Below are 72,089 nucleotides of genomic sequence, written 5' to 3'. Positions count from 1 at the left end.
TGGTAGGACGATAATCCATATAATTATCGACGTATAATTACATAATCTACATAATTATCCTCCAATGAGGAGGCTGAAAGGAAGAATGTGGAGAAAATCGACAAATCTGAATTGTGGCTTTTACTGATATGTTAATTTTGATGTACATTGTAATTTTGTTGTAAGGTTTGAAAATTGTTTATATTAATATTTTAGAAGATGCTGTGTTTATTAAGCATAAGATTCTTAAGTTTAATCCATTTCCAACAACTCTCAATAAATATATTAGCGATTTTCGAGGTGGACATTTTTTACCCACCCTTGGGCGTACATGGAACCTAAAAAAGGTTGGGCGTTTAAGGGTTAATAGAGCTGGGAAGATTTACATACAATAGCATATTTAGCCAGGTATATGTATTATTTTAGAAGTATGTATATAAATAGATTGTAGTTAATACGTGGATTTTAAGAAGGTGGGTTAATAGTATATTATGCAACGAGCAACATGCGAGTAGTAAACTATACTTTTTCTACTACCTTTTTTATTTTAATTAGTAAAAAAAAATTATTATCAACTACTCTCGACTAAAATTTAAATTTACAAAAATATATTATGTTGTTCGCCAATAGTACGCGTCCGCATAACTGGTTGCCTACTATTAGGAGGCGTATTCGCTGTCTGCAAGTACTTAGAGTGGATACAAGAAATGATCGTGTGCGTGAAGTGGCGAAACTTTGTATAAAGGCAAGTTGACATTACTAGTGAATAACGAACGTGGTTCACACTAAAAAACAAACGTTATCTACGCTTCTGTACAATACGTTTCGTGAGAAACGTTATTGTGTTTACACTGGGCACGAGAGTTTTATGTGTTTGTAGTGGACGTGGCATCGTTATTTGTATTAGAGGCTACTATTACAACTTGCGAAATAACAGCTATTATTTCTATAGTACAGTGGAACCCCGATAAGTCGGCCCCCGATAACCCGGAACTCCGGCTAACCCGGACAGACAAACATTTCAACAATAAAAATGTATTGATGTTACAAAATCTCGTGAACCTAATTCATTCATTTGGTGACGTCAATATACGAACGAAACGATTGAATCCGACATTACTGAAAATATCAGGGTGCAGATGGGACCCTGTCACGCAATTCGCAGAAAATAAAATAGTCGTATGTTTTTGGCTTTATTTTATTTCGGTTATACATACGCATTTTCAAGGTTCACGAGGTTTTGTACCAACATGTAATATAATATTTTAGAGATAATGGGTATTTGTGTAATTTGAACTACATATACATACCATACTAAAAATGACTCATGGCACACCACATTCATTGTCGTGTTATCGAAAACAACAGGCACCTGTAGTATCCTTTATTTATTTGAAACTGTCTTAGCATTGTTTAGAAAAGACTATTAAAATTATTTTTTTAACAATGGTCTTAGTCATCACTGTTATTAAATAACATAACATCAGAGACGGTATTGTGTGTAGTAAAGTCGTATTATTCGCTTCCGTTCTGTAATCTTTCCTAACTCTATTCAGATTTTGTGTTGTAGTGACAATGGAAAAGAAACTAGAAGCATTAAGTAGAATTGATAAAGGTGAATCTTGCAGCATTATAAATATGGTATCGGTACATCTACAGTATCGGATTGGAAGAAAAATAGAACTAAAATCGAAGAATTTTTTTTTTTTCAAATGATAACAAAAGACAGTTTGGACAATCGGTGCAAAGCTAATAAAGCTAAGAATGAGACTCTTGACGACGCTTTGTATGTGTGGTTTTGTGTGGAATGCGAACGTGGTTTACCAGTGTCTGTGTGACAATTATAACGGAGTTTATCTGTAAGCATACCATATTTTATTAATCTTTACCATTTTCTCCGGCTAACCCGGATTTTCGATAACCCGGATCGGCCGCGGTCCCGATTAATTCGAGTTAACGGGGTTCCACTGTACATGTTTTGCTGTAAAATTTTCAGTTTCAAGCTGAGCAACAATTCTTTCTACCGCTGCGTTTCGTGCGTCATTCTCTTTATACCTTGCGTCAGAATCATTACAGAGTACAGGATCACTTTCGTACAATTCTACAAATAATCTAACATACAACGGTCTTCCGTTCATTCAGATGCTCATTTTTGAAGGTAAAATCACATGCTTAATCAAATACAAGCTCTCTACAACTGTCTTTAGAGCGTGAAATATTTAACATGTTTAATGTCTATCGTATCGTGGAGTAGACCATCCGTGACACAATCGTGCTGCACGAAAATCTGTTTATATTAGTCGTGCAGCACGGGTCAACTACGTAAGCGTGAGCCACGTTCGTTAGTCACTATAGTCTGTTTTTAAACCAAGAGGAGTAATTCAAATTTCCCGCGCCGTAAAGCTTGTTTGTAATTGGTTCAACCTCAGGCAAGTTTACTCCACTGTTATCAAATTTTGACACTAATGGCATTTATAAAATTTTGACACTAAATAGAAAATCCTTGAGAGGATTTTTGGACAGTTTAAAAAATGATTTGAATTTTGTAACTTTGCTTTTTTCAGAAATATTTCCATTCTCAGGTAATTTATTTAATGTATTGCAATGTAAGATAAACAAGATTGGTTTCTATGTAAAAAAAATTAGCGAATTTAAAGATGTTATTAACAAAAAGAAAAAGATGACTTTAAAAAATGCTGGAATAATATGATGGCAAGAAGTTTTGAGCCTAAAAGGAAACGCATACGCACTGATAATGTTGGATATGTCGAATCGTGTTACCGCCGACTATACTATTATATTATATCAGATTTTAGATCAAATATGCCAACGAATGGAAAATAGGTTTAAGAATTTTGATGACCTAGACTTTCTTCAGCTGGGCAATTTTAATACATTTAAAAACCACATTTTCCTAAAAAACAAACAAAATTTTTGATGCGTTTTTATGGACAATATTTTGAATTGATTTCATTACGTTCGGAACTAAGAGCTTTATATAAGACTGAGGGTATTGAGAAAGAAGACACAAAAAATAATTCCAGTGAGTTACTAATGTTTTTAAAAACAACTTCTTTGGACAAAGCTTTTTCGGAGGTAATGAAATTATGCGAGTTGGTACTGACCTTTCCAGCTACTAGTGCCTCCCTAAAACCTAGTTTTTCAACTCTAAAACGAATAAAAACTTACTTGCGAAACTCGACAGGAGCAGATCGACCCTATATTGCTTCTCTTTTAGCAATTGAAAACAATCTGATTAAAGAATTGTCACAATATCCACGTTTGTACACTGAAGTTATAGATGAGTTTGCGAAAAATGGTAGAATAATTGAATTAACATTATAAAATAGGTGTTTTTACAATTTTTTTATAAATTGCTTCCCTTTTTCAAATTTCACCGCGCGCCCCTGATAATATGTCTGAGTTATCTGAGAGTCAGATTAAATTAAATTATTAAAAGAACTTTTTACAAGCAACATAAAGTAAATTTGTTTAAAAAGACTAAGTGTTCATCTAATGGCATATAAATCAACGTAATGTTACTCTATACAGTGGAGCCCCGATAAGTCGGCCCCCGATAACCCGGAGGTCCGGCTAACCGGACCCATTTTCATTAGACAGACATTTCAACAATAAAAATGTATGTATTATGTTAAAACATTTTATCTGTAGCTTCTTCTGGAATGTCTTAAAAATATCGAATTTCATTGATAAAATATCCCACCTTCGCTTCGACCATAATAATATAATATTTGAGAGATAATGGGTATTTGTGTAATTTGAACTGTATGATAGTAAAAATGACTCATGGCACGCGGCGACCGAGCGACGTGTATTATATCAGGCGATCAAAAAGAGCAGGCACCTGTTATTCCTTTATTTATTTCCAACTGTCTTAGCATTGTTTAAAGAAAAAGACTATATAAAAAATTATTTTTCAAACAATGGTCATTTAATAAATGAAAGAGCCACTGTTCTTAAATTACATAACATCGTTCCATGGCAGAAGAAATTGACACAACCGAAACTGACTTAGTTTTTTTACCTAGAAATGAACAATACTCTATTGTATATTGTCTATACTACACTCTATACAACTATAGGTAAGTTAGATATGTGTACTGTGCATATATATTTCATGTTATTTCAATTATAACGGACTTTATCTATAAGTATACCGTATTTTATGAATTTTTACCATACTGTCCGGCTAACCCGGATTTTCGATAACCCGGATCGGCCGCGGTCCCGATTAATCCGAGTTATCGAGGTTCCACTGTATCCCACCAGACTGAAAACAATGGGAACCTTCTCTGGTTACACCTCCGAGGCTTCTATAATTTTCAAGCCATACGGATGCTGAGACTAAGGAAGATGAGGGAATCTAAATTTGCTTAATTTATTAAAAAAATTTATTACGATGCAGTCACGGATTGCAACGAACGAAATGGCATAGATGCCCTAGCGGCAACTGCTAGCAAAAGACTAAGTTTTCACTCTAATGGTATATAAAACAACGTTATGTTACTCTATATCCCACCAGACTGAAAACAAAGGGAACCTTCTCTAGTTACACCTCCGAGGCTTCTACAATTTGCAAGCCATACGGATGCTTAGACTAAGGAAGATGATGGAATTTTACATTTTATAATCCACGTCCCATCTGCTCAGCGCGGTAAAGTTCCAACGAGAATGGTTTCCTTCGCACTCCAATCAGAGTAAACATGTAAATCAAAAATGAATATCCATTTTCAATTTCGTTGCAAAACGAAAATACAGCCCCATCATATTCTAGTCTAATCAGAGAGTGCAGCAAGCACCTCTACCGGTTTCGAAACTTATTAGTCTCTCATCATTAGGCACATATGCTGCTCTCTCTGATCCAACCAAAACAAACCCCGGCGTGCAGTCACGGATTGCAACAAACGAAATGGCCTAGCGGCGACTGCTAGCAAAAGACTAAGTTTTCATTCTAATGGCATATAAAACAAAGTAATGTTACTCTATATCCCACCAGACTGAAATCAATGGGAACCTTCTCTGGTTACACCTCCGAGGCTTCTACAATTTTCATGCCATACGGATGCTGAGACTAAGGAAGATGAGGGAATCTAAATTTGTTTAATTTATTAAAAAAATTTATTACGATAACGATTTCCGAAGTGGACGTGGACACGTCAATCAATTTAATTTTAAAACTTTTAAAATTTTGAACCCTTTTTAATTAATTTTAAAACTTAAATTGTGGCTTATTTCCCAAGTAAAATAGTAAGTTGTGTAAAAGTAAAGTGTATTTTTCTGCAGTTGTTATTTTTGTCTAACTCCACCAGCTCTACTCGATAGACGCGGCCGACAGGAGGTCGGTGTAGAAGTTAATAGTGAGTAATGTTAGCATGTTTGCCCCCCGGAGCACCATTACGAGTTTTTAATTCCGCTTCTTTATTACTAGGCCACAAATGCGTTCCCGAATAAACATTAATATATGTCACCGGAAAATGGGATACTGATGCTGATATGTTCGATTTAATCATTAAGATAGAATTAATGGAAAGCGGAAAGTGATACAGAAGTGGTATGAAAAAAGCTCTGTGCGTATGATTGCAAAATATTTTATGGAAAGTTATAATTATTCATTTTAATATAAAATTAAAAATTATCAGTAATAATTGCACAAGAGCTCTAAAATTATCGAATTTTTCCCAAGTGACACTTTGACAGTTTTAATTTCACGACCCGAAGGGGAGAGAAATTATGTCAAAGTGTCACGAGGGCAAAAATTCGATAATAATTTTAGAGATCGAGTGCAATTTGTTGCGATTATTTCATGAATAATACTGTTCAAAACCAAAGTTTGATTGTAATTTATTTATGTAAGTACAAATTAGTACAATTAAACACACAGTTGTTATATTTGACGGTTGAAAGTCATCACTTATAATTTTTAAAACATTAATTGTCATTAATGTCACCGAATGTATTTTTTCGTAGCAACGAAGTGCATCTGACGTAATATACTTGACGACGGGATATTATCAAAAATTATCAGTTGTAATTGCACAGGAGCTCAAAAATTCTATTATAATTGTAGAGATCAAGCGCAATTTGTTGCGATTATTTCATGAATAAAACTGTTTAAAACCAAAATTTTATTGTAATTTATTTATGTAAGTACAAATTAGTACAATTATTAAACACACAGTTGTTATAAATATTTCACGGTTGAAAGTCATCACTTTTATAATTTTTAAAACATCAATTGTCATTAATGTCACTGAATGTATTTTTTCGTAACAACGAAGGGCATCTGACGTAATATACTTGACGACGGGAAATTATCAAAAATTATCAGTTTAATTTAGATTTCTGTAGCTTTCTATTTTTCAGAATCTCCTATGAATGAAATAATCAGTAGTGATTAAACAAGAGCTCTAAAATTATTGAATTTTTCCCGAGTGACACTTTGACAGTTTTAATTTCACGACCCGAAGGGGAGTAGAATTATATCAAAGTGTCACGAGGGCAAAAATTCGATATTAATTTTAGAGATCGAGTGCAATTTTTTGCGATTATTTCATGAATAAAACTGTTCAAAACCAAAATTTAATTGTAATTTGTTTATGTAAGTACAAAATAGTACAATTAAACACACAGTTGTTATAAATATTTGACGGTTGAAAGTCATCACTTTTATAATTTTTAAAACATTAATTGTCATTAATGTCACTGAATGTATTTTTTTCGTAACAACGAAGGGCATCTGACGTAATATACTTGACGACGAGAAATTATCAAAAATTATCAGTTTAATTTAGATTTCTGTAGCTTTCTATTTTTCAGAATCTCCTATGAATGAAATAATCAGTAGTAATTGCACAAGAGCTCTAAAATTATTGAATTTTTCCCGAGTGACACTTTGACAGTTTTTATTTCACGACTCGAAGGGGAGTGAAATTATGTCAAAGTGTCACGAGGGCAAAAAATCTATATTAATTTTATAGATCGAGTGCAATTTGTTGCGATTATTTCGTGAATAAAACTGTTCAACACCAAAATTGTATTGTAATTTATTTATGTAAGTACAAATTAGTACAACTAAATACACAGTTGTTATTAAATATTAATTTTCCGGTTGAAAGTCATCACTTTTATAATTTTTAAAACATTAATTGTCATTAATGTCACTGAATGTATTTTTTCGTAGCAACCAAGGGCATCTGACCTAATATACTTGACGACGGGACATTATCAAAAATTATCAGTTTAATTTGTATTTCTGTAGCTTTCTATTGGTCAGAATCTCCTATGAATGAAATAATCAATTTAATTTTTCTTTCGGTAGCTTTCTATTAGTCAGAGTCTATTATGAATGAAATAATCGTTACAGTATTGTATAAGCTTTTTGCTTTAAATGTTAAATTTATACGAAACTAAAACCACAGTTACTTGCAATAAATATATCATTTTACATTATTTGTCTTAGACGTTTAAATTTTCACTCCAAAAAGTTTCCAAAAAATATTATTTTAAAATCCAGGAGGTTATTTTTTAACGTGCACCTTCAATAATTGTCGTTTTATTCTACCAATTTGATAGTAGCCTTGGACATTTTAAGACACGTTAAACCTAAAAATGCCTATATTTTTTGCAATTACTTTATTATAAGCGATTTAGTTACGATTCACAATAATTTTGTACATAATATGTATATATCTGTAAAAAAATTAATATTGTCGCTCTTCTGTAACTGTATTTTCTTACAAGAATAAAAAACCGCTAAACGCCTTAAAAATGAGTGGCGCATGCCATATTCCAGCTACAAAAGACCTAATATGAATATTACGTGGAGCGAAAATGTATTTTCATTTTGATGTAAAACAAAATTCTAGTTTTATTTTAAAAGATTTCTCCAAAATATTTGCTAAATTTGAAGTAAACGCGCCACATAAGAGTAACTATGATACAGTTTGAATTTTGAAACTCTTTTGTGGCGCGTTTACTTCAAATTTAGCAAATATTATGGAAAAATCTTTTAAAATGAATTTTGTTTTACATCAAAATGAAAATACATTTTCGCGCCACGTTATATTCATATCAGGTCTTTTGTAGCTGGAATATTGTATGCGCCACTCATTTTTAAGGCGTTTAGCGGTTTTTTATTCTTGTATCAGGAGTTTTTTAAACCAATTTATAAATTAAATGTATGAAGTTGAATGCAATGTTCCTCTATTACTCGTTAAGCCTTATAAATGGTCACCTTAGTTGCATTATTTCCCAAATGATCTAGTGTCCATCGAATGTACACTAGATTTTTTTCTATTTGAAATAGATTGAAAAAAATATTGAAATGACCGGTAAATGAAGTCGGATTGCCCGTTGCTAGATCAAATTTAGCATCGTAATCACTACAACTACATAAACCATTTCGGGATTAATCGTTAATTGGATTATACATTTGTAGCTTAATAACTTCTAAAAGGCTTAACCGATTTTGATCAGTAAACATGAGTTTGAAACGTATTTACCAGTAGTATCTGATGGATCTAAGGTCAAGTATGATAACTGAAGCTGTTACAGGAATTATTGAGCTTGAGGAACCGTTTTTCCCGTAGGAAATAGATTTGATCATACTTATGAAGCCTACAACTTAAAAATTCGAATTTTTCCGGATATGACGTATACACCGTTAGATTCGTCTAGAGTCCTTCTACAAACGCTCAGTTATTGGCGCAATTCGTAGGTTGAAATTTTGAGTAATTGTCGAAAAACCAAAATTTTCAAAGTATAGTTTTTCAGTTTTTCGTCTATACTGAGCCGTGCGTATGTCTGTTCATGGACGACTTAAACACCATTTGAAAGCTTAACTCAACACTATTTATTTGGTGTATTTACGATTCTCCTGTCTCTTCTTGATCCGAAGATATATACCCCCAAAAAATATGCCGTTTTGTACCTACCAAGTCCTGTAGCTGGCTTATGGGTGGTCAAAAGTCAAAAAATACACCGGTACTGAATCGGCCCTGACCCCCTCTTCAAACACAGAAAAAAAAATTCAATTCGGTTTAACTTTCAAACACACATACATATCCACAAACATTTTCCCTTTTTTAAATAAAAATTGAGTCTTCTGAGCTCGGTAACTTTTGAATTCTATAACCGATTTTCAAAATTAGACATTCGTTGGAAAGGTAATGATTAGTACTATTAGAAGCCGCAAAGATCAGAATTAAATTTTTGAAGTTTTTGGGAGTTTTGGGGACGAGAACGAAAAACAGACCCTAAATAGAAAGGGCCGTAAAATCCACACCCTTGGACCAAAATGGATGGTTGATATATGAATGGGTGAGTCTTCTCCTGAGATTTAAGATGGGACTTGGTCCATCTTTCCAATCAGTCAGATTTAGAGAATCGAAAATTTCGTGTATATATAGTGTCGCGTGTAGGGGGGTGTTGGTGTGCGCCACTGGCGAGAACTGCCGTTCTCTGGTAATAAAATGTGCACTATATAAATACAGGGTGTCCCAAACTAATTTATTCAGGCTATATCTCCTAAACAAATAGAGATTTTCGAATGGGACAAAATCCATTTGTAATACAGTTTAATATGGTGTAGAGAAAATCATCCCCTAAATATTCACCCCTTAGTTACAACCCCTAACTTAAATTTTTGAAGTTATACTTCTTTGGGCATGAGGGTGAATTTTTATTTTCCCGGGCGCATGCGCACACCGACCGTATGGTATTAGTCGCTCAAACGTTATACGGGATCTGATTGAGTGATAAAATCATCTGTCAATAAAATTGTTCAATATGGAGATTATAGATAAACAAATGTTGTGTATATTAATTTTTATTGTTGTGATGGTTGAGAAAAAAGCAAGGTTATAATTGTTATGACTTTTTAAATAGTTTTTAAAATCGACAGGTACGTAATAATTTTAAATGTTTCAGTATCCTAATAAAAAATTACATCTTTACCTACCTATTTGGAAAATTTAAAATGAATCTACCAAAATAGTATATAATGCTTTGATTTGCATAATTTTATTACCATCAAAATTTATACCAATATTCACCTAATATATTGTTATTCCACAAAATTTTCCGTTAATTCCACAAAAATCAAACTAATTTGATTAAATTCATATAAGTAATAAACAACTGTCAAAAAGTTTATGGTGTAAACTTCATTGACATATTAAGCGTAGACTCAGCATACTCAACAAAAAAGCGTAACGCGGAAACAGCATGGAACCAGTCGATCAGTGGTCTATCTATCTCTTTAACCAAACGATCCCTCGCATGTGACTGACACAGATGGCTAGACCACTCAATCCTCTGTCGTCGTTACACCCCGATGCATTGAGTGGCATATCCCTAGTCAAGTCTATCCTCTTTACATGTCTCTGGTAAACGTTCAGTTGGTGTATATTCCCACATGACAGATACGCGAAGGTGGCGCAATGGGAAATATGTTCGATTTTCGATCGACGGGATCGACGGGAAGCGCGTTCGATCCGCAATGCAAGTTACTATTTTTTTATACATTTTATGATTGTAAGTATATTATGATATAATCTTTTTCAGAAAATTCGTGTTTAGTAAAAATTTTTGGCAACAATTATTGTTCAGAAATCATTTCTTAGTGGTATTTTTCAATGTGTTTGTGTGTGTTTTATTCTTTTATTTTTTAATTTTTGGTATTGTTTTAATAAGATTTTTAGGAAAGTCGTAAGTATTAAAATTAGTTAAGTAGTAAATTTACATATAAATAAACTGTTTAAAGTATATTGATTTCGTTGAAATCATAAAACAGAAATATAACTTCTTACGTGCGTACAAAGTACATACACATTCTTTTTTAATAGCACCCTGTACATTTTTTATTGTTTTGGGTGTAGTCTTCTATCGTCTATTTAACGGATTTTTTAAAAATAAAATCGGATCGTAAGTAATCAAGAAAATATTAGTTTATTTTTGTTAATTTTATGTGTCCAAGACTAATTTATCCAGGCTATATTGCTTACGAATAGAGATTTTCGAATGGGACAAAAACTGAGCTATTCCATTTGTAATACACTGTAATACGGCGTAGAAAAAATCATCCCCTTAATATTCATCCCTTAGTTACGACCCCTAACTTAAATATTTTATAGCACCCTGTAACTAAGGGATTAATATTTAGGGAATTCATTTTTTCTACGTCTTATTAATGTGTATTACAAAAAATGGAGTATTGGTCCCATTAAATCCCATTTATCGTATTAAATCAGTATTTGTCCCATTCAAAAATCTCTATTCGTTTAAGGGATACGGCATGAATAAATTAGTCTGGGACACCCTGTATATTGGTCCCACTTTCCCGTTATAAATTATACATTGATTTTGAATTGTGTAAATTTGCATTTACTAGATTTGTTTATGCATGCATTCTCACTTTTGTGATCTGTTTTCCTTTTTTTTTTTGTAAAAACTGATTAAGTATGAGAAAATAAATCATAATATTGTCATATTATCCAACAACATTTTCACAGAATAATTTGATTTACAAAAAGCGTAGAATATATTATTTAGTGAGATAAATTTGTGTTTGATATAAAAAGGTGAAAGTACAAATATTATGTATAATTCGGATTTTTAATTAACTAAAAAGTAAATAACCTTCGATAGCTCAGTTGGTAGAGCGGTGGACTGTAGTGGAATTGTCGAAATTAGTAATCCATAGGTCGCTGGTTCAAATCCGGCTCGAAGGAAATTTTTAACATATACAGAGTGAGTCATGAGGAACTGTACATACTCCTACCTCGTATAGAGGCTCCTATGGGGAATAACAAATGACCATTAAAAAGTGTCTGCTCCCATTGTTTAATAATATACAGGGCGAGTTTCGCATTTTGACAGAAATTTGTATTTGTCATCATTTTTGAACGGTCAGGTCGATGTGTCTCTTATTTTGGTCAATCGTTACACTATTACCACCTAATCAACTGATTTATTCAAACTAGAAAAAAATCAGGACCGGCTTTAAAAAATTAGTTCGTTTGGGTCTTGGAAAAAATTTCACCCTGTATATGCTTTTTGAAAACTCTAATATAAATTTTACAAATTAGACAAGTAGGCAATTAAAATGGCATATTTATTTTTTTCCCCACACGATTACTTAATTTTTTATAAAATAATCAAAAACTATGAATTAAACGTTTGGTAAAGTGAACCATAGTTTAAAAAAAATTAACATTTATTACAAAAATTAATTTGTTTTAAACAAATATTTAAATTTTGTTACCACCCAATCAACTGATTTATTCAAACTAGAAAAAACTCAGGTCCGGCTTTAAAAAATTAGTTCGTTTGGGTCTTAGAAAAAATTTTACCCTGTATACGCTTTTTGGAAACTCTAATATGAATTTTACAAATTAGACAAATAGGCAATTAAAATGGCATATTTATTTTTTCCCCACACGATTACCTAATTTTTTATAAAAAAATCAAATTTGACTATGAATAATAATCAAAAGTTTGGTAAAGTGAACCATAGATTTAAAAAAATTAACTTTTATTACAAAAAATAATTTTTTTTGAACAAATATTTCATTTATGTTACCACCCAATCAAGTGATTTATTCAAACTAGAAAAAAATCAGCCCCGGATTTAAAAAGTTAGTTCGTTTTGGTCTTAGCAAAAATTTCACCCTGTATACGCTTTTTGAAAACTCTAATATGAATTTTACAAATTAGACACATAGGCAATAAAAATGGCATATTTATTTTTTCCCCACACAATTACTTAATTTCTTAGTAAAAAATAAATTTTATCAAAATCGGAATTTTATCCTAAAATACAACTCTGTTCCGTTTTAATATTTTTTTTTCTGAAATTCTTACAGCACATATCTCTTACCATTGTGAAGACTATAAAAATTGCTGTAGACTTTTAGTCTTCTTCTCGTAAAAGTTATGAATTTAAAAAAATAAAAGCTGCAGATTCGTGAATTGCAAAGTTAAATCCCAAAGATTAAGTGAAAAAATTTAAACTTTATCTATTTGATCACGTCTATCTTAAACTATAGAGTCCAAAGAGAAGTGTTATGGGGAGTTTTAGATCTAGACATGTTATAGAAAAAAAATTGTGAATCTTTTAATTTTAAGAATAACGTTGTTTATTTTTTTTATTTTTATGGTAAAATTGCAATTTTGGCAAATTTGATTTTTTAATAAAAAATTAAGTAATAGTGTGGGAAAAAAATAAATATGCCATTTTAATTGCCTATTTGTCTAATTTGTAAAATTCATATTAGAGTTTTAAAAAAGCTTATACAGGGTGAAATTTTTTCTAAGACCCAAACGAACTAATTTTTGAAAGCCGGACCTGATTTTGTTCTAGTTTGAATAAATCAGTTGATTGGGTGGTAACATAAATTGAATATTTGTTTAAAAAAATTATTTTTGTAATAAAAGGTAATTTTTTTAAAACTATGGTTCACTTTACCCAAACTTTTAATTCATAATCAAATTTGATTTTTTTATAAAAAATTAAGTAATCGTGTGGGGAAAAAATAAATATGCCATTTTAATTGCCTTTTTATCTAATTTGTAAAATTTATATTAGAGTTTTCAAAAAGCGTATACAGGGTGAAATTTTTTCTAAGACCCAAACGAACTAATTTTTTAAAGCCAGACCTGATTTTTTTCTAGTTTGAATAAATTAGTTGATTAGGTGGTAATAGTGTAACGATTGACCAAAATAAGAGACACATCGATCTGACCGTTCAAAAATTATGACGAAAACAAATTTCTGTCAAAATGCGAAACTCGCCCTGTATATTATTAAACAATGGGAGTAGACACTTTTTAATGGTCATTTGTTATTCCCCATAGGGGCCTCTATACGAGGTAGGAGTATGTACAGTTCCTCATGACTCACCCTTTATTAGAAAGATCTACTACATTTTCTCATATATTATATCAACAACAATTCCAAAAAGCACTTGAATAATCCTTTAATAAAAAAAATTTTGTTAGCAGTTTGTAAAAATAATGATTAAAATATTTTAGTGTTCTTGTAATTTATAATTTAGAAATTATCTCATAATTTCACTCAAAATATGGCTCATGACTACAAGATCAAGACCAAGTAAGTCAGACTGGTATTTACTCCGACCACAAATTATAAACATTTCCCTGTTAAAATTATTATTATTTTTGATTAAAAATTGTTTGAAAACAATTTTCCGGTTAAAAATGGAAACGTCCAAACAAGTATAAAATATAATTATCGTTACAATAAGTTGTGAGTCATATAATTATTGGCCTGGGGATTCTCTGGGCTCTCTGTGGTTCAATCTGATCATGGATGAAATATCAAATGGAAGGAAAACTACTTAAAAGAATCTCTTATATGTAGGCTATACCATACTTACCTCTCAAAATACAGATTATTTTTAACGTATGTTTTAGGAATTCAATATAATTACCAGAAAAAACATGATAAATTTACCAAAATAACAAAATGCAGGAAAATAACAGCAAATCTACTAAGATGTAAACTGGATTTGGGGGGACAGGGACAGGTAACGGAACAAGTGATGGAGTTTAAATATCTGGACATCACGTAGAGTAATGAAAGCCACAGAATATATAAATAAAACAATGTGAAGAAATGAAAATATCGGTAAAGGTATGAAAAATATAGTAAAATAATGATAGAAATAATGGGCTGAAAAACCTTAGAAAACTTAATGGTAAGACATTGTAGAACAAAGGTGCGACAGCTTTGTAAGATAGGGAATATTAGGTTTATGTAAAAAGAGAACGGCACCAATATGCAATGACCACAGAGTGGTAAAAGCAGCAAGACCCGGTTCTCCAATAGAAAGACGATCAGTGGGAAGAATACGAAAATCCTAACTTATGGAGAAACATTAAAAAACACGGTCATGTCTTCACAAAAAGAAAAAGAAGAATTATTGGGTTATTAATTGTTATACATTAAGTGGTTATTAGAATGTTTTCAACTCTTTCTGTGGAAGAAAGTAAGAAAGGTCTAAGCAAATACGGCGATGAGCGTTTCGTGGTGCATGCAGGATCTGATTACAGAAGACGATAGTGTCAACTACTATACTGGAATTAAAAATTACAGCCAGGAATATACGGCTTTATGATGCTTTATTTATGTTGAAGGCGGGGTAGATTTTGTAACGGTATCTGTACATGTACACTGTGGGCCGAAATAAAGGAGTACATTTTTTAGTTGAAAATAACTTTTTGGTTTTTTGAGCGATTTAATTTATTTTTGCAGGGCTAAGAGCCTAATATGTCCTTAACATGACTGCAAATTTGGAAGCAAAAATAGCGTACAGGGTCGGACTTAAAAAAATTTATGTAACGGTGCATTTGAGCTCGTTGCAAATGAAAACTCTCTTAGCTAAAATTGAACTGATATGCTCTTTTGGTAGGTTAACTATCCAAAACACTTCAGTAAAGATAAAATTTTTCAAAATTACCGGATTCGCAAAATACAATTTTTTTATTAAATTAGGATAATATAGCATTTTAACAAATAACACATTTATGAAAATAGTTGAATAATTTTAATATTAGAATAAAATAGTATGAATGCGGCCACCATTATGGTTTACCACTTCTTGAAGTCGTCTGCTCCATAAATTGATAGCCCCATTTATTACACCCTGTCCAAAATTTTTCCAAACTGCATTCTTTCTTGGAGCTGTTCGATGGTTTCAAATTTTTGTTCGTCATACAAATTTTGTTCGAAAATTCCTCAAATGAATTGTCAAGCGGATTTAATTCTGGGCTGTTAGGTGGCCACATCTCTGGCTCAACATAGTCCGGGCAATTTTCACTCAATAATATCCTTGTATTGTGGGAAGTATGCGAAGGAGCACCATCCAGCTGGAAAGTGCAATCATAGCAATCTTCTTCAATTTCAGGTAATAGGTGCTGCAAGATTTGTTCTTGCCCCAGCATCAACGTAAGAAAAACGTGTTTTCATCTGAAAATCATATTTTTCTAATGTCTTCACCAGAGCGGAATCTTCTCTGCGGAGAGTCGCAAATTACATCTTTCCAGTCGTTTTTCTCTTACATCGGCAGTAAGTCTTTGACAGTAACCTTTTTTAAATACTTAAAGATGGCAATCTTCTTTAATGATTCTTCGAACTGATGTGCGGAAAATCCTAGTTTCTTTTGCGATTTTCCTTGTTCCAACAGATTGGCCAGGTTGCAAAATTCCTAAAACAACCCTTGCTCTAGCAATTACTTACTAGCAACCCTTACTCTTCAGTTCTTGAGTTTCGCTTCCTTCCTCTTCCACTTTTATGTTCAATAGACACATGGGTTTCCCTTAGATGTCTTAAGAACTTTCCTATCGTTCAAATATGCCAATTTTTCTCAGAAAATGTATTTACAATTTTTCTTGCACCATAATTATATTTTTCACGGTAATATTTAATTAATATTCTGTCCTCTTTGCTGAAAAGGGGCATTATGAACTGGCCAATTTACTTATTTAACTATAAATGTCAAACAAATTTCATGGCTTACTAAGTTAAATTGACATATTTGAGCGTTTGAACAATTATTATTCTTAAGATATTTAACAAAAATTACTGCTAATATGAGGCAAAAACGATGGAAAATATGTAATTTAGTGTTAAGAGGGTTTTGTTCCGAGAACATATTAGAAAAGTATTCGAATAAGATTTCCTAATTTAAGTAAAAAATAATATTTTGCAAATTCGGGATTTTTTTAAATTTTATGGCGAAGGCGTGTACTGAAAATTATTTAAATTAAAAAAATGATATTTTGCGAATCCGGTAATTTTGAAAAAATTCATTTTAGCTGAAGTGTTCTGGATAGTTAACCTACCAAAAGAGCATATCAGTTCAATTTTAGTTAAGACAGTTTTCATTTGCAACGAGCTCAAATGCAAACGTTACATAAATTTTTTATAAGTCCGACCCTGTACGTTATTTTTGCTTCCAAATTTTCAGTCATGTTGATTACATGTTAGGCTATTATATATATATATATATATATATATATATATATATATATATATATATATATATATATATGTCTTCATATCAAGGCGAGATCCGTTTGTATCATAAGCTATACAAGATGAGATCCGTTTTGCAAGGCGAGATCCGATTTTGGATCTCACCTTGTATTCACGTGTATATAGTGACATCTCGATGTAACAATGGTTAGGGTACAAGGAAATCGATTTCTGTCTGGACCTCATTTTGCACCCCTTTTGGTGAATTTTATATTGCAGTGGTTCCACTAAATCCGCTGTAGAGGGCAGCGCGCGCGATCCGTTGTGTATATGGTAAATATATATTTTGCAGACAACCCGAGATCCGGTAAATTTGGAAACATCGCAAATGAATTTCACGGTCAGCTCTCTCACTCGGCTTATGTCTAGCTTGAATAAGAATGTTTACATTATTTAAGGGCTCTGTCCAGAAAGGCGATTGTCAAATATCTCGAGAACTAGACGGCATATCGAAAAAACTTTGGAATGCTTTTTGAATGGTTTTTCAAAATCTATATACTTATGCAATAGCAGGGTTCTTATTCTGCCTGTGAAAGCGGTGGGTGTAGCAGCTTTGAATTTTCAACTGAAACACTTTATTTTTAATTAAATAGTTGAAATTTAGAATTAAAAATACACAACTTTTGTTTGAATCGATAATAGCTTCTTTAATCCAGTCGGAAGAGCTTCAAAATCGTCGTTTTGATGACATTTTTAGGGTTTAGGGGTACCTCAGGTAGTTAGCTTAAAACGTAAGAAATAAATTTGAATAGTTAATGTTTATTGATAAACAAAGCTCCAATTCTATTTTACTTCAACTCATTTTAAGGCTATTTCAATAAACTAATCGGTTCTTTTTTCAGTTTTTTGGTAAAACATTGTAACTTATAGACGAAAATTCTTAAAATCGGCTATTTTTCATTTAAATTGTCAATAAATAATTAAATTGAGAAAAAATTGGTCAGATGTACATAAATTTTGTTATTCCGTCCATATAGAAACTAAAACAATTGTTACGTAGTTACACTGAGTGTCATAAAAACCGTGTATTTTTACTCATTTCTTTGAGCTATTTCACGTAATATCGAGATATAAGTTGTATTTTTTACATAAGTTATATTAACGACCCGTATTGAGCTGGCCCCCCCACTTGCAAAAATTAAAAAACAAATAGCCCTGATTTATGAGCTATTTATGAGCTCTCATATTCCGCAAACTAAAAATTTTGAGCTCGTTCCACTGAGCAGGAATTTAATACCCTAATTTAATACTTAAAAATAGGAATATTGAATCGGTTTTTGCGGCAGAGTTACGAGCTATTTATAAGCTCTTGAAATTATATAGTTTCGATTTTTGAGCTCATCCCCTTCACCCCCAAACAACCCTTTAATTGATTTAACTTAAGAGAAAGATGCTGAGAAAACTTAAAATATATCGTATTGCGAATATAATTCCTATAGCTTATATACTCTAAGAATAAACTATTAAATCAAGAGCATTTCGATTATTGAGCTACAACCCCTTCGCCAGAAAACCACCCTATCTTCCCGGCTTAAGAGAAAGTTGTACTTAAAATGCGTTAAACTAATTATTTGGCGACTACATAATATCATTTAATAATTTATAACCTTCCAAATTACGCGCATTTAGATCAGTAAATTGCAATTTATTTTGTATAGTGCAGTCACTGAAGGTAAAAATCAACGATTACCTTCAATTTCGGTGAACCTTCATCGATTTTCACGAAAATTGGTCAGTGGTTAGAGGATACGTCAAGAAACAAAGGTGACATGGTACCACCTTGCGCCTTTACCCTGAGGGTGGATACCGCCCCTTCTCGGGGGTGAAAATTATTTTATAAAAAATAACTGCACAAATCAATAAAAGAACAAATTAAAAGCAAAATTTATTATATAAAGTTAATAAAATAAGTAAATACTTTTTAAGTTATTAAAGATCAAAGATTTTAATTATTTGTGAAAAAAATGCATGTTTTGAAGAGGTTTTTTGTAAATCACTGAAAAACTGTAAGTTTTTACAAAAAAGTTAATAGTAGTTCAATTCGTATAGCTTATATTCTAAGAATAAACTCTAAAATCACGCGCCTTTCGATTATTGAACTACAACCCCTTCGCAAGAAAACCATCCCATATTCCCGGCTTAAGAGAGGGTTGTACTTAAAATAATTTAAATTAATTATTTGTCGACTATATATTGTTTAATAATTTATGAGCTCGCAAAATATACGCATCTCAATTATTGAATTGTCATTTTCTTTCTATAGTGCAGTCACTGAAGGTAAAAATCAACTATGACCTTCGATTTCGGTAAATCTCCATTCATTTTCACAAAAATTGGTGAGCGGATTTTGATACTATCAACTTTTTCTGGATCTTATTTTTCATAGGTATTTCTAAGTACTTTGACAAGTATTTAGTACCTAAGTGTTATAAAATGCATCTCTTTCCCGTTATTTAAGCTTGAACCCTTAGATTTGAACAGTCGCGGAAAAAATATACATTTAATTACCAATAACTTACTTTAAATTAACATTAAAGGGTTTTTCAAGTAAGCAATTTATTATATTTTTTATTAGCTTCAATTTTAGTGATGAAAACTTTTTTGTAAAAACTTACAGTTTTTGAGTCATTTATGAAAAATCGCTCTAAAGCATGCATTTTCTTTCCAAAAATTAAAATATTTGATCTTTAATAACTCAAAAAGTATTGATTTATTTTAATCACATTATATAACAAATTTTGCTTACAATTTGTCACTCTCTCGATTTGTGGGGTTATTTTTAATAAAGTAATTTTCACTCCCGAGAAGTGGTGACATATACCCCAGGCTAAAACCCCAAGTTCTTATTGTCAATTCGTGAAAATAAATGGCGATTTACCGAAATCGAAGGTAATAGTTGATTTTTACCTTCAGTGACTGCACTATAGAAAGAAAATGGCAATTCAATAATTGAGATGCGTATATTTTGCAAGCTCATAAATTATTAAACGATATGTAGTCGCCAAATAATTAATTTAAATTATTTTAAGAACAACTCTCTCTCTTAAGCCGGGAATATGGGGTCGTTTTCTTGCGAAGGGGTTGTAGCTCTATAATCGAAAGACGCATCTGAGTTTATTCTTAGAATATAAGCTATACGAATTAAACTACTATTTAACTAAGTTAACTACTATTTAACTTAAAGTTTTTCAGTGATTTACAAAAAACCTCTTCAAAACATGCATTTTTTCACAAATAATTAAAATCTTTGATCTTTAATAACTTAAAAAGTATTGACTTATTTTATTAACTTTATATAATAAATTTTGCTTTTAATTTGTTCTTTTATTGATTTGTGCATTTATTTTTTATAAAATAATTTTCACCCCCGAGAAGGGGCGGTATCCACCCTCAGGGCAAAGGCGCAAGGTGGTACCATGTCACCTTTGTTTCTTGACGTATCCTCTAACTACTGACCAATTTTCGTGAAAATCGATGAAGGTTCACCGAAATTGAAGGTAATCGTTGATTTTTACCTTCAGTGACTGCACTATACAAAATAAATTGCAATTTACTGATCTAAATGCGCGTAATTTGGAAGGTTATAAATTATTAAATGATATGTAGTCGCCAAATAATTAGTTTAATGCATTTTAAGTACAACTTTCTCTTAAGCCGGGAAGATAGGGTGGTTTTCTTGCGAAGGGGTTGTAGCTCAATAATCGAAATGCTCTTGATTTAATAGTTTATTCTTAGAGTATATAAGCTATATGAATTATATCCGCAATACGATATATTTTAAGTTTTCTCAGCATCTTTCTCTTAAGTTAAATCAATTAAAGGGTTGTTTGGGGGTGAAGGGGATGAGCTCAAAAATCGAAAGTACATCATTTCAAGAGCTCATAAATAGCTCGTAATTCTGCCGCAAAAACCGATTCAATATTCCTATTTTTAAGTAGTGGGGGGGCTGACTCAGCCCCCCCACTAGGGTATTAAATTCCTGCTCAGTGGAACAAGCTCAAAATTTTTAGTTTGCGGAATATGAGAGCTCATAAATAGCTCATAAATCAGGGCTATTTGTTTTTTAATTTTTGCAAGTGGGGGGGGGGGCAGCTCAACACGGGTATATTAACGTTAAACTGACTTAATTTATAGTTTTATAAGCAACAATTAAGTATAGCGAAATTTATAAAACCTTGTTTAAATTGTTTTACATGCTCTATAATGCGGTTATCTTAAATTTTGTTTTGAATGTTTTTCTTCTTACTGGTAGACAAAAAATGGCAAAATGTGCATTTTTGACATCAAATTGTTGATAACCAACATAGTTACTACTCAAAATATTAAAAAAACTAACCGTCGGTATAACAGGTTGCCTGGAAACCAGATGCAGAACAGTACCATAAATGTTTTAGACTTTTTAGCACTTTCTTTAAGTGAAATTTAAAATCATTTACCACCCATGTACACTCATTACGGAATCTGTTACAAGAATTTCAGCGATTTCAGCCATTTTTTCAAAATGTATTTGGATTTTCTCTAGTAATCCTTCCAAAAGACAATACATAAATGGTGAATACCTTTTACACCAACTTCAAGGAGGGTAATTTATACAGGTACATACCTGGAATTATTATATGGACCGTTCACTCTTGTTAGAGTATAGTTCGATCAAATATGAGCTCTTTTAATCCATTTCACGCGGTAAGTTAGTCCGCTTTTCCTTTAGGTCTTAGTTCATAGGTTGTGATGTTTTTTTGCCCTCTCTACTATCTTCTTCCACTCTCTCCGGTCCTGAATCTTTTCTCTCCAGTTTGCAATTTCCATCTTTGATATATCGTCTAGCAGTTGATCTTCCCATCTAATTTTTGGTCTTCCTCTTGGTTTATTTTTTACTGGTTTCCAGTTCATTATCTTCCTGATCAGTTCTTCTACCCCTCTTCTTTGTGTGTGCCCAAACCATCTGAGGCTTTGTGCTTTAATGAATTTTACTATATCTTCTCCTTTATTTATATTTATTATTTCATGGTTCATCAGCTTTCAATATTCCCCTGTTTCTGTCTTTACTGGGCCATGTATCCTTATAATTTTTCTCTCAATTATTTTTAACTTTTCTTCGTCTTTTTTCGTAAGGCACATTACTTCTGCTCCATAGGCTATCACTGATCTGATTGCTGCTGTGTATATTTTTGATTTTGTTTTTTTTTTGCTCAGGTTTTTGTCCTTGAGTAGTTGGTGATATTTCCAATATACTCTATTACCTGCTTTAATTCTGTCGTTTATCTCTATACTCCTTCCGTTTTTGCCGTCCACCATCACCCCCAGGTATTTGAAGCAATCTACTCTCTGGAATGTATTTTCACCTATCTTTATTTCTGCTATTCTGTTTACATTGTCTCGTGTGCTTATAAGATTTTTTGTTTTATTCTGATTGGTTATTAGTCCTCTCGTCTTTGCTTCTCTTACCAGGGTTAAAAGTGCCTCTTCTAGTCTCTTTTTATCTCGTGCTACCAGTCCCAGTTCATCTTCATATCCTATGATCTGTGTTGAGCTTTAAATAATTGTCTTTTTCAGCCCTGTGTCCCTAATTACTCCTTCTAGAGCGATATTAAATAGTGTCGTTTGTCGTTGACAGACTGTCTCCTTGTCTTACTTCAAGTTCTAATTTGATGTCATTTGTATCGCCCTCATTTGTTTTAACTTTTGCTGTTGAGTCTTTTATTGTCATTCTAGTTAGTCTTATTAATTTTGCCGGTATCTCCATTTTTTTCATTTCTTTTAATAATTGTTGTCTGTATATGCTGTTGAAGGCCTGTTGGAAGTCGATGAATAGTATGTGTAATTCTATGTCATGTTCATAGCTTTTTTCAATTGTTTGTGCCAGTACGTGTATTGCATCTATTGTTGATCTTCCTTTGATCTATTGTTCTAAAACCCTGTTGATATGGTCCTATAATTTTTTCTGTGTATTGATTTAGTCGGTTTCTTATAATTGTGGTCAATTTCTTATACGTTGTATTTAGTAGCATAATTGGTCTGTAGTTGCAGCACTTAGTTGGATCTCCTTTCTTAAAGATTGGTGCGATGTGTCCGTTTTTCCATTCTATTGGCATGCTTTCGTCCTTCCAAATTGTAACCATTAACTTGTGCATTCGCTTCGTGAGCTCCTCTCCGCCGTTGATGATCAGTTCGTTGTTGATTTCATCTGGCCCTGGCTATCAACAATATGTGGTCAGTGCCTCCATTTGTCCCTCTATATGACCTTACGTCTTGTACTATTTGTGTCCACTTTTTCGAAATTAGAGTATGATTTATTTGGTTTCCATCCATTCTTCCTGGTATCATCCATGTTATTTTGTTTTCTTTTTTATGTTTATGCCCAGTACTAACTATATATGTATTTGTTGCTGCTGCTAGGTTGCAGATTTCTCCTCCATTATCATTCGTAGTTTCATGAATAGTTTCTTTGCCAGCTACATTACGATTATAGTCCTCCTTTCCGATCTTTGCATTGAAATCACCCAATTTTATTAATATCTCATTCCTCGGAATATTTTCACAGGTTTCTTCCAGGATGTCTTAGAATTCTGTTTTATCTTCTTGGTTTGCTTCTTCGGTGGGTGCATAGCAATTGACTATCGAGATGTGGGCTTGTTTATTTTCTTATGTAAAATATCCTTTCATTAACTGCTTTGAATTGTATCAGTTTTTCCCTCATTTTTTTGTTCACCATAAATGCCGTACCATTCGTTCCCTGTTTGTTTTCTCCCGAATAATACATGCTAAAGTTTTTCTTCTCAATTTTTCCTTCTTTCTTCCATCGTATTTCCTGTACGGCTAGGATTTCTAGTTGGTATTTTTTCATTTCAAGAGCTATTTCTTGCATCTTACCTGCTGCCAGCATGGTTCTAATATTCCAAGAGCCCATTCTAATGGGTTTTGTTCTTTTCTTCTTATTGAGATTCTTTCTTTATTTTGTGTGCGTTATTTTGTTTTCGTTAACCGTTTGCATTTCCGAGTCTTTTTTTGCCATGTCAATATCATATTTCAGCCGCTGTTCTTCGTTTATTAGTTTTTTGAATTTTCTATCAGCTGTTCTCTCTCTTCGTCCCATATCTAGATTTTGCCATTCACTATTAATTTCTTGTAGCCGATTTTCGTTTGCTTACCTTTGCTTCTTTCGTCCTTTGCTATTTTAGTTATTTCCTTTTGTATTTCTTTTTCTTTCGATGTCCAATCGTTGTTTATATAGATACGATCTTTATGCTGTTTTAGTTTACGTTTCTTGTTTAGGATTTCCATTTTATCCGTGAGGGCTTCTGTTTCTATTGCGCATACTCTTTCTCCTATTTTTTTTGCACTTCTTAGTTTTATTTGTATTTGCAACTCTTGGGCTCTGAAATTTTTCATTTCTTCTTTTAATTTCTTATAATCATTTGTTTCTACTTTCAACCCAGTTACGATCAAGCTTTTCTTTTTGCTAAATTTCTCCAGTTGCTCCATTCATTCATGTAGCTGTTTTACTTCTTTTTTTTAGTTTTTGTTTCTCTGCTTTTACACCCATTAACTCTTTATTGGTTTGTTGTTATTCTTTCCTTATTGGTTTTATTTCCTGAAGCATTTCATCGTTTTTATTCATTGGCTCTTTCATTATTGTAATCATAACATTTTCCATGTCTTCCTTGTTTTCGTTGCCTGCTTTGCTTGGTGACCGTTTTTTAATTTTACTTCTATTAAAACAATCATCCAAGTTTTCTCTTTTGCGTTTCGTTTCATCATCGGTTTCACTTCCTGTGACATTTTTTCCATTTTCTAGGAGTGCAGCGCTAAATACCTGGAATACCGATATTAGATTATCAACAATACTTAAAAAATGAAAGTTACCAATTCACCGGTAGTTAATGCGTTATTTAAAAATTACCTGCTCACCAGAGTTGCCAGTTGGTCTGTAATTAGGATGGGGATTAAAATAGATACGAATTCACCGGGACCCGGAAATATGCACACCCTGATATTCTAGTTACGTAAGCTCGTCCGATTGGCGCATGACGTTAACAACAGAGTAAAGCATAGTCCCGTCTATGCGTTCGTAATACGAACGCGAATGAAATTTGAGAATAGCACAAATGAATGAATTATGACTAAAAGAAACTAAGTGATTTTTATAGTTTAGAGGAAAATTATTAAACTATTTACTTTTATTTAAATTGATTTTCAGTTATTTGTAAAGTTCCCAGTTTCTTGATTATATTGGTATCCGGAAAATAAAAATATTCATATAATCGATATCTACTAAAATTATTATATTTCGTTAGTTGGCAAAAATTGATTAGTGGCCTACACATTAGTAAATATAATTTTTACCAAGGGGAAGAAAAGCCCAAAAATAAAACCATAAATTTAATGGATTGATAAAAAAACAAAATTTTTTACTTTTTGAATAATGTATTTCATCAGATTTAAGTAAGAGGCGTGGAAAAGACAAAAATAAGTTTTACAGTTTTCATGCCATGCACTTTATTTAAATTTTGTGCATGAGAAATAGACGTACATACAGCAACTATGTAGCAGTTTTCATAATTTTTCTTTTACGCAATGTCAGGTTGTTAAGAGACTTGTTTAATTCTTTAATTCGGAAGTACATCCGAGACCTAAAAAATAACTTGTTCGCTTTGTTAGAACAGTCTACAGTTACACTTTTGGACATAAGGTTTTCTAAATAATTTTTAGTTACCAAAATGGAATCACCATTCATGTGGAAGGAAAAATTGTCTCCAGTTACTTAATATATGACAAGAGAGTGTCTGATGGTTTACATAAACCACACTTACTCAAATGATCAACCCACGTGTACGTTGAAACATCTTCGGATTGAATACTGGAGTCCTTCAATTTATGGCAGATATAACCAGCCAAATTATCCAAACCATCATACTCGAGGTCACTAATGTTTTTTCATTCTAACTCTCATTGAAAACTTGAAAATCCACAACTGTTTCGTTGTTAGAATCCAGCCTTTGGATCAATTGTCCAGAAATTGGTAAATCTGGGATGTCGTCTGTTTAAACGTTCGAAAATTCGTTCCGTTGTCTCTCCTACCCGTATATAACTTTTATAAAATAAAATAAAGCTTTTTGTTAACACTTTAAAAAAATTGTAATGGGTTTTCCCCGAAAAGAGCTTCATTTTTTGGTACTATGTATCACGTTAAAATATTTGATTTGGAATGTGAAGGATAAGATCGTCTTTTTTATGAGCTACAAATTTACTTTTACTGGTTCTATAGACTAAGAATATACCATTTTTTCGTTATTTTTATATGCTACATTTTTTCCAAGAATATTTTTCGATATAATACTTACTTTTTGAGTATTTGCGAAAAACCGCCGAAAAACGTGTTTTTTTTTTGTTGAAAAGTAAATATTTTTAGTCGCAAGTGACTCTAGTACCTACTACTAAATTAACCTAGTACCTAAGTTAAAAAAACTCTATAGAACAAAAGTTGCTTAAACTTAGTCAGATCTGTTTCCGGACTTATTTTAAACGTATATTTTTTCACCCTCCAAGTAAAAGCAATCAACGGCACAAATTCAACTTTGAAGTGGGGGATGGGTAGAATCTAAATTCAAATTTTCATGCAATTAGGAGTTGACCCTGAAAATTATGTGTGTTTCTTTTTATCTTGTAAATCATTTTACTTAAAATCATTTTTTAACTATCAAATAATAATTACATATCTAGTTATTTTATTTTTTAAACTTTAATAATATTTATAAAAAATTTTACTTTCTTGTAATGTATTTTTAAAACAAGCAATCATTTAAATAATTATTTTGTAACAATTTGTATTATTTAAGAATATAATAATTACATTTTGGTTTCATAGTAAGTGTTTTTTAAGAATATTAATGTATAGTTTTAAAATATTGTATTGCAAATAATTATCATTATTAAATGGTTATTATTTGTCAAGTATTCTTTTTCTTTTTTCACACCCTTATGTATGTAATAAAACTAAGGGACTTTCTGAAAGGTCAATCGTAGACTTTTAAAGACACAAAAGAAGCGATACTTAAAAGTTACGCCCATTATATATCTTTATATCGTGGGAAATATACAATACAACACGAGCTCCAACCGCTCGACTAATACTCTTTAGAGCTGGCATCAGTGTGTGATCTCGCGTTGAACGGTAAATATCTAAAATTTCGTATATAAGTCCTCCCCTTTACTTTTCAGCGACGGATCTCGTTTCGCTGTAAATTTATCAGAAAAATTTAAGTACAAAAATCTTTTCCCCTCTAAGTGTGCCATGATTAATATGTTAATTATAAAGATACTTATGAACAATATACTCCAATAATTAATTTCCTATTGGTGGATCTCGGGTTGTCCTCGATTTAGTCGGATCTCGCCTTGATATGAAGACGTATATATATATATATATATATATATATATATATATATATATATATATATATATACAAGCTGTACGCTTCCGAGGAAGCTGAAGCAGTTTTCACTTGAAGATCCTTTTTGTGGGGGATCATCCCATTCTGACTTTGGTTTTACAATTGCTGGTGTGACTTCGCTGTTTCCACTACCTTTCTCCATTCTTCTCTCTCTCTGATTTTGCTTCCTATATATCTAATTTCCATACTTCTTAAGTCTTCTTCCACTTGTTGTCTCCATCTGAGTTTAGGCCTGCCTCTGGTTCTTGTACCTGGTGGTATCCATTCGGTTATAACTCTTAACGGATTGTTCTTCTCTCTTCTCATTATGTGTCCATACCATCTAATTCTCTGTGCTTTTGTTGCTCTTACTATGTTCTCTTGACCCATCCATTCTTGTATTTCGTAGTTCATCCATTGCCTTGCATCCTCTTCGTTTTCCCTCTTTGGTCCCAGAATTTTTCTCATAATTTTTCTCTCAAAAACTTTCAGCTGCTCTTCTTCTCTTGCTGTTAATGTGAATGTCTCCAAAGCATATAGCACTATTGGTCTTATGGTCGTTTTGTAGATTTTCATTTTTGTATTTCGGCTTATCTTCTTATCTTTGAAAATTTTTTTATTTCTGTAGAATGCTTTGTTTCCTGCTTGAATTCTTCTTTTCATATCTACACTTTCATTTCTTCTGTTGACTAATACTCCCAAATATTTGAATGTTTCAACCTCTTCGAAGCTGTGTGCGTCTATTGTCATTTCTGTCAGTTGCGTCTTCTTTTTTTTTACTTACATTCATGTATTTTGTTTTATTTTCATTTATTTCCAGTCCTCTTAGTTTGGATTCGTTTTCTATTTCTTGAAAGGTTTTCTTTAATGCCTTTTTATCTGTTGCTACTATGGTTATATCGTCCGCATATCCAATTATTTGTACTGTATTTTTATTTATAGTTCCTGCGTTTGACAACTTTTTTATTATCTTATCTAATGATAGAATAAATAGTACAGTTGAGAGCGCATCTCCTTGTCTTACTCCATTTTTAATTTTTATTATTTCTGTTCTCTCTCTTCCGGTGTCTATTGTTGCTTGGGAATCTCGCATTGTCATTTCTATCATTCTTATAATTTTATTTGGTATTTTGCTCTCTTGTAAGTCTTGGATCATTTTTCTTCTACTTAGTTTGTCAAAACCCTGTTTAAAATCTAGAAAAAGTATATGTGCTTCTCCGTCGTACTCGTATGTTTTCTCTATCGCTTGTTTTAGTGTATGGATAGCATCTATCGTGGATCTTCCTTTTCTGAAACCGTACTGGTAGTCTCCTATGCTTTGTTCTGTGTATATTGTTAGTCTGTTTCTAATTATACCAGTCAGTACTTTATATGTTACATTCAGTAAATTAATTGCTCGGTAGTTTTTACATATCCTGTGGTCTCCTTGTTTTGCGATGTCACAATAATTCCTTTCTTCCATTCTTCGGGCATTGTTTCCTTATTCCATATATTCTGTATTAGTTCATAAATCTTTCTGTATAGTGCTTCACCCCCGTATTTTATAAGTTCTGCACATATTCCGTCGTCTCCCGCTGTTTTCCCGTTTTTCAGTTTGCATATTGTATCTTTTACTTCTGTATAGGTCAATTCTTCTTCTTCACCTTGTTCCGGGTTCATTATTGTTTTTCTTTCTTCTTCTACATCCGTTTCTTGATACATTTCTTCGAAATACTTCTGCCATGTTTCTGGTTCTATGGCAATTGTCAAAGTACTGTCAAAGTATAAAGACGTATTTAAAAAGTTCTTTCCAAAACTTTAAACATTTCGAAGTTCTAAACCTTTTTGAAGGATCAGACAGGCTGCCGACGAGTTTGTACAACATCGAATATCTCAAAAATAGGTACCTATACATTTCGTGGGGCAGAAAAGTAAGTTAAAAAAAAAACAATTATAAAGAGGACCGATGGAGGTAAGTCCAAATATTTCCTCAAATCTTCCGCTGTTTGATAATTCTGATATTGATATTGATCAAAATATTGAAAATTTAACGTGCAATGCCTTAAACGGCGTTTCTGAAACACCTAAGGCCATAGCGGAAAAGAAAAAACAGAACAACATGGAACCAGAACACGAATCAGAAATAGTAGAGAAAAATAAAACTAAAAACAAAAATAAGAAGGCAGCAAAACGTCAAAGGCCGAATGAGTGCCAGGAAGATGAAGATTCAGTGGCTGAAATGAAAAAGCAACTAAAAGAAAAGGACGAAGAAATTAAAAAACTCAGAAACCAAATCCATCAATTGAATGAAAAAATCAATGGACTACAAAATACAATAATAAACTCTCAAGAAAAAGTAATCGAAACTATAGATAAAAGATTCGACGAACTTAAAAACGAAAACCAGACAACCGATATACAAATAAATGAAAAAAAATCGATGACAGCAATCCCAAAGAAAAAAATTGAAGATACTAATAATAACATCGCAAATACAAAAAATTTACCCATAACACCCACAACAAAAACAAATGAAGATTTCCCTTCCCTGCCAAAAAAGGTCGGAAAAGACAACAGCGTGCCATCAACATCTAAGGTACAAGAACTATTTCCTTCCCTACTGAATAAGGGCAGGGAAGAGACAATGGAAACAAGCGAAATTGATAATATCCTTATCACCGAACAAAACAATCAAGAAAGCACTATAAACAGGTCCAAACCAAAACCACCCGTCATAAAACTACAAACAGTAAACGAAACAGGAACAATATTGAAAATTGCTGAAACTCAAAAGATATACACAGACAATAAAATCTCCAAAAACGGAAGAGAAACACTCATTCAAACAAAATGCCCTGAAGATTATAGAAAATTTACCCATATCTTGGAAGATTATAACAAAGAAATCAAAATTCAGTGGATCGCCTTCCCATTAGACGAAGATATCAAGCCCAAAATGGTTATTAGAGGACTTCCCTCAAATACAAAACCTATAGATATACAAACGGAACTATTAAATAAACATGAAATAAATACAATTAACGTAACAAACATGAAGTCTAGGAAGGCAGACAAAAAATCTCTGCCAATGTTTATAATTACAGTGGAAAAAGAAGACGTACCCAAAGCCAAGAAAATTACCAACCTTATGTACATGAGAGTAGTAATAGAAGATCTAAGAAAGAGCAACGGACCAACTCAATGTTTTAATTGCCAGGGCTTCCACCACGCCCAAAATGCATGCTTCAAAGACGCTAGGTGCGTAAAGTGCGGAGAAAATCACAAGAGTAAATTCTGCCAAATTCCAGCAGAACAAAAAGCAAAATGTGCTAATTGCCAAGGGCAACACCCGGCAAGTTATAGAGGATGCCCAAAGATACCTGCCTGGGGAAGACCCAGACAAATAACAATAGAAAACAGAACACAACAACCTAAAAGAAACAATGGGCAATCGTACGCCCAAATCACCAAACCAACCCAAAACCCAACAACAGATTCGACCATATTAATTTCAAAAGAACAACAAAAAGGACTGGCCACGATGATAGAAGAGCTAGTCATAAAAACGGTAAGTGAAGCGATTAAAAATGTAAAAATAGCACTGAACTAAGGCACGAAACTAGGGGATACCTGAAGATAGGCTCCTGGAATTCAGGCGGCATAAGAACTAATACAAACGTGCTGGACGAATTAATAAATAGATATGAAATGGATGTCGTAGCATTGCAAGAAACTAAACTAACTCATACCATCAATATCAAGTTTCCAGGATACGACATCTACAGGAACGACCACAGAGCAAATTCAGGAGGAACTGCTATCCTAGTGAGAAAAGGAATAAATCATACATTACAACATACGCCACCACTAAACACTATGGAAGCAACAACAATAAAAGTCCAGATGAGACAAGGTGAAATAAGGATCACTTCAGCATATGTAAGGCCAACAGATCCTTTAAACGACGACGACCTGAATACGTTCCTGAACGCCGAAGAACCGTCCATAATAATAGGAGACCTAAACGCCCGATCCCCTAACTGGAACGATAGAGCTACAAACAGAAACGGTAGAATACTGAATAATTATCTAGTGAACAACGAAGACACCATGGTGATTGGGCCCATCGAACCAACATACTTTCCTGGAAATGCTCTACCAACCCATTTAGATATAGTAGTGGCCAAAAGCCTAGGACTACAAACAGACATCCGAACCTTAAACGAAGGATCAGCAGACCACAACCCCATACTCATAGAAATAGGTACATGGGAAGAAGATCACAGAACAACAAAGAAAAGAAAGAAAACCAAGTGGTCTAACTTCAAACGCCTAGTGAGCATAGGAATTGGAAACATTCCTACAATTGACAATCCACAAGAAATAGAGGAAAAAGTCCTAGAGCTCGAAAACATCATAAAAGAAGCACTAAGAAATAGCACTACTGAAGAAGAATATGAAATTCATATGGGAAGATTTAGAGACATAAATCAGGAAATAAAAGAAATGATAAGGGAAAAGAACAGAGCCAAAAAGAGAGCCAGAAGAACAAGAAACCAGGAAGATAAAAATAGGGCAAATCGACTGAATCGACAAGTCAAACAGGCACTAATAGACCATAGAAGCCAAAAGTGGGAAAACTACATAAAAGAAATGGAGGAAAGGAGCCAAAATATGCAAGAAATATGGAGGCTCCAAAGAACTTTAAGAAACGATAGAAAACCCATTCCCCCACTACATGGAGAAAATGGGATCGTCTACACAGAAGAAGATAAAGCCGAGGTGATGAGAAGGACACTTGAAAGAGAGTGTACACTGAATTATCACCAAGACGAAGATATAGACTTTATCGAAGAAGTCGAAGAAACAGAACTAGAAACGCCCGAAGAACAAGAAGAAATAATAAATCCCACATCACCAAGAGAAATAAGTGAACTGATTCGAAAAAGTTCACCAAAGAAAGCACCTGGTCCAGACGAAATCACTAACAGAGCTCTGAAGTATCTTCCCTCGAAAGCAGTTGTGTATTTGACAAATATAACAAACGCAATACTAAGATACAGGCTCTTCCCAAATCGATGGAAGGAAGCCCATGTAATTATGATACCCAAGCCAGGAAAGAACCACATATTTCCTCAAAATTACAGGCCGATTAGCTTACTTCCAGCAGTCAGTAAGATAGTGGAGCGGGTCATCCAAACCAGGCTCCAATCAGAGACAGACAGGCTAGGCATAATCCTAGAAGCACAATTTGGATTCAGAGCTCAACATTCCAGCGAACTTCAAATATTAAGACTTACCGAATATATAGTAGCTGGATTCAATGACCAACAATATACGGGAGCAGCCTTTCTGGATGTAAGCAAAGCCTTTGATAGAGTGTGGCATGAAGGACTGACATACAAAATGAGAGATTATGGATACAGCGGGGCCATGACGAAACTCATCTCCTCGTACCTAAGCGACCGGAAGTTCAGGGTCCGGATAGGACCAGTTCTATCAGAACACGGAATGCCGGAAGCTGGAGTACCACAGGGGGCAGTTTTATCACCCCTTCTGTATACCATATATACAGCAGATGTTCCAAGAACACCCGGAACATTGATCAGCCTTTATGCAGACGACACTGCAATTGCTGCAAAACACATGAACCTAGATATAGCTGTAAGAAATCTACAGACGGCATTGGATACAATAGAAGAATGGAGTATCCAATGGAAAATAGCAATAAATCCAGATAAGACCCAAGCGGTTATCTTCAAAAAGAGAAGAGATAACCCAGAAGAACAGCTAACATTGCAAGACAGACCCATCGAATGGCAAAACGAAGTTAAATATTTAGGAGTCACAATGGACCAAGGTCTTACATTCACATCACATGTCAACGCAACAGTCCAGAAAACAGCAGCGGCCAGATCGGCAATAAGAGGACTCACAGGAAGAAGAAGCAAATTAGCTATGAAAACAAAATTAAGACTGATAAATAGCATTATACTGCCAATAATTACATACGCATCTCTTGCATGGGGTCACATAAGTCAAAGTAACAAAAAGAAGATACAAGCGGCACACAACAACTGCCTCAGAGAAGCTGCAAACGTGCCCAGATACGTCGCCGAACGGTTCTTATTTAGAGACCTAAAACAAATAAGAGTACTGGATATTATGGAGGAAAAAGCCAGAACAAAATTTGCTGAGCTAGAAGACCACCCAAACCGGATCTTGCAAGAGATATTAAGGTATGATGTGTACCATAGATGGAAACATAGGAGACCCAAACAACAAATATTATTAAATATATAATAAAGGCTAGATAATCGTAGCTCTATCAAAAGAAGACAACTTGCTCACCTTTGGCATCTCATTATATTTATTAATGTTGATTTTTATAATTTTCAGACATCCCTCAAAAAAAAAAATATACAAAAAACTTCAAAACGGCTTCAGCCACTAAACAAATCAATAAAATATTAACAATAGGCGAAAGCCACAAAAAAAAATATTAGTAACAAAACCCAAAAAAGGGCATGAGGGGCCCACATCCTCGAGCGCCGAGTCGCCGAACTGGACATAGCCCAGAGCGGGGACTCGGCGCCCGAGCAAGCAAAACAGATCGAAGATAAGTCACTAGAGATAGCGGGAATAGAGCGCCTCACGCTGGCCTGCATTGATCGGGGTAGGATTTCATATGGGAGTCCGTGTACCCAAGACTCCCATATGATAAGCACTTTGCTGATTGAGAGCCCCTATAGCGCATCAGAGTGCTATCGGGGGGTAAGTGGATGGTCTGGAGCATTGAGGCGGGGTGGAGTGATTCCTGCTTACGGGAGTTAATCCTCCTCGCCTCAATGAATTGTATCACCCGAATGTCATTCTCTAGGGGTGAGCAAGTCTCTCAGGCTGGGTTAAATCACTATGCTTGCTTGCTTGCTTGGTTCTATGGCTACATTAGCTGTCCGTTTTCTACTACTTAGCTTTAAGTATTGGTACAGTGGTTTTGAATTGTGTATCTTATTTTCTGTTTCGATTTCGTTCATAATTTCGTCTACTTTTTTATTTTTCTTTGATTTAAACCATTTATTTGTCTTTTTCCTTTGATCTTGGTATTTTTCTCGTTCCTCTTCTTTACTTGTGCTTAGCCATTTGAATCTTGTTTTATTCTTTTCGTCCACTGCTAGTTTGCACTCTTCGTCGAACCAATTGTTTCTTCTTTCTTTTTGCATTTTTCTAACTACTTTTTCTGCTGCAGTGTTTATTCCTTGTTTGATTTTTTTCCACTGCTCCTCCATTTCTTGTTCCTCCTTGAACTACATCTCTACATTTACTTCTTTTACAAATCTTCTTTTTACTCCTTTATCTTTCAATTTATCTACGTCCCATCTTCCCTGTGCTTTTCGTCTTTCATTCTTTGTTGTTTTTATTTTACATTTTGCAATCACTAGCATATGGTCCGAATCGATGTTTGCCCCTCTGTGAGATCTCACGTCATTTATCGACTGTTTGTGTGACTTTTTAATAAGTACATGGTCTATTTGATTCCCCTCCAGACTGCCTGGTCTCATCCATGTTATCTTGTGTATGTTTTTGTGTTTATATCTCGTGCTACTTATGTCCATGTTTAATGCCGCTGCTAAATTACATAATCTTTCTCCATTATTGTTTGTTGTGCTATGTAATGAGTTTTCCCCTGCAACCTCCCTAAAGCATTTTTCTTTACCTATTTGTGCGTTGAAATCGCCTATAATAATAGGCATGTTAGGCTATTAGCCATGCAAAAAGAAATTAAATCACCCAAAAAACAAAAAGTTATTTTCAACTAAAAAATGTACTACTTTATTTCGGCCCACAGTGTATATCTGTGTTTCTGATAGGTGATGAGTTGTGGTATTGAGGCTTGAGGCTGAGGTATGCACTGTGGTTGGTTGGTGTTGATGTAACTAATAGTTTGAGGTGACAAGTAAGAAATATTGCGACTTTGAGTATTAAAATCACAAAATCTCTGAGTTAAAGAGGCATTTATTCTACATAAAGAACAGGTTACCTACTCTTGTAATAATATTATCTTCTATACAAAAAATCACATTTAGAAAAAACTGGAACCACTAAAAATAGTATTATTTTGGTTTATCATTTTATTTATATTGGTATACCTCTTCTCAAAGCTATATTTGTTTCCATTTACGAAAACCGTTTTTGTTTTTTAATTTTCTTATTATTCTATTAGTACAAAATCTGGCTCCCTAGGATCTATTATTATTTTGATATCGTTTATTTGAACTTTATTTTGATACTAGAAAGAATATTTCACTAATAAATCATACATATTTTTTAAATTTGCTTGACTGAGTTGCCTTTAAGAGTGTAGGCGCAAATATTTTACGGCGTTCCCTACTTTTTCTGTCTTTACATGGCAAATTACGTGTAGTAAATTTCTCACTGTTATGGATATAATATAATCGCTACTTGACAATGTCATCATTAACTTTAAAGAGATGCCTCTTGAATATTCTTGGATAACTCTTATTGTATAATTGCTTAAATTATTAATTCAGTTCATTAATATGATAATTTTTTCAATAACTTTGTATTCAGTGATTATAAAAATTTATATACTGTACAACAAAAACTAATATTTAATCCAGAAAAGAGGAAAAGTGATAAAGTGATTTTTTAATAATATATTGTTACTATGGAACTCTTACAATTTTGAACATCTTTAACAACAAAATCCTTGGATCACAGAATATATCCTGGTGTATTCTCTGCTTGGACTTTCCATAAATAATAAACAATAAATAACTTTATATCAAAAATATATAAACATTTTTAATTTCTTTGCAACACGAAAATGCAGCAGCTGCATAACGCTCTGGTTAAATCAGAGACTGTAGGAAGAGCCTATACCGGTTTCGGAGGTCTTTTCCCCCTCATCAGTAGTCCCATATCCTCATCTCTCCGACTTTTCCAGGCATCACACTTTGGACCCTTCCGAATTGAAAAAAAAAGAAATGTCACGGATGAACTAGAGCCATCTACCGAAAAACAAAGTAAGTTATCAATCGAAGTAGCACAGAAAACGACAATAAATATTGTTCTCACACCACCATATTGACAACAGGTGGAATGCTTTCTTTGGTTACATCTCCTGAGATTTTCAAAATTTATAAATCATACAGGATGCCGACGAAATTAAGATGAGAGAATTTTAAATAATTCACAACTCATCTGCTCAGCGTTAATTACCTTAGCTTAACTTTATATTAAGTTCACGTCTTAAATCCATTATTTATCAAATACATTATCAATATGATTTAATCACAACTCAAAATATTCCAGATGCCATGTCAAATATTTAAAATTGTCCCTGTCTTGTCGCCATATTCTATTCGACTCATTGCGTTATATGACAAAGATATAGTCCAGAAAGCCACTGCGCATCCGCTAGGAAAAAGATTCTAATTCGGATTTTTTGCACAATCTTACTCAAAAAGGACCCCTTTTAACAAATTTGCATGTTGCCAGGACCAAAAGTTGGTCAAAAATTTTTTAAACGTTTTTTTTTGTTTTTTTCCTAAAATTATTTTTTTTGCATGGAACAAATTTTTTTTAGGTTTTTTGGATCATTCCAAACAGAAAAGGTCTTTAGTGACTTTTCTCTAAAGCTGATAGTTTTTGACATACAAGCGATTAAAAATTGAAAAATTGCGAAATCGGCCATTTTTAACCTCAAAAACAATGTGAAGAACTGAAAATTTGAATGTTTCCAAGGTAGGTGGATATTCTTTAAACATCGATTGATGAAATCCCGAAGAGTTTTTTGCAATACAATACTCAAAACTCCTTTGTTTTTTAATTGTTAGTCAAGCGTGCGCGACACTATTTTCCACCTTTGCATGTGTATGCAATATGGTGCAAATGAAAGGAATAAATTCGTTATTTCGTAAACCGGCGACTTTAAGGAAAAATCCCGAAACGGATCGATTTTTATTTTTAAGTTATGATATTGTGACATATATGGTATACTAGTGACGTCATCCATCTCTGCGTGATGACGCAATCGATGATTTTTTTAAATAATAATGCGGGTCGTGTGCTGGCTCATTTGAAAGGTTCTTGAATTCTCTATTCAGTAGTATAAACATGTACATAATTATTTATACAGGGTGTCCAAAAATTTTTTATTAAATTAAATCATTTGGCAAATTGACAAAAAAATTAAATTGTTGGACACCCTGTATAAATAATTATGTAAATGTTTATATTACTGAATAGAGAATTGAAGAACCTTTCAAATGAGCTTGCACACGACCCCTATTCTCATTTAAAAAAATCATCGATTACGTCGTCACGCCCAGATGGATGACGTCACTAGTATACCATATATGTCACAATATCATAACTTAAAAATAAAAATCGATCCGTTTCGGGATTTTTCCTTAAAGTCGCCGGTTTACGAAATAACGAATTTATTCCTTTCATTTGCACCATATTGCATACACATGCAAAGGTGGAAAATAGTGTCGCGCACGCTTGATTAGCAATTAAAAAACAAAGGAGTTTTGAATATTGTATTGCAAAAAACTCTTCGGGATTTCATCAATCGATGTTTAAAGAATATCCACCTACCTTGGAAACATTCAAATTTTCAGTTTTTCACATTGTTTTTGAGGGTTAAAAATGGCCCATTTCGCAATTTTTCAAATTTTAATCGCTTATATGTCAAAAACTAACAACTTTAGAGAAAAGTCACTAAAGACCTTTTCTGTTTGGAATGATCCAAAAAATCTAAAAAAAATTTGTTCCATGTAAAAAAAATAATTTTAGGAAAAAAACAAAAAAAAAACGTTTAAAAAATTTTTGACCAACTTTTGGTCCTGGCAACATGCAAATTTGTTAAAAGGGGTCGTTTTTGAGTAAGATTGTGCAAAAAATCCGAATTAGAATATTTTTCCTAGCGGATGCGCAGTGACTTTCTGGACTAATAGCGAATGTTCGATTTGGAAAATATCACTTCTCAAATCCTGAAAAAAACTAATAAATATTTTTAACAAATTTGAACGCATAATGAAAGAATAACAATTATTATCGAGGGCCGAAAGTCCCTTAAAATAAATGAAAAGTTTCTTTTGAATGAGGCATTTGAAATTAAAAATCACACTACATTTTCTCTTCATTTTTCACCCCTGTAACATTATATAAGTTTTCGGGAACTTTCGGCCGTCAGTAAGAACGTAATATTTCATTCTGTGTTTAAATTTTTCAAAATACTTATTAGTTTTCTCAAGATTCGAAAAAAAAAAATGAATCCCATTTAAATAGTATTGGAGCCGAAACTTTCTACCGATCCCCTTAAAGATTCCCGACAAACAGGTTGAAAAATGTCTCCAAGAATCGTTTCAATTACGGAAAACTTCCATAAATTTCTCCTTACTCAGAGTACAGATAGAAACATAAAACTTTCCAAAAGGACGATAATTTGTCAGGAGAAAGAAAAAAGACATGACAAACTGATTTTAAAAATTTTTATTTTGCTTCAGTTGATGACTTGATGACAAACAATCCAGGTAAAGGAGTGACAATATTTATAGTACTTGGCATCGTGAAATTGGCTCTGCCCTAAGCAAAAAATCCTACAAATATTATTTGTGGATTTTAAGCCACAGGAATTGTGTCCTACAACAAAGACGTGTTTATCGATGCTGTCTCTGTCTCCTGGTCAAGCTCAGTTACAGATAAAGAGATGAATTTTCAAAACAGCGCTTTATTTATAAACTATCCAGGCTGAGACTAGTAGTCGAGGAAATGAAGCATTTTGGCTCGCAATTTTTTCGTCCAGCATGGATTTACTTGAAATTTTCACAGAAGGTAGGGAATAGTCCAAGGATCATTTTCTATATCATGCCGCTGTACGCTAAAACCTTGGAGGTGGTTGCCACCCCATCTCGGGGGCGGGAATTTTTTATTACATTTTAACCATATAAATCGATGTAAAAAGTAATTCTAAGAAAACAATGTTTTTTACATTTTCTTCGTAAAACTAATATTTTTCGAGATATTCGCGCTTGAAAGTAAAAGTTTTTCGATGAAAAAATCGACTTTTTTAGAGGGTTTTTTGAGAATACCTCGAAAAATATGCATTTAATAAAAAAAAAGTGTGAATATAAAAATTGTATCTTTTAATAACACAAACCAAATTCTTATTCTTTAATATCTTTAGGACGAATACAAAACGAGTTATGGCATGTTTTAAAATTAGCTTTTTTCGTCAAATGCATAATTTGAAATATTCAAAGTAAAACAACGGAAAAACTTTGCATTTTTCGAGGAAAACTTTAATAACCTTTTTTTAAGCACATAGTTAGACCTTTCAAAAAATAATAATAAAAAGTTTCTAGCCTGAAAATTAAGCGGCTTATGATCAAAAAAAGTCGGTACCTGCTTTTCTCTATGAAAAATTAGTGAAAACAACCCCCTAACTACCCTCCTAATTAAAAATTGGGCTTCACCTTTCTTTAATTCCTTTTATATTTGCATTATTAATACACCCAAGAAGTTTGAGCTATTTAAAAGGCGTAATTTTAGAAAAATTGGAGTTTAAAGAAAAATTTATTTTTGGAATTTCCCATTTTTCACCTTTTAGTTCAAAATATCTCCGAAAATACTGGAGATTCGAAAAAAATGATGGAACACTAAATTGTAGCTTTTTTAATAACTAAAATTTCCTTGTGCATAGATTTTCATTACAGTGAACAGTTAGCGAGATATAGCTGTTTAAAACCTCAATTTACGAGCAAACACCCCCTTATTCGAGCCTTTTAAACCCACCCTAATTAAAAACTAAGGGATCTTACGGAATTTAGTTTACACAGTCTTATAACTCTTCAAAAATACTACAAAGTCATTTTTGAAAAAACATTTTATCGACAAAAATGAAGGAGGTACGTTTATAAAACGATTTTTTTTTTCGAAAAATTCGTATAGTCAGCATATGGATAATTTTCAATGTATGTATAATATCACAGAACCGGTTCGTATACTGGAAGATGACTAAAAAGCTATTTGTATTTGTATTTGTACATATTTGTAAATTCGTATTTTTGTGTAAATAAATGTTTTTGTAATTCTTTAATTCTACTTTTTTTTCTGTATAGATCTATTAAAATATCTACTTATAAAAATTGTAATGTTATTAAGGGTGGTTTTAAGGGTTGAAATATTATGATATTATATCCTAAAGTATAAAACAATCATTATTTAACCAATCAAAATCAAATTTTACCCGTTTAAAATATTTTTATATAATTTTTGACAATAAGGGGTAGTTTACACCCCTAAAAATAATCAACGCCCTTAAGCATCATATAGAATATAAAGTACAGGGTGAGATGATCCTAATCCCAAATTTTTATGTAAATCGATGCAAGCCGAAATTATTCTTTTAGCATAAGTAAATTTTTTATATATAGCTCCAACAAGGGTGGTTTTAAGGGTTGAAATATTATGATAGTATATCTTAAAGCATTAAACTATCATTATGTAACTAATAAGAACCGAATGTTGACAATATAAAAGTTTAAAATGTTATTTTATAGTTTTTTACAATTAGGGGTAGTTTTCACCCTTAAAAAACCAAAAGCATACAACGGCTCAATATAGAAAATGAACTAGAGGTTGTAATGAACAAAGTCAAATTTTTGTACAAATCAAATCGACGCTGGACGAAAAAATTGCGAGGTTTTGCCATTTTTTCAGCTTCATTTCCTCGACTATAGCAGTGTTGAGGATATTTATTTACAGGAGCACCAATATAGCCTACGCCTTCTACGAGTAAGAATATTTCTATATACCTGTCCACGGTGAGTCCTCAACAAATTCGTCCGTATCCAAAAATAGAGAAAGAAAAATAATAAACAAGGAAAGAAACCGTTGAAATCTGCATTTCTTAAAAGCATTCCAGTAAATGAAAAGCTAGAGAAGGAAGCTAAAGATAAAGAAGCCAAAGATATTCTGCAATAGAAAATGTAAAAAAAAGGTTAAATAAAATTATCAGGACTGGCACAAAGGACAAAAAGATAAAAAAAAATAATTTCAAACAAAAGATCATTTTCTTAACATTTACATACTTGTCTCAATCTGCCCCCAGCGAATATCAACTTACCCCCATGTGGGGAAAATTTCAGTCTTGGGAAAAGTATCAACTCAATCAAAAAGATAATACCTCAGAAAACTTTGCACCATAGAAAATAACATATCGATATTTAATAGAAAAAAATCTAATCTAAAATTGTAAAAATTAATATAGGAAATTTTTCTCAACTTGCCCCGCTCTCCCCTATTATTATTCTGATTTACGTTTATTTGAACTTTAATTTGATACTAGAAAGAATATTTCAATAATAATCATACATATTTTTTAAAATTGCTTGACTGAGTTGCATTTAAGATCTCCAACAAAACAGGTTGAAAAATTTCTCCATGAATCGTTTCAATTACGGAAAACTTCCATAAATTTCTCCTTACTCAGAGTACAAATAGGAACATAAAACTTTCCAAAAGGACGATAGTTTGTCTGCAGAAAGAAAAAAGACAAAAAATGTTAAAGCGAACAGAGTATTTTCGGTTCTCATCAATAAATAATGAATGGGAGTTTTGCGGACTCCTACTTTCTCTGCAAACTTCACTCTCATCGTACGAAATGAATCAACTCCGACTCTTTTACTACAAAAAAAGTTTAATACCTCGTTTGTTGGTACCTTACTCTCGTAAAAATAAAACTTTAACATTGTGAGTGGAGTATCAGGGTGACTTGTTAGTTATTTCTTTATAAACGGAGTGAGCTTTTGTAAGATTAAATGTATGTGTAGATAGTAGATATTATGCTGTATAAAAAACACGAATAAAAAACCGCTAACCGCCGATAATCCAGCTACAAAAGAGCTGATATACAGGGTTGAGAAAAAGTCTGGCAACGCGGTAATTTCTCGGAAACCGCTAGAACGATTTTTATAGATTGTGGTGGGTAAGGGTCTTCTAATGCGGCCGATATTATAGTGGTAATTACATTGTTGTCAAGTGTTCCTTTTTTCTGGAAATCTAATGAACTTTGTTATTTCAAATAGAACAACCTGTACATATATTTTTGAAGTTTTAAAGTTCTTAAGAAATACTGATTATTTTTCATGTTATATTTCCTATACCTAAATGCCAGAATTTCGGAGTTATTGTTACATTTATTAAAAAAATTTAACAAATATTACAAACAAATTTTTTTCCGGCTTAGATAGAAACTATTTTAGATACTTTGGATAATTGCGAACAAAAATGGTCTTTTGTAATTTTCCTCTAAAGTTAATCGTTTCCGAGTTATAAACAATTTAAAATTGAAAAAATCGAATAAAGACGATTCTCTAGTTCAAAAATACAAATATTATTTTTTTTGAAACCACAAAGCACCTAAAGTCAAGCTCAATCCTTCTTCTATCAGCTTCCTATAATAATTTTTGGCACTTTTTATTCTAAAACATTGTTTTTTATTACACATTTTTAATGAAGCGCATAGGAGAGGACGGACGATCGGACTGCATTATACACCAGGAAAATAACGCAAAAATATACCATGTTCGGGACAATTGAGCAGCCAGATTGCAAATGGGTTTTTTTGAATAATATATACCTAATACATTATAAATACAAAAATGCCCGTCACAGTTTGGACGAGAAATTTAGTTATTAACAAATAAGGGTCAAAAATGGAAGTTTTTTCGTTTAAATCGCTACAGGTAAAAATGGGATAATTAAATAACCTATTTATAAAATTTTTCTTTTAGTAGATGACCCAAGGTTTAAAATAGCGCTTTTTGAATTTTGGTCCGATCATTTGTTGCTTCTGATATTGCAAAATAAAACTAAAATTTCGAAAATAAATAATTTGCTATAACTTTTGCGAAAATGAATTTAAGACTTTCATATTGCACGAAAAGTTGAGTCAAACAGTCCGCACAATGCACAAAAAATTTCAAGACGATTAGTCAATTAGTTTAAATTTTATTCAATTTGTTTATCGCAAAAAAATTTTTTTAGCAATATTATTGTTCAGAAAATAATAACGATATAGCAATTCTGTTAAAACAACGTGAAATTAGAATAGTCATATTTTCAAGGTATTTAAAAAAATCATTAAAAAGTCATTTCTGTCACTCAGAAAACATTTTACTAAAATAGAGTCTTTTTTGGCTTATAAACAATTTGAATAACTTTGTTAATATTGACTGTAGGCTAAATTACAATGGGATTTAAAAAACTGGTATTTTTATACGAGTTTTCAAAGAAAAACTTTTCGCCTAGGTTAATTACGGTCAGAGTTAGCCACTTTTTTTTATTTAATTGACGACTACTTTGTTTATAACAATTAAGCAAATTAACTAGAGCTTTTTTAAAGTTGAAGATATATAGTTTATGTGTAAAATTTTGAGTAAACTTTGAACCTCAACAGAGTGGTTAATAAAGTTTTAAAAATGGCGTTTGAACGGAATTAATTCGTGGTCGGTGGAGGGGAATTATAAAAATCCGAGCACTAAATAAATGAAACTGATTCTGTAAACATATGCTGAGATTAATATCGCCGGAGCTTGTTGATGGATTTTGATCATAATTTTTTAAATTTGTGTGTACTCGTAGTCTTATAGAGTACGTTATGTACACACATCCACACCTAACATTACAAAATGTTAGGGGGAACTCCCCTTATCACTCAGGGATATGAAAAATAGATTACGCTCGATTCTAAGACCTACCTAATATACATATATAATTTCATAAAAATCGGTCAAGCGGTCTCTGTCGGATGAGTATGGAAAGTAACACTATGACAGGAGAATTTTATAGATGTAAATATATAGATGGCTGTTAACAAATAGGGGTTGGTGATAAAAGAGTGAAAATTAAGGGTTGTATGTATTTTTGAATTTTATATTATATAAAATTAAAGTAGATAATTTTGTCTAAAAAAATAAAAAAAAAATGGCAGGGGAGCTACCCCCCTTATAATTTATGGGTATAAAAAATAGATTGGAACCTCTTCTCCGTCCTATAGGATATACGTGTAAAATTTCATAAAAATCGACCAAGCCGTTTCGGAGTAGTATGGTAACTAACACTGTTACAGGAGAATTTGATGTATATAGAAGTAAGTACGAATTAAATAATAAAGGCGACTAACTTTGAGCCTAATTAACCTAGGCAAACAGTTTTTCTCTGAAAATTCGTGTAAAAATACCAGATTTTTAAATCCTAAAGTAGATTTACTCTACAGTCAATATTAACAAAGCTATTCAAATTGTTTATAAGCGAAAAATGACTCTATTTTACTAATCTTTTTTCGGAGTGATAAAAACGACTTTTTAATGATTTTTTTTCAACACCTTGAAAATATAACTATTCTTCTTGTATGTGGTTTCCACAAAATTGCTAGGTTATTATTATTTTCTGAACAATAACATTGCGAAAAAAAAGCTCTTTGCGATAAACAAATTGAATAAAATTTAAACTAATTGACGAATCGTCTTAAAAAATTTTGTGCGTTATATGGAATGTTTGACTCATCTAAGTGTTAATGTTTTTTATGATTGGCGATAAAATTTTGTATGCACCACGTCAGTAAAGACTCTTTATCGAACTCGTCTGTTATTCGCCTCGGTCGCTTCTCTCCCTCTGCTCGTAATATCAGACTCGTTCGATAAAGAGTAACTTTACTGACTTGGTACATAAATAACTATTTTCCTACTGCCCGAGTAATCGTACTCTGGGACCACCGGACGGAATGCAATGTATACGTCTTGTATTTCACCGATCACGCGATTACAAAATTCTAGGAGCATTAGGCCTAGTATACATCATACATTTGGCTAGCTAACAAGTGGATGACAGTGAGGTTAGTTTATTGAGTAAATAAACAAACATTCTTCTGCTGATTAAAAGTATGTATTATGTTAATTTGTTGATAAATAGACGTAATTATACAGGGTGTCCAGAAACTCTACCGATAGGCGAAGACAGGAGATTCCTCGGATAATTTTAAGACAATTTAACTAATTCACCTAGTCAGAAAATGCTTCCTAAGGGAGCTAGAGCTGTTTGAAATGGCGTCTTGTAATTAGTTTTTCTTAAATACCTCCAGAACGCTTCTATATAGAAAAACAAAAATTGGTATCCTTATTTATATTTCGAATTTGTAGTACCGGTCATAGGCGTCCGTTTTGGGTAGGGCAACGGTTACTTTATCGCATAATATTTTTGTATTTAATTTTTAAGCACTTTCGACTCTGGATTATTAAATTGTAAGGTATTCTAGTACTAAAAGGTTCTCTTGCTTTAAGTCGATAGGATTGACCATTTTCTAGCGATTTGAAAATTTTTCGTTTATTGAATTTCAAAAAAAAAACTATTTAGGAAAACAAAAAATTTTCGTTTAATTATATTCCAAATATGAATCGATTTTATTAATTGCAAATTTCTAGTACATGTCATATGCGTCGGATTTGGGTAGGTCAACGGTTATTTTATCGCATAACTGTTTGTCTTTAATTTTTAAGCATTTCTGACATAAGACTATTAAATATGAGGTATTCTAGTACTAAAAGTAACTCTCGCTTTAAGTTGGTAAAATACACCGTCTTTTTTGAAAAACTTTTTATTTTTTTTTTCAAATTCAAGAGACGAAAAATTTCCAAACCGATTTTTCTAGAAAACGGTGTGTCCAACCAACTTAAAGCAAGAGTATCTTTTAGTACTAGTATACCTCAGAATTTAATAATCCAGTGTAAAAAATGCTTAAAACTATTTAAAGACAAAAAAGTTATGCGATAAAATAACCGCTGCCCTAACCAAAACGGACGCTTATGACCGGTACTAGAAATTTGCAATAGATATAATCGGTTTATCTCTGGAAGATAAATACGCGTCCCAATTTTAGTTTTTCTAACTAGAAACGTTCTGGATATATTTAAGAAAAACTAATTACAAGACGCCATCTTAAAGAGTTCTAGCTCCCTTAGGCATTTTCGGACTAGGTGAATTTGGTTAAATTGTCTTAAAATTATGTGAGGAATCTCCTGTCTTCGCTTGTCGGTAGAGTTTCTGGACACCCTGTATATTACTGTATTGAGACTTTATGAACTGCGAAGATAACTAAATGAATTTTGATAATTTGTTTGGTGGTTCCAATTGGTGCCACTAGGCCGGTCGGTAACAAGTAGGTATGTTTTGTTACAGAATTCCAAAATGAAAAGTCGTCTCGCGTCTTAATTTGAGTGAAATAACAAATAATGACGCTTACATACAATTTACTAAAAGATATCCTATCGGATGGATCTCACGCTAAAAAAAATGTTTCATTCCATTTCACGCTAAATAATTTTTTTGTTTGGGGCCTAGTGCTTCCACATGGTACCACCTTTTTTTATAATAATTACAAAAATATGATATAAAAAACCTTAATTTTGTCTATTTTTTGCCCTACCATGTCCTAGAAACAAATTATTCACCATCTAATATAAACAAAAAAAAAGTCTGTCCACAAAGGGTAAATTGTTTATAATTCGGAAACGATAAATTTTAGAGAAAAATTACTAAACACATTTTTTGTTCCCAATGATCCAGCAAACCTAAAATAATGTCTACCCAAGCCGAAAAAAATTGGTTTTTATAATTTATTAAATTTTTTTTTATAAATGTAGCAATAACGCTGAAACTATGGCATAACTTCAAAACGCAAAAGATATATAGGGTGTTCCATTTGAAATAAGAAAGTTCATTAGATGTACAGAAAAACGGAAGATCTGACAAAACAATGTAATTACCACTATCAAAGAGGGCGCATTAGAAGACCCTTACCAAAATCTATAAAAATCTTTCCAGCGGTTTCCGAGAAATTACCGAGTTGCCAGACTTTTTCGCAACCCTGTAGGTATAAATATGAATATTACGTGTCGCGAAAATATATTTTCATTTTGATGGAAAATGATTTTCTTGTTTTACTTTGAAATATTTTTCCATAATATTTGCTAAATTTGAAATAAAACGAGCCACAAAAGGTTAACTTTGATACATTTTGCATTTTGAGGTTCTTTTGTGGCGCGTTTTACTTTAAATAATTAGCAAATAAATATATGAAAAAAATATTTCAGAATAAAACTAGAATTTTATTTTCCATCGCAATGAAAATACATTTTCGCGCCACGTAATATTTAAGTTGAATGTAATATTTCTCGATTACACGCTAAGCGTTATAAATGGTCGCCTTTGTCGCAATATCTCCCAAATGATCTAGTAGTTACGACGCCATATTTGTGATAAGACAATCTGAGTTCATATCCCAGCTCTCCTAATAATTATGGCCGGCAAATGAACTTGGAATGTTCGATTAAACTTAGCGTCGTAACTACTAAAACTACATAAACCATTTCGCCGATAAAACATGAGTTTGAAATGTATTTACAAGTAGTATCTGGTCCATCTAAGGTCAAGTATAATAGTTGAAGGTATTACAGGAATTATTGAGCTTGAAAAACCGTTTTTCCCATAAGAAATGGAGTTGATCATATTTACGAAGCCTATAACTTAAAAACTAGAATTTTTCTAGATATGCGGTATACACCGTTAGACGCGTCTAGAGTTCTCCTACAAACGCTCAGTTATTTCTATGTTGAAATTTTGAGTAATTTTTGAAAAACCAAAATTTTCAAAGTTTAATTTTTCAGTTTTTCGGCTATACTGAGCCGTGTGTAAGTATGATCTCGATCGCTTAGACACCATTTGAAAGTTTAACTCAACGCTATTAATTTGGTTTATTTGCGGTTTTCCTGTCTCGTCTCGAATTTAAGATATATGTATACGTTCAAAAAATATGCCATTTTGTATCTATCTAGCCCTACAGCTGGCTTATGGGTGGTCAAAAGTCACAAACTACACCGGTTCTGAATCGACCCTGACTCCGTCTTGAAACACAGAAAAACTTCAGATCGCTGTAACTTTTCCACAAGCATACATACATACTGATGTGATCTTGATTATTGATATGAGATAATATTCTTATATGTCACTTAATTTAATCAATGTATTAATACTAATCTAATTAATTAACCAGATCACATATCAATATGTTTTCAATCTCAGGGCGAATTATAAATTAATTACTTACTTTCGTGGATTCTAAATATTTCTTAATGGTTCCTAATCGGGATAGAAAAGAAAAGAGTAAAAAAAAAATACACATATGGGTTACAATTATAATCAAAATATTTTTTATTTTATTTAAAAATTAATCACTGCTTAATATTTTCTATCTCTTATCATTCTTAAACATAACATTTACAAATGGGAATCTTATTTCCTTTTGGTTTTCAATTGAAAGTTTTTATTAACATTTAATTATTAGGAGTTATTAGCAACAACTCTATTTAAGTTTGATGAAGCTTTTCTGATATTATTGATTATGTTATTCAATTTTTATGTGGAATTTAATACGAAAAACCCATACATTCATGTCCAAACAAATGAGACTGACCTTTTCCTGGTGAACTGAAAATGTCCTCACACAAAACCCGTTCCTGCTATCCTTGGCTGCGATCAAACCTCGTCCTGGCTTCCAGTAATGTACTCCTTTGAAATACTAGCTCGAATAGCTCTCGTTCCTGCTTCGGTCGTGATGCTGTGTTCTACCTTTTTCGAAACTGCTATCAGCTACCGGGACACTCTTGGCTCAAGGAGGTTCTTTTACTCTCGACCTGGCCTACTTCTCGTTCCACGATAGATACTCCACACTCACGGAACTACCGGCTTTCTCACTCTCCGTACACTACCGTCTACTACTCGACTTCACTTCTCGACAGCTCAAAACATTCTGCTCTCACTTTGTCATCCATTCCCCTACTTTCTAAATATCCCTTCCAGATTCACAAATCAATCTTCCACCACCAACTCTCATTCGTAATATTCCTCAAAACCAATTTTTAATCTTTCTAAATATGCTTAATGGATTTCAAAAGAAAATATTTAATTCCCATTCTAAAATACTTTCTAACTATTTACAAATTTTAATGACCTATTCTCTCTTTCAAATGAGTCTTATTTAGCATAGGCTAATGATCGAAACCTTCCGCGAAAAACGATAATGAACTATCATCTATTTCACTGAGTTTTATTTAGCATAGGCTAATGATCGACCTTCCGAGAAGAACGATAATGGTACGCGTCATTCACTTTGTTTATCTAAGCACATTGTTCCGAGTTTCGTACGCTTATTCTAATCACTTCTTAAAATTAAATATAACAATTTGTTGTATACAGGTTGTTCTAAATTTATATGCCCGAGGTTGAGAAAATTAAAAATATTTTATATTAAAGTGAATTTTGTTTATAATTATCAAATTTTAATTTTTATATCAAATAGAAATATAACAAATCCCCGCCTTGTATTCGATAAAATTTATCTGCATTTTTAAGTAAATTTTCTCGAGGCAAAACCAACTCCCTGTATATTTCCTTACTTTAATCTACGTCTTATACCCCTTCTTCTTGTATTACTCTAATTAGTCCCACCTGTAGAGTAATTGTTTCCTTATTTTCAGTGTCCTCATCCTGTGTTAGAGTGTCGGCTATTATGTTGTCTTTCCCTTTTTCCCATATTAATCTTCTGTCTTTTTCCTCAGATTTTTCACATACTTTTACCGTGTATTCTGCATCCTCGTTTTCATATGCCTCCTCTTCAAATGCCACTGTTTCGATCATATCTTTTTCGCTTTCATTTTTTTTTGCTTTATTTCTTCTTCTCCTGAGCTCGTCTCTTCTTTTGAGGAATTCCAGGTTTCCTTTGTTTCTGATACTCTCAAATTTTCTTCTTCTGGGCTCAACTCTTCTTTTGAGGAGCCACAGGTTTCATTTTCTTTTGTCTTTTTCTGACTTTTTCTCCCTTTTCTTCTTTGTCCTTGCTTCGTTGCCAAATTCATTTCCACTGTTTGTTCTTTACCTGATTCGTCCGTATTTTGTTTCTCCTGTTCCTTGTCCTGTTCTTCTTCTTTTTCTTCTGTTAGTTTCATCGTATTATTTTTAAAATTTATCACTACATGTTTTTCTGCCAATTCGTCAACTCCTACTATCATGTCATGTGACATGTTTGGCATTATTACACATTGTAGTGCATACATCTTCTTACCCAGTCGTACCATTACTCGTATGCCTTCATTTATAGTTGCCAATGTCCGTTTGTTTGCGCCCACTAAATTTACCCTAGGTATTTTATAAATTAAATTTGTTAAGTTAACTTCTTCTATTAGTTTTCTGTTGACCAATGTTATTTCAGATCCAGTGTCTATCATAATTTTAATTGGTTTCTCGTTGATAAATCCATCCACAAATTTTAAATTAACTCCATTTTTCTTTTCGTTGTTTCTTGCCAATTTAATAAACTCCTTGGGGTTACAAAAGATTCCTGTTTGATTTTTGGTTTTTAGTGAGCGCCGTCGTGAAAAAACGCCGGTTGCTCATCGTTGTTTATATTTTCGTCATAATGTCTCTCTCCGTCATATCCATCTGTCTGGGTATTATTTACTTCTCTTCTATTTTCTCTTGGTCTGTCGGATCTGTTTCGGTTTTCTCGATATCCCTGTTCATTTTGTCTACCATTATTTCTGTTTTCTTGATTTGAGCGTGTGGTGTTTCTATTCTGGTATTCTCGATTTCTGTCCTCATTCCATTGCCTATTTCTTTGTTCATAATTTCCTCTTCCGCTGTCTCTATTTTCGTTTTCCCTTCTGGGATTAAAATCTCGTCTTGTATAGTCCCTCCTATTTTCATTTCTATCTCTGTACTCCTGTGTTTCTCGGGGCCTGTAATCTTCTCGCGACCTTCTTGATTTTCTTTCTCTTAAACGCAATTCTCTTATTTGTAGGAATTGGCATAAACTATCTATGTCTTTGTAGTTTTGCAATGTGATATGGTCTTCCAGCGTTTCTTCGAAATGTCTTGCAATCAGTTCGACTAATTGTTCCGATGAGTAATTATATTGTAAATGTTTTGCGTTATAGTAAATTTGTAATGCATATGTCTTTTCTGATATACCCATCCTATCATTGTATTTCCCATTTTGCAATTCCTTGTTAATTTCCAATTGTTGGACTTTTCCCCAGAAATAATTCAAAAATTTTTGTTCAAATTCTTGCCAACTGTCAAATTCTTCTTCTTTGCAATCGAACCATAGGCTTGCTTCATTTTTGAGATGGTTTCTGATAGTTTCTTTTGCTGTTTCGAAACTTCCGATGTGCTGTGTTTTCTTTTTCAGGCTCTTTATAAACGGCACTGGGTGTAATCTTCTTATATCCCCGCCAAACCTTATCTTCACGTCATCTGTGCTATGTATAACCATTTCTCTTCTTTCTCCGACCTTCTGTTGCGTCCTATTTTCGGTGACTTGTTTTTCTATTTCTGTGATTCTTTTTTCCACTTCTTCTATGTCTGCTTGAATAGCGTTTTGCAACTTGTTTTCCAAACTTTCCATTTCTTTTTTCTGGCAATTCGTTATCTCATTTATTTTGCTTTTGATTTCTTTAATCTCTGTCTCTTGTTGTTGCATGTGATCTTTAATTTTCACTTCATACTTTTCTATGCGTTCCTCCATTTTCTTGTTGTTCTCTTCTATTGCTTGTTTCATTTTTTGTTGTGTCTCATCCATTTTTTGATCCAATTTTTGTTGTGTTTCATCCATTTTTTGTTGTGTTTCATCCATTTTTTGTTGTGTTTCATCCATTTTTTATCCACTTTATCCATTTTCTTTGATGTTTCATCCATTTTTTGATCCAATTTTTGTTGTGTTTCATCCATTTTCTTTGATGTTTCTTCCTGATTTTTATCCATTGTTCGTTTTGCTTCATCCATTTTTTGTGACTGGAGTTGCATAATTTGTAATATCTTTTCTAATTCTGACAATTCTTTTTTTCCTGTTTCCATGATTGTTGTGTTTAAGATATCTTCTTGGTCTGAATTTTCCTCTTGATCTGAATGTTCTTTTTGTTTTTTTGTTGTCTTTGCTTTGGCTTCTTGTCACAGACATTTGTTTTCAAGAAGTACTATCCCCGCCAAATGTGAAATTTTAATAGTATGTTACCCAAAACGACTTTTTCTCACCCAAATATTATAAATTGTCAATACATATATCAAATGTAAATATCGTAAAAATAAAATATTAAATCAGTTATGCAAAATTTGTACCTAAAGAGATCTAAAATTTTATGTTATCCAATGTAAGTATCTCACTTTTTACCACAGGCATATAAATTTTCAAATACCGGCTTTACTCTTTCTATCCTTCAAATTTGCCACTAGAAATATTTTTCAATGCTTTCCACGTTGGACGACAGTTGATGTGATCTTGATTATTGATATGAGATAATATTCTTATATGTCACTTAATTTAATCAATGTATTAATACTAATCTAATTAATTAACCAGATCACATATCAATATGTTTTCAATCTCAGGGCGAATTATAAATTAATTACTTACTTTCGTGGATTCTAAATATTTCTTAATGGTTCCTAATCGGGATAGAAAAGAAAAGAGTAAAAAAAAAATACACATATGGGTTACAATTATAATCAAAATATTTTTTATTTTATTTAAAAATTAATCACTGCTTAATATTTTCTATCTCTTATCATTCTTAAACATAACATTTACAAATGGGAATCTTATTTCCTTTTGGTTTTCAATTGAAAGTTTTTATTAACATTTAATTATTAGGAGTTATTAGCAACAACTCTATTTAAGTTTGATGAAGCTTTTCTGATATTATTGATTATGTTATTCAATTTTTATGTGGAATTTAATACGAAAAACCCATACATTCATGTCCAAACAAATGAGACTGACCTTTTCCTGGTGAACTGAAAATGTCCTCACACAAAACCCGTTCCTGCTATCCTTGGCTGCGATCAAACCTCGTCCTGGCTTCCAGTAATGTACTCCTTTGAAATACTAGCTCGAATAGCTCTCGTTCCTGCTTCGGTCGTGATGCTGTGTTCTACCTTTTTCGAAACTGCTATCAGCTACCGGGACACTCTTGGCTCAAGGAGGTTCTTTTACTCTCGACCTGGCCTACTTCTCGTTCCACGATAGATACTCCACACTCACGGAACTACCGGCTTTCTCACTCTCCGTACACTACCGTCTACTACTCGACTTCACTTCTCGACAGCTCAAAACATTCTGCTCTCACTTTGTCATCCATTCCCCTACTTTCTAAATATCCCTTCCAGATTCACAAATCAATCTTCCACCACCAACTCTCATTCGTAATATTCCTCAAAACCAATTTTTAATCTTTCTAAATATGCTTAATGGATTTCAAAAGAAAATATTTAATTCCCATTCTAAAATACTTTCTAACTATTTACAAATTTTAATGACCTATTCTCTCTTTCAAATGAGTCTTATTTAGCATAGGCTAATGATCGAAACCTTCCGCGAAAAACGATAATGAACTATCATCTATTTCACTGAGTTTTATTTAGCATAGGCTAATGATCGACCTTCCGAGAAGAACGATAATGGTACGCGTCATTCACTTTGTTTATCTAAGCACATTGTTCCGAGTTTCGTACGCTTATTCTAATCACTTCTTAAAATTAAATATAACAATTTGTTGTATACAGGTTGTTCTAAATTTATATGCCCGAGGTTGAGAAAATTAAAAATATTTTATATTAAAGTGAATTTTGTTTATAATTATCAAACTTTAATTTTTATATCAAATAGAAATATAACAATACATATCCACAAATATTTTTCCCTTTTTAAATAAAAATTGAGTCATATTTCTGAGCCCTGTAACTTTTAAATGGTGTAACCGATTTTCAAAATTGGACATGCGTTGGAAAGGCAATGATCAGTACTATCAGAAGCCGTAAAGGTTCGACTTAACTCTTTGAAATTTTTGGGAGTTTTGTGGACGATAACGAAAAACAGACCCTAAATGGGAAGGGCCGTAAAATCATGTGACGTCATGGAATGTCTTTGATGAAATAACTTATTTGCTTCTTCTTCTTCTTCTACGGCACTACAGCCCAAATTGAGCCTTGGTCTCCTTTATTTTTTGCCTCTACCCTTGCTTGTCTCTGACTGCTCTTCGCCGACTTATTGACGCCGTGTACAATATTCTATTATCTATTACGTAAGTATCTATACACTTTAACATTTATTTATAGAACACCTTGTATTTTGTAGAATGGTAAAAAATAGTAAATTGATATTTTGATTTAACAATGTTTACATTAATAATTTGACTTACACTTAATAGTTGACAGTTAAAATGTACCTACTTGTTAGTTTTAGTTCTGTAATAAACTTTGTCACTTAGTTCTTCTTCTTTTAGTGCCTATTCGTTTCGAATATTGGCGACGATTCTGGCTATAATTATTTTATTAACTGATGCTTTAAATAGATTAGTTGTTGTTGTGGAGAACCATTTCCTCAGGTTCTTTAACCATGATATTCTTCTTCTCCCAATTCCTCGCTTTCCGAATACTTCACCTTAAAGGATTAGCTTCACTAATCTGTAATTAGTGCCGTTTCTCATTATGTGTCCGAGATATTCTAACTTTTCCTTTTAATGGTATACATCACCACTCTTTCTTTGCCCACTCTTAGTAATATGGTCTCGTTGGTTATCTTGTCCGTCCATGATATACTTAGGATTTGCCTGTATAGCCACATCTCGAAGGCTTCAAGTTTTTTCTCCACTGATTCAGTGAGTGTCCAGGATTCAACTTCGCAATACAATATTGAGAAGATAGTTTAGTCAGTTAGTTACATAAATAAATTATTTAATAATGAAAAAATGACTCGTTATTTGAGGAAGGTGGAAAAATCATAATATGTATAACATGGGAGTAAAGTGCCTTTCCTCCCTTGAATGATTACTACCCTCCACTACGCGTCGGACAGTAAACTTCATTCTCGGGAGGAAAAGTAGCACTTTTCTCTTTTGTTATACAAATACTTATTTAACACCAGATTAATAACAATGAGCTTAGAAAATTCAGATTATGTTGCGATAGCTGTCCCAAGTAGCAATTTTTCGACGCATTGGTTGTCAGTACAAACAAATGCACTGTATATAACGTTGCCCGAGAGCATTTTCAGTTGTTTCGGCCAACGACCCCTAACCCGACTGACATTACGATGTTACAACGTTAAGTAATATCTTTAGTTATATGGGCAACTAAGTTATTACTATTGTGACAACTACATATCACAGTCAAGTTTTTTCAACAATCGCAACTACTTAAAAACGTTATAATGCTAAACTAATTTACGCCCATGGGTTTTCTGGCCGACTAGGTAGTTGTCTCTCACGACCACAGGGCCCTTACGTATAGTTCTATAGATATGTGACACGTTTACGGCAACTTCAGGAGCAAAAAAAGAATTTACTTTATAACCTTACTTTTTTCTTATTATTTTATATTTTATTTTGCTGGAAATTTTCGATTTATTTAACAACCTGTTTATTTGTTTTTTATTAGCTGGTTTCTCCATTGTCCATTGTTTTATCAGTAGATTTGATAAGCTCTAATCTTTGTATCAGCTTTGCTAGACAGGGTTGCCAGGCCAGTTCTTACTCTTTCAGTACTATATCCGTTGCAAGATAATTTGGCTGAAACTCCGACAAAATATGTACTTTTTGTACATATTTTGTCTGAATTCCATCCGAATTATATTGCAGCGGATAGTAGTTTTGCTTTCAAAAAATCAATAGAAATCAGTAGATTCTTTTTAGGCCCTGTAAATACAGTAAAATCTGTGTTAACGGTTACCTGTCAAAATCGCCCGATTTCATAATCAACTTAAAGTAAACATTAAGTAAAGTTCACTTTAAAGTTGACATTTACCCATATATGAATTGTGATAAAGGTAGAGGTACCAACTTACTTAAAATTTAAAAAACTGATTATGAAACCGAGCGTTACAATCATTTTGAAAATTCTCCAAACCAATTATATGAAGATTTCCTTATTTAAATCTGCTATTTACCAGTTTCATTTCTAGACAAGGCGAAAACGGCGGGTTCGAAGGGAAAAATATTCCCATGAAATTTTTTTGCATAATCACATTCGTGAGACATCCCAGAATAAGGTTCAAGAAGTCGCCCAAGTGAAAAGTTGGCCAATTTTTTTTTAACAATTTTTTTTTAATCAAATTGCAAGAATCAATATTTTTGGCCCGAGCAATTTTTTCTTTAATTTTTTGGACCATTCTGGACAAAAAAGGTCTTTAATAATTTTTCTCTAAAGTTGATCGCTTTCGACTTATAAGCAATTTAAAATTGAAAAAAGCGAAAAATGGCGATTTTCAAGGCTTAATAACTCGGTTAAAAGTTATTATTATGAAAGTCAATATATGACTAAATCAAAGTTTGAAGCCCCCCCTACAAGATCCTGAAGAAATTTTCGTCATTATTTTATTACTAAGCTGTTATTTTTAAGTAATAATAATAAGCGCCATTCACGTGTGCGGGGCTGTAAATGCTGAGTGCGAGAGAGAAGCTATTCCAGCAGTCCTCGCACTCACATTTACAGCAGCGTCAATACGATACAACCACTCATTGTTATTAATTAAAAATAACAGCTTAGTAGTAAATTAATGAAACAGATTTCTTCGGGATCATGTAACGGTGACTTTAAACTTTGATTTAGTCACTTTCTGACTTTCAAAATAATAATTTTTGACCGACTTATTAAGCCTTAAAAATGGCCATTTTCGCGTTTTTCAAATTTTAACTTGCTTCTAATTCGAAAAAGATCAACTTTAGAGAAAAATTATAAGAGACCTTTTTTGTCCAGAATGGTCCAAGAAATCTAAAAAAAATTAGTTCGGGCCAAAATATTTATTTTTGCAATTTGATTAAAAAAAATTGTTAAAAAAAAATTGGCCCACTTTTCTCGTGGGCGACTTCTTGAACCTTATTCTGGGATGTCTCACGAATGTGATTATGCAAAAATATCTCATGGGAATATTTTCCCAACGAACCCGCCGTTTCCGCCTTGTCTATTCTCTGTCCATCTATTATCATCATCTACGTCCTGAATCTTATTTTCGGTAATGACATTGGAAAATTGTAACAAAATGTCTGAAAATTAATTTAGAAATGGGGTGAATACTATTAAAAAGCAAATTTTATTTTAGTGATAACAAAATATTGAAATATACCAAACATCTAATAAAAAACATTGCCTACTAGAATTTTTTAAATAATATCAAAAATATACCAAAACAGTAGATATCTACTAAATGTGGCAACGCTGTTAAGGAGAATGATGCACTTCATTGCACTGGTCACATGACCTCTGTCACCCAATAAGAGAGTGCGTTCTAAAGTGGTTGGGATAGTCGGTCCAGGCCGTGTTTGGTCGGCGATTGGACTTCTCGGTTGTCTCATCCGTCTATGGTTGGTAATAAGGTGTATTTTAAGTAATATTAGTAATGTTGTTTAATGCACCATTTTGGTTTTTTTGGGATGTAAAGAAAATACAAACACAAAATATAAAAAATGCAGGCATTTTCTAATACCTTTAAAAGCACCATCAATACATTAAATTTATACAAAAAATCTTTAACATAAATTCTGGCTTTTATATTAAAATTAGATTTTTTAATTTTACATATTTTTTGTTAAAAAGGTGATAAAAAATGAGCGCGTGTGTTTTTTAAAGGTGGAATATCCATATTTGACGGTAATCTGAGATGCGTTTATAAACTTCACATCAGGTAATTTTGTTTAAGTCTTTATTTATGTAATTATATAAATTTAAATACCTGATATGATGTCAAAATAGTTTACTTTTTATATAGGTAAAAAAACATAACCAGTCCGACTCTTTGAGCAACTATTGCACGCAGGCACTTTTTATAGTCGCTTCAGTTGTCTTATGCAACGCTTAAGGTTGCCTAGGCAACGTCAAGACAACTCAAAAATCGTCCACCAAATTAGTGCAGAATTGGGTCGTCTTCTAGGCAATAACTACGTTGTAACAAAACGTTGCCACGCGGTAGACAACGTTGTCGCGTCGACAAATTGCTACTTGGGGTATGAGCTAATTAAGCTTGAAAATAGTGAGAGTACTTTTGACTCATCCTGTTTCCAATCTAACAGCATACTCGTAATCAGGTGTATTGATACTGAGATGTAAAAGTTTTTTTTTTAAGTTATTTGTATTCTTTCTAACTGGTCAGCATATATCTCATTCTCCAACTAGCACACAGTTCATAACAAGGCTTTGAATTAACGAATCAAAAAGCTGAACACAAGATGTCAATAATTCATTTTGGTTTTAGCCATTAAATCTTTTAAATTGCCAATTGCGTATTTTTCTATTCCCAGTGTTGTATCGGCGATTGCGTTAAAAAGTCATGTTGTAGTTAGGGTGACTCCTAGGTATACAAAGTCGTTCACTTCAATTTTTCCGTTCTTATATAGGAATTTAACACCCGTAGTGCCGATTTGACCGCTACGGGTAAGTGAAAGAAATTTGGTTTTTGCCAACATTTACGGTTAGCTAGTTTGAGTCACTGTTTTTTCTAGATAACTTAAATTTTTACCGAGTTCAACTTCTGAGTCAGAAAGAAGTACCAAATCATTAGAGTACCTACAGTTGCATTACTATTTGATTGTTGCTATCATTATATTATAATTTTATAATTTTCTAATAATTGCTATATTATAATTTTCCTGATGTAATTTGGGGTAACAGTCTTAATGGTACCACGGTACAGGCTAACCAAAACTCACCAGCTAACGATTTATGTAATATCATTAATCTTTGTGACTTATACCAGGTTAGTACGATATCTAACCGGCGAAATGTTTTTCTTGATTTAATTTTTTCTAGCATTCCTGATATATTTGTTTCTGTACCTCTGGATCCGTTATTTGAGGAAGGATTTCATCATACACCTGTCAATTTTGACGTAATTGTTGATTTAAATGAATATGTTCTTAATTGTGAAGAATAATTTTTTGACTTGAAAAATGGGGATTATGTTGCTTTAAATTATTATTTAGCAGAAGTTGACTGGAATTTATTATTTCTTAACAGAAGTATTAACGACATGGTTAATGATATTTATGATGTTTTATTTTATTTAATCGAGTTGTTTATACCACTAAAAAAATTAAAACATCCAATTATCACAAATGGTTTACATCAGAGTTAAAACATTTAATATACGAGAAGAAAAAAGCACATAAGAAATTTAAGATGGCTGGCGATGATGAGAGCTATCTTCTTTTTTCCGGTCTCAGGAAACAGTGTAAAGAGCTTAGCAAGTATTTACAAAGACGTCATGTGATAGAAATTGAGGCTAACATTTTTTAAATTTCTTGTTCTTTCTGGAAATATATCAATAATAAACGCAACTCTCATGTTCCACCATCGAGTATGTGCTATGGTGATGAAACTAGTGAAAATGGTTTAGATATTGTTAATTTATTTACTGGGTTCTTTTCAACTGTCTACAACAAAGAAAAAATAAATCAGGTTCCTGATTTTAAGTACGAAAATAATGTTGATGTTAATACCTATTTAATTAGTGTTAAGGATATTATTGATAAGATACAGAATAATCAGTGGAAACAGACAGCGGGTCCGGATGGTATACCAATGTAATTTATTAAAAAATGTTTATTCACTCTTGCAAAATCTATTCGGTTATTATTCAATATGCCATTAACTTCTTCTACATTTCCTGATTTTTGGAAAGTGAGTTTTTTGAAGCCCATTTTTAAATCTGGTAAAAATAGTAATGTTGAAAATTACAGGGCGGTTTGTTTGCAGTCTGAACTACCGAATTTGCTTGATTTTTTTGTTAACCAGATGTTAACCTACGACAGTAAAAATTTAATTGTCTGTCGACAACATGGTTTCTCTCAGAAGAAGTCTACTTGTACAAATCTCATTTTGTATTCAAACTTCATTGTTGATTCTTTGGAATCGGGTAACCAAGTTGACTCCATATATGCTGATTTTGACAAAGCATTTGACAGGGTGAATCATGAAATATTAATTGCTAAACTTCGTAGATATGAAATTGGAGATGATTTATTGGGTTGGATCAGAAGTTATTTAACAGATCGTTCACAAATAGTGTAATATGGTAATTTTGTTTCTGAACCTATTAGTGTTACCTCGGGTGTTCCTCAAGGTTCTCATTTAGTCCCACTTCTATTTAATCTTTTTGTGAATGATATATCATCAGTTATTAATAATAGTGAATTTCTGCTGTTTGCTGATGACATAAAAATCTTTAAAGCAATTAAAAATACCACTGATATGGATGCTCTCCAGTCTGACTTAAATAATTTATCTCGTTGGTGTGACATCAATGCCTTGTATTTAAATCTTTTTTTTAAATGGCTTTGGCAGAGCCAATTAGCCAGACTTGTATTTAAATCTTAAAAAGTGCTATAAAATTACGTTTTCTAGAAATACTAAACATCAGTTAGATAAAACATACATACTTAAGGGCGTATCAGTTACGGAAGTTAATCCAATTAGAGACGTCGGAATTATGTACATTTGATCAGATACTAATGTTTGATAGGCATATTAATGATATTACGTCGCGGGCTTATAAGATGCCCAGGAATTTTCAGTATTTACTTTCAAAATTTTGTATTGTTCTCTAGTTTGGTCCATTTTGGAATATTGTAATATTATTTGGTATCCTTATTATAATAAGTACATTGATCAGTTAGAACGAGTTCAGAATAAATTCCTAAGAATTTGCAGGTATAAAATGGGTTTCAATAGAACTAACTGTGATTATAACTATATTCTTTGTCAACTTAATATGAAAACTTTGGAAAATAGAGAATCTGAGTGTGAATTGCTTTTTTTGCATAACATTCTTAATGGTTTTTTTTTATTGTCCGGAACTGCTAGAATTAATTGTTTTTAATGTAAGTTCTAGAAGAACACGTTCTTCTGACCTACTTAGACTAAAGTTTCATCATACCAATTATGGTAAAAATGAGACAATCACAAGGATGATGAAAACTGCCAATCATTTGCAAGATGGTGTTGAATTGTTTAATTCATCTGTGTCCGCATTCAATAATTCTTTGAAGAAATTAATGTTATTAATACCTACTTTTAAAATATGTAATATATGACTACAGTTTATATGTAAATAATTATAAGTATATATTTTAATTTTTTGTAAGGAAAAAGGGATCGTCCCGTTAAATAAATAAATAAATTAATTAATTAATTAATTTCTTAAACCCAATCTATGAGTCTATTTAACAAAATATTAGTAAATATTTTTACAATACAGTTAAGTAAGACCATACTTCTAGAGTTTGCTGGATCGTTTCTGTTGCCTTTTTTAAATAGTGAAAAGGATTTCACTCCAGTTATGCGGGGTAATCGTCGTTTGCAGTATTCTATGAAACATGCTCGTTAAATAGAGTATCCAATTATTTGAAAGATTCTTAAAAAATTCATAAAGAATATTATAATCAATTCCAGGCGATTTACGATCAGGAGAGTTATTTTCCGATAATTTTTAATTTCTTAACGTACAATTTATTGTAAGTAAGGTTCATCTTTGTTCAATTTAGCAGGTTTTGCACAAATTTAGATTTTAACAATATAAATCTATAATTAAACTCAATTTTCAATTTCAAATGAATGGTAATGAAACGGAGCAGCTTTTATAAAAATTAATTTAAAAATACGCCAAGCCACTGTAACAAACTCAGGTTTTATTAAAAAAAAACAAAGACAAGTGAAATCCCAAAGTAAGCATTTATAAATATAACCAAAGGCTAAATTCTAAAGAAAAAAGTCGCAATATACTTTGCAGTCAGCGCACATCAAAGTGAATTCGATTTAAATTAGTTTTAAATTTAATAAACAAATTTATTTAACAGCATTCAATCTTTTTATTATTGTACGGGTCTCTTTCAACATGAAAAGAACTGGATTTAATTGAGTCTCTGTAATAAAGAAAGTCAAACATTGTTTTAGCTGTGTTTGTTCTGGTACCGATCCTCACATAAAGAAAAAACGGAATGAATGAGGGATGGAGAAACAGGACCGGCTGAATTTATTTTTGATAATATATCCTTTACGGTGGTGAGAAAACACATAAGTAATTTTGTCTAGTTTTGCAGTAGAAGTGATTTTTAATATTAGACGGGTACCCCTAATTTCGTTTTGTAGCCCACAATTATGTGTTATTTACTTTGGGTATTTTATTTTAATTTCAATTTTTATTATTATTCCATGTAGATAAATGTCACATACTAATATAGAATATTCTCCAAATTTTTCACCACCAATGAAATACAAAATATGTCAAAAAAGAAATACGTGACTTATGTCATTGATCCCAAGTCTGTCCATTGTCCATGACTCATTTGTTATTGCACTTACAAAAAAAGGGTTATAAAAATGATATTTACATTTCATGTAATCGAATGAACTATCTTTCAGTAAAGTCGTCCCAGGAACGCAACTCATGAATATTGGCGATATCATTTTAAATTCTTCTACTTTAAAATGTATAATATACGACTGAATTGCCAATATAAATGAGTCGGATTAAATAAATTATTTGAAGAATTTTTTACTTAGCAACAACATTTTTGTTTATTTTAATAGTATTTTGTATTTTGACAACGAAACCCGATTTGGGCTTCGAAACGTTAATAAATTCATTTTTTAGTAAAATTGTGGCTTATTTCCCATAGAAAATACTTAATTATACATAAAGTATCTTTTATATGTTTTAGAAAAGGAAGTTGGATTAAAAAAGTGAATCTTAAAAAAAGAATGAAACACTAAAACACAACATCTACTTATATTTTGGTTGATACTTAGATAGTCAAGCAACGCTGTTTCGATCGATGGAAGATTTTCATAGAACCAATGAAAAGTTGTAGAGATGAAAGAAAACAAATCAAGAAGATCCTTTTTTTTATTTATTAGTACATCTGCCTTATTATATTTTAATGCGGGAACTAACTTTCCCAACTCATTTCGTTTAATAAAAGAAATTTCCTTAAATGGTTCCTCTGCATTTAAAAATTTTTAAAAAATATTTCCCCATTATCCCCTTTTCAACAATTGTTTAGCGATTGCACGTCATATCAGCGAAAATGTCCTCATAGCTCGTCTTTTGAATAGATTTGAAGCGCTAGAAAATGAAGTAATCCCTCCCAAGGAGAACAACACAGCAAACCCTTCACCAATTTTCATACACGGTGTACAAGACTATCAAAAAATGGTACAAAAAATTAAGGATGTAGCAGAAAGGGAAGAATATCATACAAAAAGTTTAACTAACAATGTCGTAAAATTAAGTTGTGGCACGCCAGATACATATAGAAAAATGGTTAGATATTTTAATGAACATAACATTTATCACCATACATATCAGTTAAAACAGGATCGAGCCTATAGAGTTGTAATAAAATACCTTCACCACTCTACTAACACCGAGGATATAAAAAACGAACTCCTAAAACTGGGTCATAAAGTTCGAAATATAATAAATGCACAACACAGAATTACTAAAGAGCCACTTAATTTGTTCTTCGTGGATCTCGAACCGGCAGCAAATAACAAAGATATTTATAACTTAAGGGGGCTACAGAATAGAGTTATTGAAATTGAACCTCCCCGAACAACCAAAAATCGCATAATACAATGCACGAGATGCCAATCGTACGGTCACTCCAAGTCATATTGCAATAAACCATTTGTATGCGTCAAATGCGGAGGAGCCCACAATACCACAACTTGTAAGAAGACTAGAGAAACTCCAGCAAAATGTGCATTATGTGGTGGGGATCACCCCGCAAATTATAAAGGATGTGAACATTACCAAAAAATTTATAATATTAATAACAGGTATCATAACAGAGGAAACGTATTAAATCCAGCAATAAATCAAATACATACACAACCCAGAATATATACACAACCCAGGATTCAGAATCAGTATGAAAGTTACGCTCAAGCTGCAGCAAATAATCAGAACAATAACGAAGATACAGCGAGTATACTTACCAAATTTCTAGAAGAGTTTAAAAATTTATTTAACCAGCTAATGCAACAAAACAGTATGGTGCTCAACATGATTTCCATGCTAGTAAATAAAGTAAACTAACAATGTCAAAGTTCATAAGAATTGCCCAATGGAATGCCAATGGTCTTCCTAATCATAAAGAAGATATAAAACTATTTCTGGAACAAAATTTCATTGACATACTACTAGTAAGTGAAACCCATTTTACAGACAGAACCTACTTCAAGATACCTAAGTATAAATTATATTACACAAATCACCCAGATGGTACAGCCCACGGAGGTTCAGCCATATTGATAAGAGAAACTATAAAACATTATGAAATGCTAAAATACGAAACAAATCACATTCAAGCAACATCGATAAAAATACAAACTCTTCCATATGATATAACTGTCACAGCAATTTATTGTCCGCCCAGGCATAGACTTACAAAAAAAGATCTTCTACCCTTTTTCGAAACTCTAGGGCCAAAATTTATAGCAGGTGGAGATTACAACTGTAAACATACGCTATGGGGTTCACGCCTAACAACCACCAAAGGCAGAGAGCTAGCAAAAGTTATCCAGGATAAAAGCTACTCATTCCTATCGACGGGATCACCGACATATTGGCCAACCGATCCAAATAAAACACCAGACCTATTGGATTTCTTTATTACAAACGGAATATCTCAATCATATACAGATGTAGTACCAAGTTTTGATTTATCATCAGATCATAGTCCCATAATTGCCACAATTAGCACAACGGTGATAATCAAAAAACCAACACCTCGACTGCATAACTTCAAAACAAACTGGGACACATACCGGCTAATCATAGAACAGGAAGTAAATCTACTAGTGATATTGCAAACTTCCGAACAAATAGAAACAGAAACTAATAATCTAATCAACTTACTTCAAAATGCTGCCAAACAGTCTACCCCTCAACCTGGACAAAAAAAATTTTCAACCAACATTCCTCTTGAAATAAAAAGACTAGTAGCAGAAAAACGAAAAGCCAGATCAATTTGGCAAAGAACTCACAGACCAGACGACAGGACAGTTTATAATAACAAAACAAGAAACTTAAAAACAGCTCTAGAACAGATGAGAAACAACTCATTTGAAAACTATGTATCAAACCTTTCGCGTCAAGATAACTCTATCTGGAAACCAATCAAAAACAAAAATAAACCAATAAATACTTCACCTCCAATTCGGAAAAACTCATTCAAAAGAAAAAGCTGATTTATTTGCTGAACATCTAACTGAAGTCTTCAAGCCACACGACAATGACCAAGTACAAGAAGTAGAGCAGGAACTAGCCTTACCAATTAATCAACGAGAGCGACTAACTTTATGATTAATTATTTATATGGGAAATAAGCCAAAAATAAAATAAATAAAATAAGAAAATTTTTCATTTTAATTGTGGCTTATGTCCCATATAAATAATTAATCATAAAAATGCCACAAGGAAATAGCTTCAGAACAACGACTAACTTTAATTACACCGAAGGAGATCAAAGATGAAATTAATCATTTGAATGACAAGAAGGCACCAGGCACTGATCTCATAACAGCAACAATGCTAAAACAACTTCCTAAAAAAGGTATAATGAAGTTATTGTACATATTAAATGCAATCTTAAGACTTAATTATTGGCCTATATCACTAAAAATTGCCCAAGTAATTTTGATACCGAAACCTGGTAAAGCTTTAACGGATGTTTCATCATACCGCCCAATAAGTCTACTGCCAATAATGTCAAAACTTCTTGAAAAGCTGTTACTTAAAAGAATTATGAGCGACCTAGAATTCCAAAACTGGATCCCAGAACACCAATTTGGATTCCGGCAAGGTCATTCTACAGTGCAACAATGCCATCGCATATCAAATGTAATTAATAGAGCTTTGGACAATAAACAGTATTGCACAGCAGCCTTTCTGGACATTAGCCAAGCATTTGATAAGGTATGGCACCCAGGATTACTTTATAAAATCAAAAAATCCCTACCCAACAAATACTTTGACTTATTAAAATCATATCTAAATCACAGAGAATTTGAAACTAAAGTGGAGGATGAACTATCAAACCGTAACAAAATTCAATCAGGAGTCCCACAAGGTAGTATATTGGGTCCACTTCTTTATGTACTGTACACATCCGATTTACCAACCTCTCCACAAACCACCATTGGAACTTTCGCTGATGACACAGCAATCTTTGCAACTGAAGAGGATCCAAGAGCTGCAGTGTTAAAACTTCAAGAACACCTAGACCAAATTGGACAGTGGTTAAAGAAATGGAAGATAAAAGCTAACGAAACTAAGTCAACACATATAACTTTCACACAAAGGAAACACCAATGCCCAAATATTAGCCTTAATCAAGTCAACATACCACAACAGAACATCGTCAAATACCTGGGGCTTCATCTTGATTCTAAATTAAACTGGAAACAACACATTTTAAAGAAGAAGAAACAAATTGAGTTGAGAGTGAAAGAAATAAATTGGCTTATAGGTAGAAAATCTCGACTCTCAATTGAGAACAAACTGCTGATTTATAAAACAGTCATCAAACCTATATGGACGTACGGTATAGAACTATGGAGTTGTGCCAGCAAATCAAACACAAAAATTATCCAAAGAACTCAATCAAAAATTCTACGCACCATCGCAAATGCCCCGTGGTACATTTCCAACCAAACCCTTCATACAGACCTAAACATCCCGTTAGTCAGCACAGTAATTCAAGAAAGAGCCAACAGACATCACGAGAAATTGGAAGACCACCCCAACCAATTAATATTACCATTACTGCAGCCACTAAACAACAGAAGATTGCGAAGATTATGGCCCATAGATCTTCGCTGAAACTGAGGTGAAACCGCTGGGTGATGTACCTCATAACGCCATTTTCGTGTACAATAATACATTGATATGTATATGTTATTGTACTTGTTATCAAATTAGCTTATAGAATATGTAATTCTGATTGCTAATAAATGCTTATAAAAAAAATAGCTCGTCTTGTTTCCTAGGCACAATGGCCCCTTTAACGGAGAAGCCAAATCGAAAAAATTCTTATGAATTTTGTACTTGTTGATGCTGACGAACTGTCAACAATCATAAGGAAAAAAAATTATATTCTCTCTCTTTTTTGTTCTTTTCTTTTGTTTTCTTTTGTTTTCTTTTTTTTTCTTTTCTTTTCTTCTCTTTTTTTGTTCTTTTCTTTTCTTTTCTTTTCTTTTCTTTTCTTTTCTTTTCTTTTCTTTTCTTTTCTTTTCTTTTCTTTTCTTTTCTTTTCTTTTCTTTTCTTTTTTTTCTTTTCTTTTCTTTTCTTTTCTTTTCTTTTCTTTTCTTTTCTTTTCTATTCTTTTCTTTTCTTTTCTTTTCTTTTCTTTTCTTTTCTTTTCTTTTCTTTTCTTTTCTTTTCTTTTCTTTTCTTTTCTTTTCTTTTCTTTTCTTTTCTTTTCTTTTCTTTTCTTTTCTTTTCTTTTCTTTTCTTTTCTTTTCTTTTCTTTTCTTTTCTTTTCTTTTCTTTTCTTCTCTTTTCTTTTCTTTTCTTTTCTTTTCTTTTCTTTTCTTTTCTTTTCTTTTCTTTTCTTTTCTTTTCTTTTCTTTTCTTTTCTTTTCTTTTCTTTTCTTTTCTTTTCTTTTCTTTTCTTTTCTTTTCTTTTCTTTTCTTTTCTTTTCTTTTTTTTTCAATCATGGAGTGTACTATATCTACCTCCGTGTGGGTAAGCCCAGGTACAATAAAAATATGATCCACTACTTGCACGTTTACGTCTGATCTCTGATCTCTGTAATATTGACATAATCATAAATATAGATACATACAGTATTTCTCATGATCATCTTTCAGTGCGTCACAGTTTTTCGATTTCTTTCTAACGCATTAAATTGTATGTGACAGAAAAAAAGGCACGTCGGTGATTACATTTCGTCTGTGACATTTTTATAACATTTATTCTAGTTATTCTAGTTGTCGATAGATGGCGCCATAATAAAAAAATATTTTTTTTTAATTAGATAATAATATTACAAATATAATCTGTATAATTTATAAGACTATACAAATCAAAGAAAATACCATTTTATAAATGCAAGAAACACATTGGATTTGTTTTTATTCCAAATTGAAAATAAAATGGGACAACTGTCAGATTTAACTAAAATGTCATGTTAGAATAAATGTCATAAATGTATATTATCACGGACTTACCCTTTTTCCTAGCATTTGTGACCCACTGAAAAATGATCAAGAAAAGGACAATACATACATAATCGAAAACCTCTTATACCCGTAGGTGTCGAGGTGTACAAGCTTTCTTAAATTTTGTCTACAAATTTACGCCACTCTTTTCTGTCTTTATCTAGTTCCTTCGCTTCACTCCATGTCTTCCCTCTTTCTTCGAGAATCTCATTTATGCTTTTGTTCCATGTTTTTCTTGGTCGTCCTCTACGATTTTTTCCTATTCTTCTCGCCTCCTATATCTTCTTCACCTATCTAGTTTCGTTCATTCTGATCATATGTCCCCACAATTTCAGTTTCCTTTCTTCTGTTTTTACCTTTAGTGATTTCGTTTCTAGTTCTTGTCTAATGTCTTCGTTTCTTCTTCTGTCTGTTCTTCTAACACCCATCACTTCCCTGAAGTATTTCATTTCACTTGCTTGCAGTCGCTTTGTTTGTCTTTCGTCAAGTACCCAGTTTTCTGCCCCGTAGGTTAATACAGGTTGTTACACTGTTTGGTATACGATCATTTTAGTTTTTGTAGTTATTTCTTTTTTGTTTAACAGGTTTTTGTATAGTGCATGATATAATCTAGTTGCTCAGTTTATTCTGACACCAATCTGGTCTCCTTGTGCCCCTTTGTTATTCAAGTTTATCCCTAAGTACTTGAATACTTCTATCTGTTCGATTATATTTCCTTCAATGTTGATGTTTATTTTTGTGTTGTTTTTTGTTACTACCATCGCTTTAGTTTTCTCGGTGTTTACTCTTAAGTTGTATGGTTTTAATTCTTCTGTCCACATTGTCTTGTTATTTTGAAGGTATTTTTCTGTTTTTGTTATAAGCACTATATTATCTGCAAACATACATGCTTCTACTTTGACTAATTGCATATTTCTGTATCCTGCAATATATTTTTTTGTTTTTGGTCAGCAAGCTTTTATTACTTCGTCCATAACGCTTATAAACTATAATGGGCTCAATACACCACCCTGTCTGACTCCATCGTTATTTTTGAAGATTTTTGAAGTTCTGTTTATTGTTCTTACTTGGTTATTTGTATTTTCATACAGACTACATACCACCTTCAACAGTTCTTCATATACATTCTTGTTCTCTAGGATCTTCCAGATTCCTGCCACGTCCACCATTTCAAATACCTTTTTCATATCTAAGAATGCTAAATACATGCTTTTTCAATTAATTTTTGCAAAGTAAAATTGTGGTCTTGTACAGTGTGCGCTGGTCTAAATCCACTTTGTGCATCTGCTAGTCTAGGTTCTATCATCTTACGTAATTTATTTTCTATTATTATTTCGTATATTTTTAGTCCTACGCATACTAGAGATATTAAACCGTAGTATCTCCTTTCTTATGTATTGGTAAATTGTTGCGATGTTCCAGTCCGATGGAATTTTTTTAGTTTTCCATGCCATATTTAGTATTTCCAGCAATTCTTTCTTTCTATTTGGTCCTAGGAATTTTAATAATTCTGCATCTAGCTGATCACATCCTGGTGCTTTAACTACTTTAATTTTACTTAAAGCTTCCTCTAGCTCTTCCATATGTATTCCAGATTCATTTGATTCGGCTGTGTTGTCGGCCCCATTTTCCTTTTCCTTTATCAATATTTTATTTTCACTATTAAGTAGGCCTATAAAATATTCTTGCCAGCGCTCGATAATTTTTTTTTCGTCTGTTATGATATTTCCCTGTCGATCTTTTATTTGATTAAGATTTACTCTTTTTGGTTTTTTCATGTTTCTAAGTGTTCTGTAAAATAACTTTTTGTTTCCTTCACTATTGTCCTGCATTTTTCTTCCGAACTCTTCCCAGCAATCCTTTTTTGCCTCTTTGATCATTTCTTTAACTTTATTTCTTTGTATTTTGCACATGTCATATGTTTGTTGACTTCCACTTTGTAAATAAATTTTCCACAATTTTTTCATTTCTTTAACTTCTTTCTTGATATTTCCGCTCCACCAGCTTGTTTGTTTCTTGGTATTACTACTTCTACTATATCCACATATTTGTCTTGCCACTTTTAATATTGAATCTTTGAATTCATTCAATTTATCCTCTAAGTTCGTTTTTTGTTCCTCCCTGTTACAGTTTTGTATCTGCTTTTCCGTTTCTTCCATATATCTTATTCTTATTTGTGGATCTCGCAGCTTATAGCTCTTTATTCGTTCTGTGGTGGCACATTCTCTGTCTCCACCCTTATTATTTAGCATTGGATTCATTTTAATTCTAGTTTCTACCAGGTAATGGTCAGTGCCTGCTTCAAAACTTCTTTTGACTCTTACATCTCTAATTTGTTTCTTACAATACCTATGTGTTATTATACAGAGTGTTTCATTGGGAAACGGAAATACTTTAATAGTGAATAGAGGTCACCGAACCGGTTCTAGATATAGTACATTTTTTGCCCTACCGACTTTTATTACCGAGTTACAGGGTGTTTTACCGATTTGGCCCATTTCTTTCCTAAGCCATAACTTTAAAAGCACCCTGTATATTTTTTTGATATTTGGTACACATATGTCTCATTCAAAACCCAAACGACCGACATACTAACCAGAAGAAAAATCCAGGTCCGGATTAACAAAAAATTATAAAGTAATTGTGACCGTAAAACAACACCCTGTATCTGGAAATTTTGAAAATCTGTTTGCATATTTGAAAAGGGCACAAAAAGGTAAGTTTAATGGTTTGCTTCAATTTTTCGGCCAGACAATTTTATGACTTTCATTTTGAAATTATATTGAATTTTTTAAGAACTTTGACATTAAAAAGCAGATATTATTAACTTCTAGTTATAAATTATTAAAAGTTAACGAATAAATACTCATTTTAAAAATAATCAATACTTATTTACCGCATTGGAATGACCCAAATACTAATGACAAGAAAAATCCAGGTCCAGATTAAGAAAAAAATACAAAGTAATTGTGACCTTCAACCAACACCCTGTATATTGAAATTTTAAAAATTCGTCTGCGCATTTTAAAATAGCATGAAAAACTGTGATTAAAGGCTTGTTTTAATTTTTTCGCTGTTGATTTAATTAAAACAATTTTGAAGTTATTTTGAAATTTTAAAGGAATCTGTGTTTAAAAAACAGGTATTGTTAAATTTTAATAATAATTTAATGTTAATGAATCAATACTTATTTTAAAATACTTAACACTTATTTACTACGCTGGATTCATAGATTCTCTGGATTTGTAGCTATATGCTATAATTGCGAGA

General features: G+C 32.4%; 1 protein-coding gene and 1 non-coding gene across 2 annotated transcripts; both read left to right on the top strand.

Moving 5' to 3' along the window:
* The first annotated feature begins 11,636 nt into the window (after positions 1–11,636).
* Trnay-gua (transfer RNA tyrosine (anticodon GUA)) lies at positions 11,637–11,729 on the top strand. Its single transcript has 2 exons — positions 11,637–11,673; positions 11,694–11,729. It is a non-coding gene; the product is annotated as a tRNA-Tyr (tRNA).
* A 17,702-nt stretch (positions 11,730–29,431) lies between these two features.
* Positions 29,432–63,329, top strand: LOC126888534 (uncharacterized). Its single transcript, XM_050656879.1, has 2 exons — positions 29,432–30,061; positions 63,312–63,329. Exons 1-2 carry the CDS (start codon positions 29,432–29,434, stop codon positions 63,327–63,329), a joined length of 648 nt encoding a protein of 215 aa, XP_050512836.1.
* The last annotated feature ends 8,760 nt before the right edge of the window (positions 63,330–72,089 follow it).

The sequence above is a fragment of the Diabrotica virgifera genome, chromosome 7 (assembly GCF_917563875.1).
Source record: "Diabrotica virgifera virgifera chromosome 7, PGI_DIABVI_V3a".
Lineage (NCBI taxonomy): Eukaryota > Metazoa > Arthropoda > Insecta > Coleoptera > Chrysomelidae > Diabrotica > Diabrotica virgifera.
The sequence above is the reverse complement of the archived record's forward strand: the minus strand, read 5'-3'. Positions and strand labels throughout refer to the sequence as shown.

What these genes read in the sequence shown, in the direction of transcription:
- LOC126888534 (XM_050656879.1), top strand. Translation starts at nt 29,432, where the DNA reads ATGGAGGTAAGTCCAAATATTTCCTCAAATCTTCCGCTGTTTGATAAT.